Below are 72089 nucleotides of genomic sequence, written 5' to 3'. Positions count from 1 at the left end.
CGGAGCATACTGCAGAAAATAAACAAAGACTTAGCTATATATTTTTTCTAAATGTCGCAAAATAAATTATACCTAAATACAGTTCGTGCTGAGTGTCATTATTCTGAAAGTAAATATGATTACAGTATCTAATATATATTAACATATATGACATCTCTTAAGATATGTTAATATATGTCTGATGTCTTAATTTATGATTTTAAAAACTTAGCATTAGCATATCTCATTAACATAACACATGAACATAATAGCTTGTCTGCCACACGAAACTAAACAGCTAATTTTCTGCATAAAAATCTGTAATTCAGTTGTAAGAATGGTCTGAATGAAAAAATCTCTGAAACAGAATTGTAGTGAGTCAAATGGAGTAACACAGTTTTTCCTATGCGATCCTCATTTTACATTCTCTAGAAGGAGAAAAAAACAAACAAACAAAACATTGAAATATCTGTTTTCAGCACCATTAATCAACTGATTAACAGCAGCAATCTTTTTTTATTTACCTTGATACGTTCTTAATCACGCAAAAGTCAACTACTTTAAAATGTCATAAAATATGGTAAACAGAAAGTTGCTAAACGCTTTCCCAAATTTCTAAAATGCCCAGTTGTTTACCACGTGGTGATCTGTTTTGCAGGAACGTCGGCAAAACGCAAACCAATCGAGCAATGGCAGTGCTGGAATTTGTGATGGTCAGTTTTGCGGCACGTGCACCGTTTTCTTCCTCCAATCCAGGTAAGCATTGCGACCTTGATCTCAATGTGAATCCTTATTTCTGCTATACGAACTTTATTTTTTTTAATATTTGAATAATTAACCAGTACATAATAATGGATATTAATATTACGTGTTTGTGGCAAAGGAAATTATTTTTTCATTTTTCTTTAAATTATTATTAGTCTCATCAAACTCATCAATGAATATTTTATCCTTTATTCGCATATCAGGTATAAAATTTAAAATTATGTATTAGTTCGCTATAAATTCAAATTCATCCGATCTTGAATCATAAAAAGATTCTCCCCGATTGGAAATAATCAGTAAGTTATAAAGAAACAGATGCAAGGAAGAATTGCTTTTGCAGTCGATAGAATCCCCCTTGGTTCTTTTATTTCGTGGAATATTTCATTAACCGCATTCATATTATAAAATAGCATTTTCAATTACAATGGAAAATGACCACCAGGCGGCGAGCTAATAACTGCTAACAACATTCCGTGATAATAATTGAATTCAATGTCAAGGTCAAAATGTTAAGCAATTTAAGTGTTATGAATCTGATTAGAGAAAAAAATAAGGCAAGAAAAAGATATTACAACACCAAGGCGCCTCAAGACAAACGGATCTTGAACAGGTTCAACTGTGCAGTGAGAGATGCCCTTACAGCCCATAGAACTCAACTCTGGGAAGAAAAACTAACCTCCATCTCTACTGATAACCACTCCATATGGAATGTCATCCGAAAGATTAAAAACAGAAATACCCCCCCCCCTCCAAACAGATTCAGGTCTCATCCAAACTGATGCTGATAAAGCTGAAGCAATAGCAAATCATCTTGAAAAACAATGTAAACCCTGCATACGATCACCTCGATTTCAATCATATATACAAGATCTACGTAGCGTCAGATATTCACTCAATTCTGCTCTCACATATTCCACTCAAACTGCAACCACCTCACCTACTGAAATATATGATATTATTAAGAAGTTTAAGAACAAAAAGCTCCTGGACCCGATGGTATCTCTAACAAAGTAATGAAGCTTCTACCACGTAAAGCTATTGTCCATCTGACAAATATAATTAACTCTATCCTTCGTTACAAACATTTCCCTTCCTACTGGAAACTGGCGGACATAATACCAATCCATAAACCTGGAAAAGATCCCAGATTGCCTCAAAATTACAGACCAATCAGCCTTATCTCAATTTTCAGCAAAATTGCAGAGAAGGTAATTCTTACCAGACTCCAAGATTCAGTACTCCGACTAAATATCCTGCTTGAGGAGCAGTTTGGTTTCCGATAATCATACACAATCACGCATCAAATACACAGATTAGTGGAACACATCATCACTGGTTTTAACTAGCATCAATGCACTGGAGCTATTTTCCTTGACATAGACAGTGCATTTGACAAGGTTTGGCATTATGGTTTGCTATACAAACTGATATCATCTGGTGTACCAATCGGAATCATTCATCTTATAAAGGCATACTTCTACGATAAGCGCATGCAAGTCAGGATGTGTGGGGTAGTCTCGACACACACAAAAAAATCTTGGCTGGAGTTCCACAAGGATCGTTACTATCACCAATCCTATTCTCCTTATACTTGTATGATATACCGCACAACCCATTATCTTAAAGCTCTGTATGCGGATAATACAGCGATATTGGCCAGATCTTTAAAGCCGCACCTAGAAACTGCAAGAAAACCTACAGCTAATTGAACAATATTTCACCAAATGGCGACTCCAAGTGAATCCCCTGAAGAGCGTAGCCATCCTATTCTCTAGAAGATCAGTGCTTCCTAAAGAAGATATTCTCCTTTTCAACACTAAAATCCCGTGGAAAACTCAGATCAAATATCTTGGCGTAATACTGGACAGAAAACTGACTTTCAGTTCCCATATCAAGACTCTCTGTGCAAACACATCAAAATCCATAGCCCATCTCTACCCGCTAATTAACAGAAACAGTAAGCTGAGCACCAGAATCAAACTTCTCATATACAAACTGATGGTTCGTCCAATACTCACCTACGCTTCACCGGCCTGGAGTCATGCTTCAAATTCTAATATTCTCAAATTAAAACATATCCAGAATAAATGTCTCAGAATGATCCTGGGCGCCCCATGGTTCATCCGAACTGTCCAGCTACATCGGGACACAGATGTCCCCTATATTTACACTTTCATGCAGACTATAGCAATCAAATTCTTCTCAAAAACATCTGTGCATCCTAACAAACTGATCCAACTGACTGCAGATTATGACGCAATGGATTATTTCCAACATAAAAGACCTAAAGCCATGCTAAATTTCAACACTGAGGACTAATCTCCTAGCACACTCAGGGCGAGCAATTAGCTCATAAACTTTCTCCACTCACAGTTTCTCTTAAGATAGCCGGGAATATGAAAAGCTTTTGCTTCACCCCTTACTCTGCACTCAGATGATAATGTTTATATCATTACAGAATGCGGGCTTCGACAAGAGCAGTTGTATAAACTGTTCGGAGTACGTTGCACTTATGGGTTTTATTAAGGGACCGGTAAGTGTTTATTTTTATTTTTGCTGCTTATCTCCTATATCATGTTTTGCAAACAATTCGAACATTATTGTGGTACATGTCAAAAAAAATAAATAAAAAATACATAAACAACACGCTTTCTACGTCAAACTTCATATTACGAAATACTTTTTTTTAGTAAGATATCGCCCTGATGAAACTGTCAGAAAAGGCCACTCTGAGCAGCAATGTTTTCCCCGTCTGTCTCCCTTCGATCTCCATGAGTGGACCATCGTACGTCGGTAGAAAAGTCATGGTCATTGGATGGAGTAGAGCCACATTTGGTGAGTTACGGAGAGAACAGTCCACTCTTTTTAAATGAGATTCTGCTTCCTTTATTTCCCCTTAAATTAGATTTTTCCACCAGGGAGAGAGAACAGCAAAATAGTTAAGGAGGAAGAAATCACCACCCTGTCAGATTCGCAGTGCAATCAGTCATAAGCAGGACTTCCTAGGCGAGTCTCATCAAACAACATCAGTGACGTGTCGGCCCTTTTGTGTGCAGAAGCAAATCTTTGGAAAACTGGGGCATGTAAGATGAGATATCTCAAATATTTAATAGATATTCCTTTCAGTTACATACCAAGGGTAACGGAACGTAGAATGAACTTAGAGAATGAACTTAGAAACTTAGAGAATGAACTTAACTAAAATATAATTAATTTTTATTGTTTATTTATTTTAATTTTTGTTTTTAAATATTTTATTTTTAAAATATAACATTTTTTTTTTTTTTCTAGCAGATGCGTTTTGCATTTCAGAATTACAATATTTATTTCATTTTTTAAATAAGTTATAATAATCTAATGAATAGGGTTAATTAGATATTACTAAATTTTTAAATAAGTAAATTGAATCCATAACAATTAAAGATCTGTTGATTCTGGGGCTCCTTTAGTGACAAAAAAGGACCACGTTTGGTATCTTCTGGGGATTGTTTCGAATGGCTATCGATGTAGACAAGATTATCCTACTGTGTATACTGAAGTCTCTTTCTATCTGGATTGTATCGAAAACTACGCAAATCCAAGATGATTATCCAACGTTTGCAATAAAAACACAGTTAAATCTTTTCACCTGAGCTCATTTTGAAAGATATCAATTTGAAATAACTGACCTCGAATAAACACTTTTTTTAAAGGTTCGTTTTTCCCTCATATTTTAAATAATTAAGCACTAGAATTCTGAACTCTAAAAGAGGAATTTTGAGGCAGGTAGGAAGGCGTTTAGCGAACGACAAGGAATACGGAGACATAATTAACTGTTATGATATTGATTCAGTTGACTTGAATTCAGCTGGAAGAATATTGGGACGCTATGGCCAAAACAGCACATTCGAATAAATAAACTATTTACTCTATTTATTCCTAAAGAACATCTCTTAACAAAGATAAAAAAGACAGCTTCTTTATTACCAAACAAAGAAGCTAACCTGCTCCGTATGGGAGCCATTTTCACCATAAAGAAAGCTAGACCTCCATCAGACAACATTTCTTACTCTGAAAGAACAGCTATTAAGTCTTTAAAATATAATAATAACATCGTTATTCTTCCGGCAGACAAAGGGAATGCGACTGTTATCTTAGACAAGTCTGATTACCATAATAAAATCTTGGAACCTTTAAATAGTGATACTTACTCAGAAATTAATAGTGACCCTACGATTGAACTACACAATAGAACTAATAATTTATTAAAACCCACCTTGGAGTTACAAAGAAACATAACATTCGTCTTTCTCTTAGGTCACTTCATCCCTTGATCCCTCGACGGTATAGTATCCCCAAGATTCACAAAACAAACTGCCCACTCAGACCTATAGTTGAGGGCATACACTATCCTAAATATAACCTCTCCAAATACCTCGCGAGTTTTCTAAGAAATATTTCTGGAATTTCCTCTTCACATATTAAAAACTCTGCAGATTTTGTTTCTAAAATCAAGGTTATCATACTTAAAAATAAAAAACAAATTTAATGGCCATTTTCGATATTGTTTCTCTCTTTACAAATGTTCCTGCTCAAGAAGTCCTCGATCTTCTTAAGAACATATTATCAAAAAAGCTCTTTGCTCTTCTCTCCCATTGCAAAAAGTCAGGATACTTCAAATATGACAATAAGATCTACTTACAAAACTCAGGTCTGGCCATGGACAGCCCGCTCTCTCCGATTCTCGCAGATATATTTCTCAACGATTTTGAAGAAAAAGCTATTAACTCCTTCCACCTTAAACCGAAATTCTGGTATCGCTATATTGATGATATTTTACTCATCTGGGAAGACGGTGTCAATAACCTCTATTTATTTTTTGACCACCTAAACAAGTGTCATGACAAAATCTCTTTTACCTTCGAACTGGAATCCGATGACTGCCTTCCCTGTTTAGACCTGAAACTTACCAGATGTGTAGAGAGTATTAAAATCTCAATTTTTAGAAAGCCTACTCATAGTGATAGATACCTTCATGCTTCCTCCCATCACTATTTAACAACACCACAAAAAGTTGGTATTATTTCCACCTTAGCTCACCGAGCCAAATCATTACTTACAGAAGAAACAGAAATTGAAAATGAACTCCTTTTTCTTAAAAAAACTTTTATTAACAATGGTTTCTCTCCAAATAAAATTGACAAATTTCTTTACCCCAGGCACTCAATTACTTCTGAAGATCCCACTTCCCCAAGAGCCTTCATCTCTTTGCCTTACATCAGCTCTCTTTCACCAAAACTGGCAAAAATTCTCAAAAAGTTGAACTTCAAAACTTGCTTCACTAAGATCCCAAAACTTCGTTCATAACCTAAAGAGAAACATCTTCCAACTCAGTTTCCAGGAATGTACGAGATTTCATGTGATTGTGGAAAGCCATACTATGGCCAGACTTCTAAGTCCATCCTTCTACGTTTGGAAGAACACCGTAGAGATATCTCCTATAACAGGACCAGAGCCAGCGCTCTCTCTAGCCACGTTCTCTTTTCAGTTAACTCAGACGAAGGCCTTCAACACATTGTAAACTGGACTCAAACTTCTAACATCCATGTGTGCTACGATGAACTCGAGAGAAAGATTGTCGAATCTAGAGAAATTTCTCTAGATTCTTCTCATATCAACAACAGCCTAAGCTTCAATCTCTCTTGTGCACACGTTGCCTCTGTTCAGTATTGGCGCACTCACGACAGCGCGTAGTATACGTTTGTTTGTAACTCAAGCTCGCATTTTGTTTTCAAACACGCTACCGTCTTTTTGTACTTGTTCTATTATTATAATTTTAAATCTCTGTAATTTTTGATATATTTATTTGATTGTGATACTTCAAGATGTTGATCGATTCAACGAAACTAGTAAACTAGTAGTATCTTTTTAAATAAACCATGTCATCTTTTTATCTCTCGGTATCAGTCATTAAAGCTTTTTCATAATAATATTCCAACCGAGTAAAAATGAATTCTGAAAAAAAAAATAATAATATGCATACTTTAAGTAAAGAATTAAATATAATTAGCATAACATTTCCCGCGTATTTCATACGCACCTATAGGATGAATGAATTGAACCTAAGGACATCTCCCCATAATAGGGGAAAAATTAGGAATACGACACTCACGCTCAGTAAAACAACATTGGTTCAGTTATTACTGGTTAAAATATTAAAATACTAATATAAATAAATGAATAATAATAAAAACGGAAACAGTCGAGAAACATAATAATTCCTGACTGATTTTTCCACTAAAAATCTCCGTTACTGCTAATTTGTTCGTTTTTTTTTAATTACAAAATAAATAAGTTATGAAAATAATTATTTTTATAAAAAACAAAATATATATGTTTTTTTTAAATTACCTTAGGTTTAAACGACTACTACAGGATGCATCCCCAGGTGGCGGATCGGGGAACCGCCTTCAGATATGGAGGCTAGCTGCGATATAAGCAGAGCAATCTGGCGAATAAGCAGCCGTGGACCAACAGCAACTGAGCTATCAGGGCGTGGGGGAACAGAATTAGCAACTCTCTCTCACTTAAAACCTCACGAAGCCCAATGACAACTCGGTGACATAGCGAGTTGTGCCGCCATTAAATAAGCACCTGTTGGGGTCACTGCCCCTGACATTGGGAAGCAGCATTGTCAGTACTGACACAAGGTTGAAACCAAATGATGACAGAAAAGCTTGTGATCAGAGATTGCAGATGGCAATATGATTATGTTGTGTACGTCTGTAATACTGCGGAGCAGAAAGCAAATGGAGAAACTACTGCTCTACCTTATCTCCAGAACAACCACCATGACGAGCAAACCCTTACAATTAGCCCAAAGTTCCTGGCGTCCCTTAAATGGGACAGGGGTGGGAAGAATCAAATTGGTGTCCACTTTTATAATCTCAATTTGGTATGTCAGAACTCTGTATGAAGCTGGCAAATTAAAAAATGCCACAAGAGAAATGAAGAGACTGGACGTCCGGATTTTTGGAATTTGCGAAACAAGATGGCCAGGATCTAGAACGTGTCAACAAGATAATACGACAATGTATTACTCTAGGAATGATGAAAACAAACATCGAGATGACGTAGCTGTAATAGTAGATGAAGAAATCAGTAATAAATTGGATTCCATTTTCTGAAAGAATAATGCTGTTACAACTTAAGGGAAACCCCGTTAACATAAATATCATCCAAGCTTATGCACCCACAGCTGACAAAAGTGAAGAAGATGTTGAAGAGTTTTATGAACACCTAAAATAGATTAAAAACCTAACAAAGAAACATGATATAAACATAGTGATGGGTGACTTCAATGCAAAAGTGGGAAGAGCAAGTGATGGAGAAATTGTTGGAGAACATGGCTTAGGCACCAGAAATGACAGAGGAGATCGCCTTGATCAGTTCTATCAGGAAGAAGATCTAACAATAGCAAATACCTGATTTAAACTTCCACCCAGAAGACTGTGCACTTTGAAATCGCCTCAAGATAACCGACATAACATTGTCAGAAATCAAATGGATTACATACTTATAAATAAATGATTCCACAGTATAAAGAGTGCAAAGACTTATCCGGAGCAGATATCGCATCAGACCACAATCTAATAGTTGCAGAAGTACGTCTTAGATTAAAATCAGCTAAAAAATCACAAAAGAAGAAAACGAAAATTGATGTAGAAAAACTGAAAGAACCGAACATAAATAAAAGTGCCAAGATTCCACTCTTTTATTTTCTTCTTAAGCTGTGTCTTGGCACTTTTATTTATGTTCGGTTCTTTCAGTTTTTCTACATCAATTTTCGTTTTCTTCTTTTGTGATTTTTTAGCTGATTTTAATCTAAGACGTAATTCTGCAACTATTAGATTGTGGTCTGATGCGATATCTGCTCCGGATATAAGTATTGAAGAAGTAGGTTATGTGAATAATGTAAAACAACAGGAATGGATGACAGATGAGATTCTTTCTCTTATTAATACAAGAAGAATATACAAAAACAAAGACCTAGCCAGATATACAGAAACACATAACATCATCAAGAAAAAAATAAAAGATGCCAAGGAAAAGTGGATGAAAAATGTATTTACTGAAATTGAACTGCTTCAGAAGAAACATGATAATTTCAATCTGCATAAGAAAATCAACGAAATTTCTGGAAAACTGAGGAAAAAGCAAATAGTGTCTCTAAGAGATGAAAGTGGAAAAATAGTTCTAGAAGAAGAGAATAAAGCACAGATTTGGATAAGATATGTAACAGAACTTTTCAATGATACTAGACAGAAGCCTATAAATATAAAAGATAACATTCAAGGACCAGAAATCATGAAATTCGAAATAGAGAATGCTATAAGATCGAGTAAAACAGAAAACGTCAGTGGACCAGATGATGTGCAAACAGAATTTTTAAAATTAATAGAAACAGATAACAATGATAAAGAGCCAAGAGGCTATTTTTCCGGCTGCGTAAATTAAGTTAAGGGGATAATAAATCCCTCATTATTTTACAGCCGGATGCGGCTGTAAAATAATAAGGGATTTATTATCCTATTAACTTAATTAGAAACAAATTACATCAAACTTCTTGAAAAACTATTTAATAAAATATATGAAAGTGATGAATTTCCATCAGATTGGCTCAAAGCTACATTTATCACCATATTCTATTTATTATTCTAATGAGCCAAACATTAAAAATATTTTTAAAAGTAATTCAGAATCGCATTTATAGAAAAAGTGAAGAAATTCTAAGTGAAACACAATTCGGCTTTCGGAATGGTTTTGATACTACAGAGGCCATTTTCTGTATCCAAATATTGATACAAAAATGCATAGAAAAACAAAAATATGTCTTTATGTGTTTCATATATTTTGCAAAAGCATTCGACAAAGTCAGACACACTAACTTAATAGAAGTCCTTCAACAAATAGGGACGAACAAGTCATAAGGCTAATAATAAATCTGTATTGGAATTAGTCAGTTACCATTCAGTTAGACAACATTACCACCAGTAATATTAACATCAAAAGAGGAGTGAGACAAGGATGCATGCTCTCACCATTCTTGTTCAACATATACGCAGAGGTAATCTTTAAAAAGGCATTGAAAGAATCGAATCTCCAAAGGGAATCACAATAAATGGAAAGATTGTTAACAACCTACGATATGCAGATGACACCGTGCTAATTACAGATAACATTATGGATCTCCAAAAACTGATTGATAGAGTATACATAGAAAGCCAAAGAATGGGAATAAATATAAACATCAACAAGTCTAAATACATGGTACTCAGCAAACATCCAATCTCATCAATGAAACTGACACTCAATGGGAAAAATATCGATGAAGTCTCAAGATATAAATATCTTGGTTGCTGGATTAATGAAAAGCGGGATCCTGCAATAGATATAAAGATAAGGATTTAAGTTGCACGGCATTCCTTCATGAAAATGAGAACACTATTCTGCAATAAAGACCTAAATATGGAAGTCAGATGCCGAATGTTGAAATGCTACGTGTGGTCTATTCTGCTCTATGGAGTTGAAACATGGATATTGAAGGCGACAACCATCAAGAAAATCGAAGCCTTTGAGATGTGGCTATACAGAAGAATGCTAAAGATATCATGGAGAGAAAAAAAAACAATGAAGATGTCGGCAAAGCGAAAGATCTTCTACAAATAATCATGAAACGAAAAACATCACATCTTGGCCACATCATGAGAAACAGCAAATACCAACTTCTACGAACTATTTTGGTAGGAAGAATTGATGGCTAATCAATTGCTCAGATTAACACAAGAACGCAGTTTGTTTGCCAAGATGGTCGCTGACCTTCGATAGAAGATAGCATTATAAGAAGATGTTTAAACGAGGTGGCATATTCTTGAGAACAAGGTTACTCAGGTTATTGAAACTTAAAGTTTTATGTTCTTCCCAACGAACAGAGGTAAATCATCCTAACTGGCCAGTGTATGATAGACAAAAGCAAGGATCTGGTAGACACCTGGAAAGTGTAAAGTTGGTGCCTGTCGTTTGTAGGTTAAAGAAAAGACGAAAGATTCGGATACGAAACGATAATTAAATATTAAATGGTTAAGATTTTTTTAGATCCTTCTTAGACATAAGCGATGAATATTTTATTTATTATTTTGTTGAAATACAGTATTGCGTTCGTAGAAGGAAACTAATCTCGATTAATAATGAGGCTACACTTCGGTTACAGTTCTATAATAAAACATAATTGGTTATATTATCCGAGATTCACTTCGGAACAACACAAAAGCAGAAAACTCAGTGTTGTCTGTACGTGACTTCGTGATATAAATAGATTAAAATACCTTCCTGGGATGGCATTTAAGGGTGGTTAAAATTTCTGTATTTTAATATTCTTTCAGCTTACAGAAATAGTCTTCCACGTTGAGTTATTACTAACATGATTTTGGCCAATTAACAGACGTCAGTTTTAGCAGTTCTTACGTAATATGAACGGATAGTTTACCAAAATATTCGTTGGTATTTTAGCCATAATGTACTTACATTTCTTTTCATGCTTATTTCCTTTTCGAGATATGCAAATTCTTCTGTAAGCTGCTGAACACGTTTAATTAATGTACTGATTCTGCTTATGTTGTATCACGAATCTTTCTCGTTTACAAGTGACTTTTGTATAAAGAACAGAACGTTAAGGGTTCCTTTTGAAATTACAGGAACTCCCAACGAAGTAAACCAAATTGAAATGAAAGAGGCGATTTTAAATAGATTGAAATAGGGATATTAAAGAACCATCCTTATTTCATAACCGAGTGCATATGAGAATAAAGTCCTCTGCCTTAGCTTTCACTACTTAAAAGACACGGGCGCTGCCTATGTGTCCGTATAATCGTCTTTTATTGGTACTTCTATAAAGGTTTCACTTGCCTAACACTTTCACTGGCATATTTCGAACCTGTTGGTTCTCATCAGAGAACAGGGAGAAATTCTGAAGAGCAAGTACTCTATTTCAATGCAAAAGCAATCAGATTTGAATTTAAGCAAGTACTATAACAACTGAAATTATTCCCAGGAACACAGTATAATTTTTTTAATTTCCGAGGTGCAGACAGATGAGGTGCTTTTGTGCGATGTTGCATTGGCTTGTGCTGTAAAGCTGAGCAGATCTTGTCTATGCTTTACAACCAACCATTGAAGGTTTTTGCAGTGAAATTTCGTGAAAGTGTTTAAGTAGTAGACAAGTTTTTTTAGGGTTTCTCCCATCCAGAATGAGACCACCAACCTCCTGTAAAAAGAACAGTGCATATTATTGCATTATGTATGACTTAAGAAGACATGTAAATCAATATGTCATCTTCCTAAGTGAGAAGCAACGAACAAATTTTAAAACCAATACGTTATAAATAACTAAAAAAATCAAATATCCATCCTTATCCAAACAAATTAAATTGATATACATACATAAAGCGATATTAATCTGTATTAAATGAGTAAACTGAGATTAAAGATTAAAACATTTTAAATTCTAAGATAAACAATGCGATGCATCTCCATTGGGTTACACTCATTGAAAGTATTATGGCGATGGATATAATGGCGATGGATGTTCATCAAAGATAATTCATTACATGAATTCACCAAGACCAGTACATAATCCGCAAACGTTGTATAAATGAACAGCTTTAATCTGGTTCGCGGTTCAACTGAAATTGGTTTTTTTTTATCACGAACCCCATACTTGAGGGGTCACCGAACCCGTAATACAACAGTGACACGCATGGATAACTGATAAAAGAGTAAGGGAAAGTAGAAAAAACGACATGCCACGAAATTCTCCTAAGAGTTTTAAGCAATGGTCAGCTAACGAAGTGCCCTTATAGAGATTTAATACTTCTACTATTTAGAGCACGCACTCGAGCAACCCCCATCCACTTCATGCTTTCAAACCACTTCTGATTGTTCCTTTTATGCTGTGCTAATTAAGAGAGATCTCTGAGGTCCAGTGAAGGCTCTTCAATGTAGAATGTAAAATAATAACGCTTTACTGAGTTGACATCTCCTTTGGCATTCTATGAAATAGGATACTCGACTCTTGGTCAGAACCGTATCTCTATTTTTGTAGCTTCTAATCCCTTAGGCGGTATCACGCAGTTCAGTATCTGATTACCGAAGTCCTCTCTTAGCATGAATACATCCGCAAGTTAAAGCGCCTTCTTAAATTGCATTTTCATTGAATAGCACGTCAAGTTTAGTCATTCCCGTGTCATTAATACTGTACAAAGGTCTTTCTGATTTAGTGAACAGTGTGACCTAACAGACACGACTAAATACTGTTAAGCTGAGAACCAATAACAAAAAAAAAAAAAACAAATCAAATTGATCAGATTGAACAAATCAAATTATATCTCTCTCTCAGTACCGTCGACAGGGTGTAGCATAGATGCAGCCTGCCTCACGGCGCGGCTTAATAAGCGTGCTCGTTCAGCCCTATTGAGATAGGCGCCGTCGCTACGCTAACAGGAATTGTTAGCGTAAAGAAGTTTTTCCTAGCTTAAACTGGCTTAATGGCCTTTCAAAGGCAATTAATTTGGCTTCTTTGAAACCTAATTAATGCTCTAATATGGTGGTTAATCCTTTCATCCTATTGCAAGATGAAAAACTGTAGTTTCCTTGAGGAAAACCTACGGCTGTAGTATGAGACCGATTAACTCACCTTAAGTTGAATATTCCTGAAGTGTTCTTCGCGACCTACACGGGATTCGAACTCAGGTCTTTTCAACCCAAGGGCATCATCGAAACTGACGGAGCTAAGGAAGTTCACGGGTTAATTTTTCTTTTACGGGAATTCTACTGAAAGTCATGAGTCATCTTAAACTATAGCCATTAATATATGTTGTAAGCATTGTTATTATTTATAAACAGAAACAAAATTTAATATTTTCATTTTTTCCTTAGGGGTGCTGCAGTGTCGCAGTGCTTATGTACAAGCCGCCACTGATTCCTTGGAATTTACAATAATTTCCACGGATTATTTGTTAAGTGTTTTCCATGGATAATTGTCGAAATATACAAAGCCAGACAACGCCATCTAGGTGTTTCACCTTAAATATGATGAGTGCATTGCATTAACAATGTTAAAACACTAAAAATGTTCGATTGCAAGATGCCACTGAAAAAGCAATTGCTTTTAAGCAGATTCTTTCCTCATCTCAGACGTTATGCAGATGAGGGCTTTACAAGATAAAAGTGAAATGAGATATGTTGGCGAATAAAACAAAAAAGGAAATGTGTTTTAGTAAGACTGATGATGGCTAGGTTGCCTCCATTGAAGAATGAAATGGAGCTCAGTAGTTAAAGCATCGGTTTTGAAAAAACTCGATGCCTTAGAATCACTCAGACTGCAAAGCTTAAGAAATAAAAAAGAGGAATTTGATTTCGTATTTTCTAAATAGCTGTGGTTAGCATTTCTGGTTACCGACAGAAGGACATTTATGCACAGAAAGAGCATAAAAAAGTGCAAAAAAAGACAGCTTTTTCTTTTTTCGCGAAATACGAAGAAGCAACCATCCACTATAGCATGCATCGAACTATGAAAATGACTATTAGCTACCCAGTAACGAAAGATTGGAATGCTAGAGCAGAATGTTAGCCGACAAGAATCATATTTTCTGACAATCCTCATAATGCACAAAACAACAACAGACACGTCGACCAAATCAAAAGCCATACATTTCAGATAACTTTATAAGTTTATAAAGTAAAAGAAAAAAAAAGAATAAATTGTTAAATAAAATATAACATCTTCATTTCCGAGATTACTCCAATAACAGCATCAGCATAGACTGACTTTTCTGCCACCTGGTGAATGCAAATCAAAAATTGTTTCCATAGAAGCTTGGGAGACTAATTATTATATGATAACTATTTTTTAAAGACAAACTAAACTGATTTGTTATGATCAAATGCTATAACTAGATTACTTGGTTTGAATTAAAAACTAAAATTATTTTGTAACATTCAGCATTTTAATTGTAAAGATTTTTTCACAACATAATCCAAATCTTCTGCATGTTAAATACGTGCATAAGTTACTTATTTACTTACTTCAAATTCCTATCCTATCCTAATTTACGTTCAAGCGTAGACCTTCCCTTTTTCCCGTGTAGGCATTCGGAACCGAAATCGATTAGTTACTCCGTTTTCTTGAAGGTGGCCTATGTCTGTGTTCAATGGCGGTTTGCTGTTCTGGGGGACGAAAAAAACCAGAGGTTCCGGGTGAAAAAGCTCCCATACCTCAGTATGAGACCGGCTAACTCACCTTAAGTCGAAAGAGACCAGATTAAGGTTCTCACGTCACTGATGGGAATCGAACCCAAGTCTTTCCGACCAAATCGCTTCTTCTATACTGACCGAGCTACGAAGGCCCTTATTTCAAATTACTTATCTCAAAATATCTTTATCTTCAGTTATAATGTTCCCTCTTTGCTCTCTTTTACAGTATTTTTTTTCATCCATCTCTAAACTATTTTAGCCTCCCAAATATTTTTGTGGCCTTCTTTTGAAAATATTCTTTCCCTCGTTAATTTTTGAATAAACCCGGAAGAATATTTTGCCATCATTTTTTATTTTGGCAAATATGAGAATATGTGGGCAAATATGAGAATGGGGAACTGGACAATGAGACTTATTTGTGCCTATGGTCCCACAGAAGGTTCTACTAAGGTAGAAGTGGAGGAATTTTTTGAGGCTTTAGAAAAAGCAACTGACACAATGAAAAAGGAAAAGTTGGTCCTTGTTGGGGATCTAAATAGCAGAGTAGGAAATGATTGTGGGACATACAAAAATATTTTGGGAAAATTTGGAGAAAACAGCAAAGCTAATAATAATGGCAAATATCTGTTGGATTTCTGCTCAAGACATGGACTGGTTATTACTAGCACCATGTTCCAACATAAAAATGTGCACAAATTCACATGGAGAGAAGAGGCCAGGAATAAGAAAAGTCTCATTGACTATGTTATTGTTGATAGTGATGTTTTCTCCCTGGTGCAGGACACCAGAGTGTACAGAGGATTTGAAATTGGAAGTGATCACTATTTAGTCTTGAGCAGGATAAAATTGAATTTCATATTGAAAAGAATAACATGTAAGAAAGTTTTAAAGCGAATAAAAGTTGAGCAGCTCTCAGATGTGAACTGTAGACTAAAATGCAGAAAGATTATTGAAAAGAAAATGAAAGAGTTTGAGAACAGGAATCAAACCTTGGAGATTCAGTGGCAAACTCTGAAGAAAACATTGATTGATTCTGCCAGAGAGGCATGTGGTGAGGTTGTCTTTAAGGATAAAAAAATCAGAACTCCCTGGTGGACACAGGAAGTTAAAGAGGCAGTGAAGGAAAAGAAGAAAGCATATCAAAAGTTCCTGGCAAATAAGTCAGCTTTTACTCTTACAGAATACAGAGATAAATGTAAGAAAGCTAAACAGTGTGTAAAACTAGCTAAACAAAAGTCATGGGAGGACTTTGGCAAGAATATAGAAAATAAATATCAAGAAGGTGGCAAAATATTCTGGAGGTTGTTGAAGAAGCTTAGGAAGAGGAAAGTGTGCTGTAAAAGGAGTTAGAGATGATAAAGGTGAAATGAAAACAGGAGAAAAAGATATCCTTGAAGTATGGAGTAATTACTTTGAAAAACTGCTAAATGAAACAAGCAGTGATGAGAGCACAGTGATAAAAAACACTGACCAGGCATGCAGTCAGGAATACTACATATCCATACTTGAAGTAGAAAAAGCCATCAAAGGCTTGAAATGTGGAAAGGCAGCAGGAGTAGATGATATTCGACCAGAAATGCTGAAGTATGGTGGTATAAAAGTCTTACAGTGGCTGCACTGCATAGTTCAGAATGCCTGGACAGAGGGACGAATTCCCGATGATTGGAGTAGAGCTCTCATAGTACCCATATATAAAAAGGGAAATAAAACTGAATGTGAGAATTACCGAGGTATTTCCCTACTGAGTGTTCCTGGCAAGATCTATGCAACTATACTTGAGAAACGGTTGAGAAGAATTGTGGAAGAAAAGCTTGGTGAAGAACAAGCTGGATTCAGGCCAAATAGAGGCTGTCAGGATCAGATCTTCACTTTACGACAAATAGTCGAGAAAGCATGGGAATATAACAAAGATCTATATTTAATTTTTGTCGATTTGGAAAAGGCATATGGCAAGGTGCCAAGAGAGAAGCTATTAAATGCGCTACAGTTATATGGTGTCAATGGGGCATTATATCAAGCAATACTTAGTCTTTATTTGAGTTGCAAGTCAGCAATTAGAATTGAAGGAAGTACAGGAAGATGGTTAATGTTAAATCTGGTGTGAGACAAGGATGTACATTATCCCCTCTGTTATTCATTATCTATATGGATCACATTATGAAGGAAAGTGGTATTAAACATGATATCAAAATTGTAGATGTTAATGTCAGCTCTTTGCTTTATGCGGATGATGTTATACTTCTAAATAAATCCGCTACAAGTCTGCAAGATTCTCTGACTAAATTGAATAGCTGTTGTAAAAGATATGGTATGAAGGTCAGCAATAAAAAGACAAAGACAATGAAAATAGGCAGAATCGTTGAAAATGTCAACTGTGTTGTGAATGGAGAACCTATGGGACAAGTAAAACATTTCAGCTACTTAGGCACGATTTTTACTGAAGATGGTAAATTAAATATAGAAATAGACAACAGAATCAGCAAAGCTGGTATGGTGGGAAGTCAATTGAATAAATTCATATGGAATAAGAAAGAAATTAGTCGGAACACTAAATTAGCTGTATACAAGACGATGTTCAAACCAGTTTTAACTTATGGATCTGAGAGCTGGGTCAGAAGTAAAACACTTGACCAAAGACTAGAGACCGCAGATATGAGAGTTCTGAGAAAGATTAGAGGCGTGAACAGATGGCATCAATGGCAATATCATATTAAAAATGAGGATATTAGGAAAGAACTTGACATTGTCAGCATCCAGGAATGCGTTAGCAGAGCTAATCTCAGGTTGTATGGTCACCTAAATAGAATGGGAGAGGAAAGATTAGCAAAACAAGTGTTCTCTGCCAGGTTGGCAGCAAAACGACCCAGAGGAAGACCAAGATATAGGTGGATTGATACGGTACAAAGTGCTTTAGACGATAGAAATATAAGATCTGATAATGTTGGAGTCTTGACAAGTAACAGACTGATTTGGAGGAAAACTCTAGATAGGAAGTTAGTAATGATGCAATTTTTTCATGTAGTACTGTCATATCCTGTACACCCCTTGAGGGTACATGGCAGGAAGTTGATGATGATGATGATGATGAATATTTTGCCACCTTCCAGATATTTAATTTCATATTTTTACTAGTCTTTCCATGGCTCTTTTGAGGTAGTTTCGTGGAAGGTGTCCAAGGCGAGAATGTCTTGACATCAAAAACTGAGGCCTAGATTATATTTCATGAATATCTTTGACATTAGTTCTCATATTCCAGCAACATAATGAACTGGATCTGTCAACACAGGTTCAGGCTCTTGAGAGCAGCCTTCTTCTTCTTCATCGTCAACAACTTCTTCATCATAATCTTCTCCTTCATCATCATCTTCTACTTCGTCATCTTCTACTTTGACTTCTTCTTTCTTTCCGGTGTCCTGTTATGGTCTCTTCCCATCTGTTGAAAGGCCGTCTTCTATTACTTCCTATTTGAGGTTGATATCTCTGTATCTCTGGGAGTCTTCCTTCACTGATTCTTTCTCTATGTTGTCTCCCACTCTCTCTCTATATATATCTGAAGAACGATGTAGTATAAAACAGATATCACCTCAAGTCCTTTAAGACGTCGCTATTTTGTAAACTCTAGTCTATCGTATCCAGCTGTTTTTTGCATGAATCTTATTTCACAGCTTATCATTCATTTTCTATCTGCTTGAGTTATGGTCCAGGCTTCTGAACAATGTGTTAGGATAGGTTTTGCTGTTGAGTTTTGGATTCTTCTTCTTCTGGTTTTTCCTGCTTATTAAGTTTGGATTGAATATTTGATTAATACCTAGATCACGTTATTTGGCCTTCCTCCTTATGACTAATCATAAACTAATTTTGCATTGGCCTTTGTCATTGTTATTAAGGCACAAATGACCAATTGTCATGTTTTTCCCGCTTACATCTAGTGAGTGTTCAATACTCACAATCGTATCTAATACTCACCAATCAGGAAAAATTCATTGATATTTCTTCAATTGCTTTCACATCTGAATTTTTTAAAACTGGAGCACTCTTAGAAGTGCCACGTAATAATAATAATAATAATAATAATAATAATAATAATAATAATAATAATAATATATTTATACCTTGCTGCCACAATGAATACCTAATATATTGGCTTGCAGTTATATTTGAAAATTCTTTCTTCATGTGAGGTCTTTAATATTCTGTAAGACGCAAAAACTGTTGAACACGGAAAAATAATAAGCATTTAGTTATTTTCTTCTCGTCATAATAATGCTAAAGAAATTAAATACTTTGCAATTGAAGAACACAAAAGTAATATCAATTTCAAGTTGCATCAACTTCAGCTGTTACTATAGCAACAAGGAGTTAGTAATCGTCGCTCTTTCTTGAGCGCATGCGTGATGTTTAACTGCCAAGGGTGCGCTCTTGGATGATATATATATATTTCATTTAAGTAAGTTTAATTTTCTTACCCACTGTGTCTTCTTAAAAATAAGAACGTGCACTTTTTTGCAAGTTAATATGAAATGTCTTTTTTAAGAAATTTGATAATTTTAGCAGTTTAATTCATATTTTGTTTACGGCTTAAGTCTGTCTTTCTCATGTTTACATGAGAAACTCCATTGAGAATTCATCCCAGGCAAACAATTTCTGTGATTTAAAGGCATTCAATGAATAGAACTTGCGCTGAGGTAAGATGCTGTCGTCGAGATTGCTTAAATATGTAACCATTCACCATTTTCCTTTCTCAAGCACATTGCATAAAGAAGTTCATTTAATGTACCGTTTTAAAACGTGTGAATTACTGATTTTTGCTTTAAGTAAGATCAATCGATCAATAATAGTGTAATATTTATTATTGTAGTATTAATTACAGATTTGATTCATTGTTAAAAAAGGACTGGCTAGATGGGCGAAGCAAGAAAGCTTTTCATATTGCCCGTTATCTGTAGAGGACAGCGAAGGATAGGGTGTTATTGAGCTATATAAAGCTCTGATCATGGCAGGAGGATAACAGCAATAGCCGAGCCTCAGTTAGAACTTCATTGGCTACGGCATTACCATTCATTACCCTCCCAAGATACCCATTTTAGTCGCCTCGTACGACATGCATGGGCTACATTGGGGCTATTCGTATCCCGGCCACCACACGGGAATTAAGTCATTGTTGTAAAATAGCCTTTCACAAACTTAAATTTATCAAATAAACTATTCGGTGTATAAATAAAGATTGAAAACAATTCAGCGAGCTGAAAAATTTTAAGAATATTCAAATCCCTTTATCAGAATTATAAGTGTTCCGTAATATTTTTAGGAGAAAAATAATACTGTTTATTGTTCGGTCTACTTCGTAGAAAGTGAATTAGCACTAATGTAAGAGAAAGTAAAACACCAACAACAAACTCGCTTTTTTTGGGGGGGGGTGGAATTGTTGTCGTTGGATTCACCACATACTGCGATCTCAGATACAGTTTTCAACCTTTGACTTGTGGGTTGTTGACGTTACGATGAAGAATCATTTCATTGTTTATATGGTATACGTTTTACTTTAGTTACTCAAAAATGAATAACTGAAATAAAACGTAAATAAATCTTATGCTTCAATTTTTTTTTAACCTATTTATAAAATCTACTGAACCTTTTATTATTTTTAGGAAGCACTGGCTTAATTGAAATCCAACAAATCGAGCGATGAGAGGTTTCGAACTAGTTTTAAGTTTTGCAGCAACTTTTGTGCAATACTGTCGACCAGGTAAGCCCATGTTTTTTTGATTTCTTAATTCAATTCTGTATTCTTAACCCTAGCTCTTAAAAAAAAACTGTAAAGATCTTCGGCGTCACTACTACAGTTATTATTTCGCCGACAATTGATCTCTGGAATTTTAGTCATGGGGAAAATTAATCGGAAGAAAATTCATCGCGGATACATGTGCATTTTTTTTTTAATTTACGTATAAAGTTATTCATATTCTTTCTTACTACAGGCTCTGTAGATGGAATATTAATTGTTACAGAACTGGGATAGGATTGTGAGGAAGAAAGAGCAACATATTTAAAACTATTTAGGAAGAATCCTTATTATTATTATTATTATTATTTATTATTTATTATGTGATACCTCCAGGGAGTCCAAAGACTCATCGAGGGAGAGTGTGCCAACAGCATCGAATGACTGCTCCCTTCCAACTACTAACCGCGCCCAAACTTGCTTAACTTATCCAACTAATATCGTGGCAATCAATTTTCTAAGATTATGAATAAAAAAATAAAGAAAACAATTTGTAACAGATGGAGGCTGTATTTGTTTTAAGATTCGGATTTTTATGTATTTATAAAATAATTGCATGACAAAAATAATTATCTCGCACCTTCTAATCTATATGACAGTCAAATGCACTTGATAACCATGATTTTTCAACAGGTGGTCTGACTCGTATCCAGAATTTGGTGGACGTATAAATTTGCTGCCGGTTGGGATGTTATCCTGCGCAGGTCGCTGTGGAAAAAATTGCAGCTTAGGTCGAGGGTATCTGAGAGATATTCATTACTAGCATGTGCTGAAATGCGATAAAACTTAAAAAAAAACATTGCAAGACACGATGGTTTATTTATTTGCAGTTATAATCGAGAAATATTGACATCTAAGTTCTCGGTATCTCTCAGATACAATTTACTATCAAATATCACACTTGAATCCGACTTGAATTTTCTAGTGAATAACGCTTTGAGGGAATTTTTTCTGATGATTTTTCCTATGTTCGTCCACCGATTAGAGATCCCTCGACACTTCTGCGCATGTCAGAAAAAGGAGAATCCATTCCGAAAATAGGGTAATCAATCTATCTTCTGGGATGTGTTTGTTTATTATTACAGGTCGGAAAATTTAGTTTTTCTTTTACGGACATTGCTGTTTTTAAAGTGTAACTATTTTGCTTGTGTAACAGTTGGAAAAATGTACGTAGAGTTTTAACAACATTAAAAAAGGTATAGCATAAAACAAAAATTTAACGAAATTTATTTTTAAGAAAGTTTTCTATAAAATAAAAATAATTATACAGAAAAACAGAAATTTTTTCAAATGAACTTAAATATTCTAAACTTACAGTTGAGAGAACTGAGACACTTTAATGTCCTAAACCGATTAATTATTTATGACTTGTTGTGACTCTTTGAACAAACCCATGCAAAAAAAAAGACTGGAAAAAAATACCATTATCAAATCCATTTAATCTTCATAGTCATCTGAATCGGTGTCCGAATCGCCATCACTTTCACTTAAACTGATCACAATAGGTTCGCATAATTCTTCGATAATTCCGTCTCTGTCCCAATACATATTTTCCAATGAGGTGACATGAGAGTAATATTTTCACCAGTTTTGAACTGTAATACTTTCAGTTGCCTGTTCTTAAAGCTTAAAAGTTTCAACATGTCAATATTCCCAGTTACGTTGCGATGGCGAATGAAACTTTTCACTTCTGCCCAAACATACTCAATAGCATTAATATCGCAATGATATGGTGGTAGCCTCAAAGCTAGAAATCCATGCTTTGAGCATCGTGTCGAATTTAAATAGATTAGTTGTGGGCGAGTTTCTTTGGACCAAATTAAGCAATTCAATTTTTCGCATATCTGGGGAATGAGAAATGTTATTTGCAGAGAGCCAATCCATAAGAACTTGCTTCTTATTAGACCAATTTGGAAATTTTTTTAATCGGATAGAGTAACATGAAGCGTTATCAATTATAACAACAGCATTTTAGGAAGGTTTGGAATCAGTTTTTTTTCTGCCCACTTTTCGAAGATCGTAGAATTTATTTGCCCATGGTAATCTCCAATAGTTGAATTGGCTTTGTATAGTAAATTTGAATTCGTAAAAAATTTATCCACCCGCACACAAAATTATTATGCACCGCGAGGCATTTCCGGTTTGTAGCACTCCACATTCTTCTTTAGACTGCCAACATTTTCCATAAGTTAAATTACCCTCAATCCAAGTGTCATTTAGATACACAATCGGTCTTTTCTCCTCCCTGAAACGTCTTATTGCTCTCAAATACTGCGTTCTAGATAAAACAATGTCACTTCGCCCCATGATAAGTTTCCTTTTATTCTGGGACTTTTTAAAACAAAATCCGATTTCATGAAGTATTTTCCTTAAAGTTTCTCTTTTCCAAGGAAAATTAATTTTTTCTTTAAGCACAGGAAAAAATTTCGGAACATTTGCCACTGTTTTCTCGACGAATTTCACGTAAAATTCGTGAATAGCTCTTCTTATAAAGTCTACATCAAAATCATTCAAAGCTACGGTTTCGATGGTTTTCTTTACTCTGGCGCTTTTTTTAGGAGATTTAAATTTTACCTTCACCTTTTGATTCCCTACGAATTCTTTTAACAGTCGACCCCGATACGCTCACAGTTGCACTTGCACGTTTTATGACTAGAGAAAGGGGAACAAGGAGACGATTATTTTTTCGCAGAATGTCAGCACATTATTCAATATTCTTTTGCAAGAGCTAGTGAAACGTTTAACAACATAACTTGTTGACTGTACTGGATCCATCATACAAATTAATAATAAAAAAAAATGCAAAAAAGCGACAACAAAAATCAAGCTAGTACTAGTACAGCGACAGACAAGAAGCACGTGATTTCGCATGTTGGCGACCAATTCGTACATCTTTCATTTCTTTCTCCCCTTCAGCATGAATCGACTATTCTTGGCAAAATGCCAAGGAGAGATCTACAAACGGTGGGCGAACTTATACAATGAATTTTCCCTGCGATGAATTGTCCGTGAACCCATTACTAGGCGTACAGCTAAGTGTGTGCAAAAATTTGCTGGAATTATTTGAAAAGGAAAAAAGAAAGATCTGAAATCTTTTCGTATGAAATTGTTTTATCTTTTGATATTTCTTAAATAATCGCACAAAAAAGTACTAACTTACGTTGAAAAATTAGGGACACGTTCCATAATTTTGCAAAACCGCATAAAAGCGAGGCAGTGAATTAACATAAACCTAAAATCGCACAAAAATGATTATGAAAATTCAGGAAAATAACAATGCCTAAGTTTGTTTTAAAGCTTCATACATTTAATTTTAAGGAAAAGCAACTTTTCCTTAAAATTAAATGAATTCGAATTATCATCGCTATTAGACAATATTCGGCAACGTTTGCGAACTGGTGCGAAATCACTTTCATCACCAGAAGAGATAGTCAGCGCATCAGATCTGTATAATAAAGGCAATGGTTCTTCACAAACAGAATTAGCTTCACCCTCGTTCTGTGCTGATTTTTTTCTTCTGACAATGTAATCAGTGATTAAACTTTGCTATGATGATTTCGCTAATTTTTTATACAGCTCGCGATATCCAAACATACAGTTCTTCGGTTCACGTTGGAATTTAAAGGCGCGTTCAGAATTAGTGTGATTAACATGATCAATTATTAATTAATAATAAAAAATCAGCTAAATTAGCAATTAATTATTAATTAATACATTACAAAATAACCAAGGTGTTTCGTGAAAATTTCAGGATTTGTGAAGTGTTCCGTCGTAGGAAACGTTGTAGGAAACGCTGGATTACCCTATTATCGGAATGGATGCAGAAGTGCCGACTCAAAGTTATGCACTGCATAACTTCGAATCCACATAAAAAAGATCGGCATATATATTACGTTACCCATTGAATGACAAGTTAGTTTTCCAGGTCTCTTTTTAACTAGGTCGTTTAACCCAGTTCTCTATTGGGTTAATATCAAGAGAGATACCTGGCCACTGTAGCAATTGGATGTTGTGTTATTTCAGGAACTCTTTCACTTTTTTTTAACTGTGGCATGGAACGAGAACCTGTTGGAAGATGAGTTATGTGTCTTTCTGGATCTGTGGGACCACCCTTTTCTCCAATATTTTTGTTTATTGGTCAAGTTTCAGCATACCGTCGTCAGGCACAAGTGATCCTGGACTGTCATCTGTAAAACAACCCCAGAACATCTTTTTAGCTAGAAGTTTATCAGCTTGTTGAAGGTGAGTGGGAGCTGTCTTCTCAACCACTGGTTTGCAAACATAGGGTACTCGCTCTCCTTCAACAAAAATTGCTCTCATCTGAGCCTGAGCAATAACCCTCTTCCACTTTTCAGCAGTCCAATCTTCATATATTGTTGCCCACTGGATCCTGTTTTTTTCTGCATATCCTTCTTCAACAATGTTTCTTTTTTGGTCTTTGGGCAATCGTTCCTGCTTCTAACAATCATCGACAGAGTGTAATGTCATAAACATTAATCCCACTATGTGCCAAGTCTCTATTTAAGTCAACAGCGACAATCTTGGATTTATTTTGCTTTTCCTAACCAGTAAACGATCTTAGTAGTAGGGGAGCCACTAGTGACAAGATCAAGATCAAGATAAGATAAGGAATCGTGACGTGTTTGGCTGATGACGTCATTGTGTTCATGGCTTCATGGGTCTGGAATGTTTGGAATTTCCCTGTGGACATATGCGTCACTGGCTTCAGCTCTTGTGTTTTGGTTCGCGTATGGGATTATGGGTGATGGTAGAGATAAGGATTTGTGTTGTGATTGGTGGTGCACTAGTGACAAGATGAAGATCAAGGTAAGATAAGGAATTCGTGACCTGAATGTTTGTTGTTATGAGATGTAGATAAGTGACGTCATTTGTTATTTGTAAATAAATGTCGTCATTTGTTATTTGTAAATAAGTGACATTGTTGTTTGAATGGAAAGGATGATATTAGTGGATAAGAAATCGTGTCGTGATTGGTGGACACGTCTGACAAGATCAAGATCAAGATAAGATAAGGAATCGTGACGTAAATGTTTGTTGTTATGAGATGTAGATAAGTGACCTCATTTGTTAGTTGTAAATAAGTGACGTTATTGTTTTGAATGGAAAGGGAGATATATTAGTGTATAAGTAATCGTGTCGTGATTGGTGGGACACTTCTGGCAAGATTAAGATCAAGATAAGATAAGGAATCGTGATGCGAATGTTTGTTGTTGTTATTGATTTTGGAATTTCGCTGGGGCCCTTGTCTGTCAGAAATATCACGTGATGTTTTTGGTTCGTTTATTGCCTTGTGGGTGATATTTAGAGATAAGAATCGTGACGTTACGTGTTTGGAAATTCACAGTTTCGAAGTTTTCTGAATAATTTAATTATATGCTATGTCACTCAAACATACAGTTTTTTTTTTCTTCTATAGATGGGTGTACTAATTTTCCAATACATTTTGAGGTATTTCTTTCCTGTTAAACAGTGGGATTCTTAGAGTAAGTCGCGATGGCGGCAGTGTAATAAGCTATTCGAGCTTTTCTGAATAATTAATTATATACTTAAAATACCTGTCCTTAAACACACATACACATTAGACATAAAAATCGCTAATGTATCCATGTTGATACTCTAATATATACCCTATGATTATTCTTATGGGAAAAAAAAACTATTCAGTATTAGAATTACGCTTACCAAACAACATGCAAGCAGTTATGTTTTAGTTAAAAAAGTACTTACAGCTTTCCAGATGCCTCTTCTAAATACGAATATTCCAAAATAGTTCAATTTTATATCCACAACACAACACAAACACAAAACCACAAAGAATGAAATTTCTGTAAATACTGTAACCTGAACTAGTTACTTCATCCTTTAGATTACAGACCGTAGATGCTGGGGTTTCGTCATTTGCAATATCCCCCAGCGAGCGGTTTTCTTCAAAGGGATGACATGAGTCACATCTGTAAATTGGGGTATTATTCAAAAGGTAGCATTTCCTCAAGTTTGGATATTTCTCAAATAATTACATATGACTAAGGACTTAGTATCAAGATGTTTGAATAACACATATCCTAAAATTATTCATTCTTCGTTACCGTCGGAATTCATTGGTGTTGTAAATTAATGCTTACATTTAATTTTAATTTAGAGTACTATCCGATTGGTTGTCTGTATTAATTCTTTCCCACTGTTGTCCAACCTTGGTGGGAAAGTGTATGCGGCGTTTTGTTTAGGGTAAGTGTTATTTCCGGTTTTTCGAATTCCGATTGCTGTTAGAGTATGGAATTCAGACAAGTGAATTTTTTTTTTCAATTGATTCGTTATTTTCTGTACTTTACTTTTACAGGTCATATTCTAACAGAATAACTCAGCAGAATTAATAAATATATAAAGTATATGAGAATTTATTTTCCAACACTATATTTCTCATTAAGTCTTACCTTTAAGGTATCTATCTTATCCGGTCGCCTTTTGTTGTACGTAGGAGAGAAATCGTGTGTTTTGTTTCAAACTCTTGGTTTCCGTTGGGAAATTACCAATATAACTATTAATTTTACCTTCGATTCCTTGTGCTCTTAACCTATTTCTGTAAGTAGAACTTATTTGTGAATTATTTTCCCACACTGTTAATTTTCATTCATTAACCTTGTTTGTAGATAATGAACAAATAAGACTTTTAATTCAATGAATCAAAAAAAAAATTCTCTGGTTACTTTGTGGCATGAAATTTCACAAGGGAAAAAAAATGTTATCTTCCTTCTTAAATTTGTATAACACATCTACTACACCCAATTTGTTCATTTAATTTACACAATTTTATTGAACGAAATATTATTTACAAATTGTATTTACTGAATCTAACAATACAGAAAATAAATAAATTGAAAAATACATCAAAGGTTCTTCCATGGTTATGGAATTGCCATCGTATCGTTTTGACAATGTGACTCTCATCTGAAAGTTAATTTTCATTTGGTGTTTGTTTGTTGGGAATTTATTACTGTAGTAGTAAAATTAAGGGTTGCATATTTATATTTTTGAATCCAATATGTATACTTCAGAGAATTATTAAAAGCACAGAATCTTTCGTTATGTTTCCAAAAGCATTTAAAAGTACACATCATGTTTTCAAGTTTTGGGCATGCAATTTCATTAAATCAAGAACAGGCCTCCCCATTAACTTCGTTAATGTTTTTGATTTTTCTCTTCCTTTGGCAAGTAATATATGATATTTGCATGTTGATTCTATCATCCAATCTCTTAGTTTGTCCAAAGCTAGTGAACCAATTTCCCACTTCAGCTGATGATTATATTTTATTAACCAAGAATTCTGTTTTTTAACTCTTTCAGGTAATTCTTTCCAACTACAAGGTGATTTTGTCACTGCATGTCTTACACTAATTCCATCAGAAATACAAATTTCTTTAGGAAATAAATTTGAACTCTTATTCAACAAAAATTTTACATCAATTATCCCAATGATAACTGAAAGTTCGTATTTTTCACCCACTGTCGATTTTTCATAATCGTTTTCCTTCATTCTTCTTCTTCTTCTTCTTAGATTACTTCATATGGCACCACAAATAAATAGTGATTTATTGTTATTTCACTGATTATTAGCTCTGATCGCATACTTTATGGTAACATTCGTTTACAAAATTCTAAACAATTAGAACTTTTCACAAAGAAACTTTCAAAGAATTTGTGGGCTCACCCATTATATTTGCATTACCAAACACAAATCACAAAACAGCAGCTGCAGTGGATGAACGATTACCTTAAGTCCAAAGTCACTCGACTCTCTGGTATTTTCTTATAGTACTGTTTACACTTACCATCCCCTACCCTGACTGTTCCTTCAAAAATGAACATTTTGTGCAGATGACTCAACGACATGTTTTCACATGCTGTTGGATATACTGTTGGTGTGTTTTTATCTTATCGTTTTATCGTTTTTTAAATCCCCCCACCCCCAAAAAAAAACAAAAAAAAAACGTTATCAGTATCAATTGGAGGTGACATCACTAAAAGATATATGCAAACGAAGAGCTCACTCATCTCCCCAAGGCTGAGCAGACATCTTCTGGAGGAGAGGGGATGGTGAGAGACTAGGGTGATGGGGTTAGGTGGGGGAGCATTGCAGGGAAGATATCTGTCACCCTCTGTGATATCACAGAATGAGAGACATATGTTCCCCAGAAATATCCAAACACATAACGACATTGTTGTCATGTTTTGTTTGGCTATGGAATTGTGGGTGGTGTTTTTGAGAGAAGATATCTTGGAATTTTCCCAGAGTGACACACATCCGTCATTGTCGTCATGGTTTATCCAACACCATGTAGAAACATGTCCGTGAATCATCTGCGCAAAAGTTTCATTTTGGAAGGAACGGTCAGGGTTAAAGGTCAGGTAAACAGTACTATAAGGAAAAATAAACGAGTCAAGTGTCTTTGCAGTTACGACAATTCGTTCAACCTGTGAAGTTATTGTATTGTGTTGTGGTGATTGGTATCCAGGAAAGTAAAGTAAAGTAAAGTAAAATAATCGTGAGCCACAAAAGACATTGAAATTTTCTTTCTTCAGAAAAATAGCACGAGACAAAACTTTTCACCTAGCTCTAAAAGGATGGGAACCGATTATTATTTTAGAAGACACGTACATTGTGATGTATTTATCCAGGACCACTTGGGAAAAATTATGCAGGAAGTGGTCTGATATCCTCGGCTACTTGCAAAGAAGAGTTGACTATGAAATGGACCCCGGTGAGTGTTATATTCTGAAATGCCAAGATGGAAAACTAATACTTGATGATACAGGAACTGATGGAAGTAAGGTTTTTTCTATTAGTTGTAAAGAAGCCAAGAGATTTTCACCAAAAATGTACGACATTGATAATCATTTACTATTTTTGGAAACTGAATTACCATCTGTTCGTATAATGGGAAAAATTATCGCCCAACATTTAATTCATCAATGGTAAAATTAGACTTTCAAGATTTTATCCAATTCGATAAAGATTCTTTATTTTGGGACATTTACAAACATTTTACAAAAACTGTTTGTGTATATTTGCTGACAAAAGAATACACAGAATGTTTAATGAGGCATGGTGTCATTTCCAGACTGACACAATATCAAACGTATGGAAGTGTGGTTACCATGGTATCTGATTTAAAAATTCTTTTGCGTGACCAGCTATTTTGATGTAATGTAACCAAGAAACAGTGAGTAACAAAAATTTTATTCATTGAACTCTTTGCAAAATGTTAAGAGTCTAAACTAAATATTGTGAAATATTTTTAGGTAATTACATGTTTCGAATTTTTCTCAGTGAATATGCTTGTAAATAGTATTTCAGCAAAATAAAATGTGCATTTGTAAACTTAAATGAACAAAGATGTATGTTTTTGTTGTTGTGTTTTCCACAGTGAATTTTTACTCAGTTATTCTGATTAGATCTTGATATTTAAATCCACAACTTTATATCTTAATGCAATTCTGTTTAATTATTTTAAAAAAATCACAACTGTGAAATTAATGCCAGGACAGGGGGAAAAGTGTTGAAAACGAATATCCATGTTTTGATTATTTTAGAAATTGTCTAATGCTACCTATTGACATTATTTGAGTTATCTGAAAACAAATCGTTCACATAATCGAAAATCCGAACTGTTAGAATTTGGTTATTTTTACAGAGAGCGAGAGAGAGAGAGAGAGAGAGAGAGAGAGAGAGAGAGAAAGAGAGAAGCACCTAATTAAACCAACAAAACGTGACTTTAACACTTCTTTAAAGTTTGACACAGAGAAAATGTTTGTACTCTACAGATAACACATATACAAATTTTAACTTTCCCTACACAAAGTAAGATAAAAACACACCAACAGTATATCCAACAGCATGTGAAAACATGTTGTTGAGTCATCTGCACAAAAGGTTCATTTTTGAAGGAACGGTCAGGGTAGGGGATGGTAAGTGTAAACAGTACTATAAGAAAATACCAGAGAGTCGAGTGACTTTGGACTTAAGGTAATCGTTCATCCACTGCAGCTGCTGTTTTGTGATTTGTGTTTGGTAATGCAAAAATAATGGGTGAGCCCACAAATTCTTTGAAAATTTCTTTGTGAAAAGTTCTAATTGTTTAGAATTTTGTAAACGAATGTTACCATAAAGTATATGATCAGAGCTAATAATCAGTGAAATAACAATAAATAACTATTTATTTGTGGTGCCATATGAAGTAATCTAAGAAGAAGAAGAAGAAGAATGAAGGAAAACGATTATGAAAAATCGACAGTTGGTGAAAAATACGAACTTTCAGTTATCATTGGGATAATTGATGTACAATTTTTGTTGAATAAGAGTTCAAATTTATTTCCTAAAGAAATTTGTATTTCTGATGGAATTAGTGTAAGATATGCAGTGACAAAATCACCTTGTAGTTGGAAAGAATTACCTGAAAGAGTTAAAAAACAGAATTCTTGGTTAATAAAATATAACCATCAGCTGAAGTGGGAAATTGGTTCACTAGCTTTGGACAAACTAAGAAATTGGATGATAGAATCAACATGCAAATATCATATATTACTTGCCAAAGGAAGAGAAAAATCAAAAACATTAACGAAGTTAATAGGGAGGCCTGTTCTTGATTTAAATGAAATTGGATGCCCAAAACGTGAAAACATAATGTCAAAAGTAAAGACAATGCTGATTTGTTTCTACGATATCAAGGGCATTATCCACAAAGAATTCGCTCTGCCTGGCCAAACGATCAGTGGTGAGTTTTATCTCGAAGTTTTGAAACGATTGATTGCGAGAATTCGTCGCGTACGGCATGAATATCGTGTAGACCTCCCGTTCGTCAAAACAAACTATCACGTTTGGCACTATAATTGGCACCAGCTTCTAATGAAAAATATCATAAACAGTTGACACAATACTAATGCCGCTTTTGACAACAAAATGATACAACATAAAAGATAATAAATTAGTCATTTATGCAAAAAAAATCCAGAGTAGCCGAAAACCAGTTACTTAGATTTTCGTTTCATGTATAGTTTTTGATAATAATTTTCACTATCTGTTTGTACAGAATGCGGACTTCAACAAGAGCAACTAGACGATCTGTTTCAAGGAAATGGATCATCTGATTCGGCAAGTGAGTATAACTGTTCTCCTCATTTATCAATCACGATAAAATAGGCTGCACACACACACACACACACACACACACACACACACACACACACACACACACACACACACACACACACACACACACACACACACACACACACACACACACACACACACACACACACACACACACACACACACACACACACACACACACACACACACACACAGCAGAAAAGAAGAATCAGTTGTGGAGAGAGAGAGAGAGAGAGAGAGAGAGAGAGAGAGAAGCTCTGTTATTAAGGATCTATAAAATTCCACATTGGATTTTTTTATTATGAGGTATCCAATATTTTGTTGTTGTTGTTGTTGTTGCTGTTCTTACCTCTCAGCATCTTCATGTTGGGTATCCATTAACCTTTCTCTTAAGTCACAGCATCTCTGGTTCTTGATTCCATGAACTAAGCCGAATAAATATCCATGAAGCCTGAGACTATCCCCTGAATTTTTATGCCGTCTTGAAGTTATTTGCTTCGACTTTCTTTTCCTAAATTGCACGTACAAAGAATGTGTCTTCCCACCAATTCCTTAAACACGCAATTCTGTAAATCCCTTTGACTAGCTGAGGTGACCCTTGATTTCCTAATTAACTTTTTTTTCTTGTTCTTTCCATGTTACTTGTTACTTGGTGAAACCCGTTTTGCTTGCAAAAACGAATAACCTCTCGGACACCTGTTTTGGACCACACTCCCACGGTAGCCGCATCGTACAAATGGAATTAGCTGTGAGGTAACAGTAAAGCCACACTGCAATGGCGATCTTTTATTAGAAGTTATTAGGGGGTCTATATATCCAATGTTTTACTTCATTCCCTTTCACCATCATTAAGAAAATAAAATGTATTTCGTTACCTTTCCAAAACCATTCATAATTACTATATGTAAGTAATCCAAATCAATAGATGACGCTCATTTAATTCCTATAAAGCTTTGACGATAATTTCATCCACTTAAGACATTTGAGATTAAGTACATTCGTGCTAAGTTATACAACTTTCTTATCGGATATTCGCGGGTTCAACGATATCTACTAACACAATACAGTAAACTTCGTTAAAAGTCTTGACAAATGATCTTTACGGACAGAGTCGAATTTCGATAACATAATATAAAGGGAATCGAGAATCTTTAGTTTTTCTTAATCGATTTCCTCTTTTTTTTTTAAACAGCTAACGAAACTTTGCTTCCGTCAATGAGATTCATTGTTGGTGGAACTGATGCTGAAACCGGTAGTTGGCCATGGATGGTAAGTACTATTTTAAACAGCAAAACTAATTCCTTAAATCAATGGTCTCTCTCTCTCTCATGCATTGTGCCACGAATTATATCAATCAGTATCATAATCCAATCTAACAGTGCATTTAAATGAACAAACTGTCAAAATAAAGTAGACTTTTTAGCAATTAATTACAAAACCGTCGAGAAAAAGGATTCTCGTGTGATCTGTTCGACTATGCACTGCGCTATAATCAATTTATATAAGCAGTTCCTATTTTAATGATTTAATTATTATTAAACATTGCGATTTTTAAGCAACTTATAAGATGATTTTAAATGTTCAGGCTGCACTCTACATCGTCGGATCCGAAGGAAATGATTTTCTCTGTGGTGGGTCTCTCATTACTAGCAGATATGTCTTGACTGCTGCCCACTGCTTTGACCCTATCCCTCTTAGGTAAGTAAAATTACAAATTTTCTACTTTCACACTGAAAACTAATACAAGTGATGTAGCCGATAGCCCAATCGGCTAAATCTTTGCTGACTTCACGATGAAACAGTAATTTGCGTTAAGCTTCTTTCTTGTTGTAGGATTTACCCTGAATACAATGGGACTAAAGGAATCTATCGCCTTCGGAATAACCCCCGTGTCGTTATCTATTTAGGATCGCATGAAACCGATGATGGAATCTTGCACCAGTTGCGAAATGTGGTGATTCATACGAACTATTCCATGTTGCTCATGTACAACGATATCGCGTTGGTGGAACTAGCAGAAGAAGCCACTCTCAGTCAAAAGGTGTTTCCCATTTGCTTTCCTTCAGCATCCATGATGGAACCATTGAGCAATGGAACGAAAGTCATTGCCATAGGATGGGGAAGAACCAAATTTCGTAAGTTTCACAGAAAATTTCTCTTTCTCTTTCTCTCCCTGACGCGCCTCTTTTATATTATTGTCTAACTGGATTTTTCCAATTAGGTGGACGTACCAGCGAGACACTTCAGCAGGTAGAAATCCCCATTGTGTCGAATGATTTGTGCAGTAAGGCCTATATTGACATAGACAACGAGACTTATCCATATGGCATTATCGATGCTTTATTATGCGCTGGAGAAATGGCTGGAGGAAAGAGTACATGCAATGTAAGAAAGTTCTAGTTCTTTTATTATAACGTAAGAAAATACTAAAGGCAGTTTCGTAATAATATTGGAACAAACTTTGATCGGAAAAAAGGGCTTTAATTTCCTTTTAAAAATCATAGGATTTCTACAGCTTATTAGTTATAAGCCGTGTTATCAGATGATTGTTTCTCTGATGATTCTTTATACATCGGAAATTTGTTTTTTTACCTCCCACAAAAAAGATAAACTGATGAAAAAAAAACACAAAAAAGTTTTCAGACAAAAAATCGTAAATTAAATCTTAAGAAATAAGTAAATATGCCATTTTAATTGAAATAATAAAATAAGTGATTACTGAAAATTATAATCCCGATATTGAAATTAATTTAATTTTCTAATTTTATAATTAGTATGCTACTGATATTATTCAACTCCTACTACAAAACTTGTAAATTTTGTAAATTTAAAACGTAAATACTAATAACAGCCTTTTTTTATTTTAGGGTGATTCCGGGGGTCCTTTAATGTATAAAGAGAATAATATCTGGTATTTGGTTGGTATTGTTGTGTCTGGCTATAAATGTGCTGAACCAGGTTATCCCGCGTTTTTCACTCGGGTTTCTTCCTATCTGGACTGGATTAACAGCTACATGAAACAAATCAAGGCCTAAGACTTCTGCTCATTGATGAAAAGGAAGATGTTAGCTCGTGAAGACTGAGTTCATATCCGCTGGTATTTCCTCATTTATCAACTTTCCTTTCAGGAGACTCACTCTTGTAACAGGAAGAAATAATAACAAGCAGAATAACTTGATTTCTCCACTATGCGATTTTATTCAGGAGAAATCTGGAGAGAGCGCCCTGAGTGCAGTTTGTGTTATTAATTTCGGATTATTGTTACTGTAAAACATAAGAATTAACCGCGTACTGGAAATCCTCTTTGTGACAATAAATATTGGTCTAAACGTCTTTATTATTACTTATTCCTCTATTCACTTAATTCACAATCACACTGGACAAACACATATAATAACATCATAAAATCGTTCATTAGCCTATATGTCCAATTATAGCCTTATCCAAAGTACTAGATATCGTCGTAAAAAGTAAGATATCCCTAAAAGTGTTTTCAGGAGTTGTTATATGAGGTATTAAATCTCGAAGACTAACCCCTTCTCTGCTTTTCGTTAATTGTCTTGTGGAATTGTTTGGTATTATTGCTCCAATAACAATTGGAGCAATACCAAGAGAACTTTAATGATAATTCGTACATCGGCTGTTCCAAATTCGTTGAACTTCCTTCTCCCGATTCTTATACTTGGACAGTTTTTCACGTATTCTTTCATCTAGTCTACTATCCTCTGGTATTGCCACATGAATAACATTAGACACGTTTTTATTGGCATATTATGCTCCAGATATTCGACTGGTGTAATTTTAATGTCCCATAATATCTTCGCTTTTTCCTTTTCAGTAACCTTTTCAACTGTGTATTCCCAAGAGGTTTTCCAAGATAGTAAATCATAATTTCTACAAAATCTCCAGTGTACAGATTTTGCTACCTGACCATGCCTTTATTTATACTCTCTATAAGCAATCTTTGCTACAAGAACTAATTAGATGGTCCACAATCTATTTTTTATCCCTGCATAACTGTAAGATTTTAGGGATAGACAACGTATGCTAGAATATTAATTAAAAACTTTAATTAATACGAGTACTTCCTATACTTGGTTGATGTTACATAACCATCTTCAGGGATCAAAAACAATGATATGTGCACACAGGTGCTAACACTGAGCAAATATGGCTGAAGAAAACAACTGAAGCTAGTCCTAGAGTTCTAAAGGTGCCAACAACAGCCAACAGAACCCAATTTAGTGGGCTAAATTGGGTTCTGTTGGCTGTTGGGACGATGTTTGTAGAATGCAAGCTTCTCATATTTGGGGCAGTCTCATGCATCCAAATTTGTGGAGGTTTGGGGGAGTTTTTTAGAGCTGAGGCTGATTACAGGAGTAATCTCTTATATTTATACTGGCTGTGGTGTAGTAAAGTGGCTTCCTTTCAGCGTATTTTGTGGTGGATGTCCAAAGCATGGTCACCAAGTCCTGAATGGCTGTATTAGTGGAACCAGATATAGTCCTTATATTCAGATATCCTGATATTAGCTGTCCTGCCTGTTTGGTAATGGTCTGCTTTACTTGAGACTTAAGAAATAAATGTCTTCTCATTGTTAGTACCAGGATAAATTGGGAAAAAAAAAATCCTACTGACCACGCCCAAGATCGGCTAACTTGGCTAAGGCTGAGAAAGATCCTTCAGCTCCTCACTTTACCGACGGGATCGAACCTAGGACACTCCTTCCCCAGACACATGGTTGCGAAGCGCACAACCATTAGGATAACCGCGGGGACACATGCTTGTACTGATTCCTTTAATAATAATTTGCTTAAATTTAATTGTATGCTTAATTTTAATAACCTGTACCGCTTCTCTTAATAGCGAATGTTTAATTAAGTGTTTTGCTGTTTGGTGAGATGTTAGCTCATTGTCAAACACGCCGTCTGATCAGCTAGAGCAATCAAATTCCACCGAGTTTCAAAATATTTTTCTCGAAGCAACAAAATCCATTAATTTATAGTACGTTAATATCTAAAATGTTAAAGCCTCGGTAGCTTTGTGAGAATGTTCTTATCCATAGTGCTAGGCAGTCCTAAGAAAGACATTTCAAGGCCGATTTTAATCGCCTACAGGAGGAACTATTTCTAAACCTTTCTACGATTGATTTTCAGTTAGTCGACAACAGCGCATACAAGCAAGTATTTTTGTAACGGAAACTCGCATTTTTCGTCCTATAAACTTTAAAAAGTCAGCGGCAGCACCCACACTATTTCAGAAGACAATGTACAGTGTTGGGGTCACTAGATATTTTCTGCCGTCCTCTCTAACCGGATACCAATTAGAATGAATAATAGACAGGTCTACTATTCTGTGATTGGTAAAAGGTGAAGGTTTGTTGCCCACCAGTCTTCGAAAATTGGATAGGGATAAATGTCATTTCTGACTTCATTTTGAGAATCAAAAAACATTAGTATATTTGGTTTAATTAAATGAAATTAATTTTTTTTAACTGGCGAAGTTAAACTGCTTTCACTCATTGCGAGGTCTTTCCTGAAATACACATCGTTGATTTAAATTCTTATTTGTTGTTTTATTTCCTAATTCTATGCTTTTCAATCTTTTATCGAACTACATAAAGCAGCGGCCTATGCAATATATTACATAAACAAAATTTTATCAAACACCTCTTTTAAAAACTACATCCTGCTGATTTAATTATTTTAAAAAGTATCATTCCTTGCATGAAAAAACAAAGTGCATCAGATAAGAAGTTTTAAAATGAAAAAAAAAATATATTACGATAATAATCATTATTATTATCGTAAAAGTACACCTGTATTCACAAACAGTTATTAATCAGTCCTTATAAGGACTGGCTTAAAGGGGCGAAGCAAGAATGCTTTTCATCTTCCCCGTTATCTGTAGAGGACAGTGTAGGGAAAAGGTGTTATTGAGCTATTAAAGCTCTGATCACGGCAAGAGGGTAACAGCAATATCCGAGCCTCAGTTAGAACTTCATTGGCTACAGCATTGCCATCCATTACCCTCCCTGGGTACCCATTTTAGTCGCCTCGTACGACATGCATGAGCTACATTAGTGCTCTTCTTATCCCGGCAACCACTCAGGATTTGAACACAAATTGATAAACATGCCTTATATAATATATCGATGGGTGTATTATTATTATTATTATTATTATTATTATTATTATTATTATTATTATTATTATTATTATTATTATTATTATTATTATTATTATTATTATTATTATTATTATTCTATTCAACATATACATTAACGATGTCCATAAGATGGCAATAAAAAGTCAAATATTTCAGTACGCAGATGACACTGCACTACTAGCAATCCACAAAGACATCAACCCGGCTCTCTGCAAACCACAACAAGACCTAAATGAAATCACAACATACTTCTACCGAAACGCAATTCTAATCAACGGCACCAAAACACAGATGTTGATAATACACAACCGAAGAGTCATGGGCCCCGCACCACTATCGATACACAGTCACACATACCGCTGCATTAACAACAAAAATACCTGCCAATGTTCCGAAATCAAACCTGTAACACGCGCAAAATACCTTGGTCTCTATATAGATTCCCACCTTAAATGGACAAAACGTATAGATTACCTACATACCAAACTCCGGATCATCGCAGCGAAACTCTTCCAAGTAAAAGACATTCCATCTAACATAAAAGAAAAACTCCTATATCAGGGTATCTACGAATCCCTACTCAGATACGGTATAATAAGAGTCTATGCAAACACATCAAACAGTCACCTAACAAAATTAGAAACATTACACAGGAAAATCGTGTCAACAGTGATATGGACACCTGACACGCAACAACCAATATCTGACCAGCACATGGCGACACACAGAATCCTGAACATTAAAAACCTGATATACTACAAACATTAACAAGGAATTACTTCAACATCACCTATCGAAACAACAGAGACACGTATCGTATAACACGACCTACAACAATTCTCTACATCCTTCAACAACTCATACGGTTCTTTTGTGAGATCACATCAGATACCCACGCAACTCAACAGCCTACCAAGAAACCTAAAACACACTGATAACTACAGAGCATTAAAAAACGAACTCAGGAAAATATACTAACAAAGTAATACACCAAGATAAAAAGCCAAACTGCTATTTTTTGTGGCGAAGTTAATTAAATTAAGGGGATAAAAATCCCTTATTATTTTACAGCCAGTATGCGAAACTCTGAGATCGAAAACTACGATCTAAGAGTTTCATACTGAAGAACTCTCTGCGAATCCAAGCATAATTGAACACCTGTTGGTACAACACCAAGGCAACTCGAAGCAAAGGTGGAGCAGGCTCCCTCACTATCCTTGATATTTTCTCATAATGCAAAACACTGTTCAGCATCCAATGCCTACATCCCATACATAAACAGTAACAACAACAACATAAATAGCGAAGGCTAAATCCCACACTCTTCATAAAAGCTAATCCAAGCTTCGAAGCAGGTGGGATTAATACGCCTCACTCATCTACACGTAATCCTTACACTCAAAGAATGCAGATTATGTAATACAACAGTCAGTAAAATATATAACAATAATGAAGATACTGACATTAAAAAAATTGTATATATGTAAATAGGCTGTATAATAATAAGCTGTGATATTGTTATTGGGAAAAAAACATTATGTACACTAATATTTAAATTCTCCACTCTAAAAGTAAAAAACGAAGTTCTAACACCCTTGCTAACTACACTCTTGCTCATGGTTCCATGAATGGCCCCTAGTTCTCCCATTACCAGACCTGTTATCAAAAATTTCCTTTGAATTAATCTTGTAAAAACCCTTCAGTAATTTGAATGTCTCAATCATATCTCCCCTTTTCCGACTATCAACCAATTTCTGTAACCCACAGATCTTCAACCTGTTATCGTAAGGTTTATTCCATAGATCAGCTACCATCTTGGTCACTCGCCTCTGGATCCTCTCTACCTCCTCCCCATCAAGAAGAAACCCAGGTACCCAGATCTGGGCACAGTAATCAAGATGGGGGTCTTATCAAGGCTCGATAAAGAGGAATAATAATTCGCTTATCTCTGCTCTTCAAATTATTCTTCAGTGACCAAGTGATCTGATGAGCTGATTTAGACACTTTTGCGATGTGCCCCCTAAACTTCAACTCCCTATCCACCAACACTCCCAAATCCCTGGCCTCGTCAACCTCCAGGAGTACAGTTCCACCAATGTGATATACTGCTGCTAATCTTTTCACGCCAAAATGCATAACCTTACACTTTGCTACATTAAACTGCCATCCATTCTCATTAGCCTAGACTGCCAATCCATCCAAATCATTCTGCAAAATTTTGACATCCTGTGGATTCATTATTGCTCTATCCAACTTTGCATCATTAGCAAATAAATGAACAGTTCATCTCAGATCCTTTTCTTTTTCATTATTGAACAAATTGAAAAGCAGTGGTCCAAGAACAGAACCCTTCGGCACACCACTAGTCACAGGCCGTCTTTTGGACTCTACTCCTGAATAAATTACCCTCTGTTATCTCTCCATCAACCACCCTCCTATCCATCTCACCAACACTATATCCATCCCCATATGCTGCAGTTTACTGATTAGAAGTCCATATATTTATAAAAATAGTATAACAGTGTTTATTAAATACAAAAATTTAATAAAAATATTTAGAATAATAAAATAAAACAAGCTAGCATTTAGTTCTAGTAATGACTCTTAATGTTTTCTGATTGTAATTGTAACTAGAATAAAGAGCCAAAAGGCTTCACTTCGGCGATGCGAAAATTATAAAAATCAAGTGTTATTTCAAAGACAAAAAAAACTACAAAAGCTTCGTATGAAATTTGACCAGAGAGCTTACTGGAATACACTCGCCGGTATTTATAAGTTGCTCTATCCAGACCTTATAGGAGACATGCCCGCTAAGATCACAGATGCTCGGTGATAGCCTTTAATCAGAGCGTGCACCTGAACTATGAATTTCGGAGGTGTCGGTGGATGGTATGATCCTGTTTTCTTTCTTTTTTTTTTTTTTTTTTCTGATTTGTCCTCGGACCACTATTTGTGATTACACGAACATTGAACTCAGAGAGGTATGTGATCATTCTGGACAATGCAATTCTTCTTACTTCCTGGTTTTTCTACGGAACGGACCATTGTCTCTTTGAGCAAGACAATGCACCATGTCATAAGACCGCTGCTGTAACTGTGTAGTTTGTGCACGTGAACTTCACCACAATTGACTGGACTCCACACAGTTCTGATCTGAACTCTATTAAGCATCTGTGGGATGAACTGGAGTTTTATATGAGGTCAAGGAACATGCGCCCCATAAAGCGATCTCATTACTTGCGTACAAGAAGATTCAAAATTTCCATTGATCGATATCGCACGCTTGTGAAACGTACGTCAGTAGGATCGCTGCTGTCATCAACAAAATGAGGTCTTACATCCTATTCATTACTCGTCGCGGCTGTTTGTTCCTCACACTATGGTGTCCGTTGACTTCTTTCCATGCAGTGTATATTACCATTTTTATCATTATATTTCTATTACCCATCTGCGAGGTGAGCCGAGTGGCTGTGCGCTTCGCAACCATATGCCTGGGGAAGGAGTGTCCTAGGTTCGATTCCCGTCGAAGTCATGAGGAGGTGAAGGAACTTCCTCAGCAATAACCAAGTTAGCCAGTCTTGGGCGTGGACATTAGGGTATTTTCCCCAGTTTATCCTGGGGTTTTTCATCTCACAAAGCAGGCAAACCGGCCTTGAAAACTCAACACACTACGGATACACCGGGATACACCAGGGAGTAGGACTGACCACCTTATCCTGTGAACGGATTGAGGTCTGATGATTAATAAACCCTCAACTCCGCAATATAAAAGAGGGTAAAAGAGGATAAGATGAGATTTATATTACCTTCTCGTTAAATGTCTACCCAAAGTATTCTTTTTCACACGTCTGGGTTTGATTTTATGGTGCAATAATGTTAGTTTACGAAACGTTACGAAACTAACGCATATCGGAATCGGAGATCGTCTACTTCAGTGATGTGCTTCCTGTTTATAAACCTGTGGAGTATAGCAAGGAGCTGTCCTATCTCCCATTCTATTTAACATATACACACACGACATAAGCCAACTCCCCCTAAAAAGTAAAATCTTCCAGTATGCAGACGACACTGCCATAGTATCCATTCACAACAACGCAAAAATCGCTTACAAAAATATGCAACACGACATCAATCAAATCACTAACTAGTTAACCGAAAACGGCATATATATAAACCCTGGAAAAACAAAGCTAATGATATTCAAAAACCCCCAAACCCTGCCCATAGAAACTAAATATCTCGCTATCCGACATTCACCCTCCTATACACAAAGGGCTGAACCTAAAACCAAAACCATCACACATGTGAAAACAACACGCTACCTCGGACTTCACTTCGATGCTGATCAAAGTTGGAATAGCCATACAAACTACCTTCACGCCAAGCTTAGGATAATAGCAAGCAAACTATACCGATTAAAAGACATTGCCCCGACACACACAAAAATACTAATCTATAAAGCATTATGTGAAAACATTTTAAGATATGCAATCACATCATACGCATTCTGCGCAGAGGACAGACTTAACAGGATACAATGGTTGCAAGATAAAATGATAAAACTGATATTCTGGGAACAACCCACTCTTATGCAGGAAGCACGGACAAAGCACAAAATATTTAAGGTGAAACACTTACGCCACTACACAGTCATGTTAAAACACTACTACAGCCCAACATATAGAGTAACCAGAACAACATATCAAATAACAAGACCATAGTCAACAAACTACATAACATATAAGTACAACAATCATCACGGCAAAGCCACCCGAAACTTCTACGTACCTGACATGATGAACAAACTGCCGTTCGACGACAGAAACCTTGGGACATACAGAGAGCTGAAATAGGCGCTATATAAATATTATAGCGAGAATGAAAATTAGAGAAATTCCTCTTTCTCTCTCTCTCTCTCTCTCTCTCTCTCTCTCACACACACACACACACACACACACACACACACACACACACACACACACACACACACACACACACACACACACACACACACACACACACACACACACACACACACACACACACACACACACACACACACACACACACACACACACACACGCAAAACCTATGACAAACCCTTCTCAAAAATCACCACTAAAAGGACACAAACAAACTCGCCATGTCTAAATCCAACTCTGCCTGCTAAAAAAAGTAAACTGTGTAATAGTAGTTGAAGTCATCCAAGAACGTACCAACAAACAGTGAAATCAACACGTGGCTTGCGACCAGTATAGAAACATAACCACGAAAGTACCGCCATCTATTATCTTCCTCAGATAAGCTCTGCAAAGCTTCGAGGAAGTAATTAGAAAAAACCTCCCCAAAATAATTCATTATACAGAAAAAAGGGAAAATAAAGAAAAAATCGGTAAGAATTCCATTGTTACAAAAAACAAAACAAAAAAAAAACAGAATTAAACCTGTTGTAAATATGAAATATTATGTGGTGTAAATATGCAATCAGAATATACAATCATAATTTTAATAATAAAAAAGGATTGATTTTTTTTTCAATGTAATCAATGTATGAATCATACGTAATCAAACGCATGTAAAGTGTTGTACGGATCATATGAAATTAAACGCACTTAACAAATGTATCATATGTAGTGAAATATATGTATGTACACAATGTAAATATCACATGTAATTTAAATATGTAATCATAAATTTTAATTAAAAATTTATTATTATTATTTTAAAATATTATTAACTTTCAAGCATCTGTTATCCAGTTATCCACAATTGTAACGTATTCTATATATTATGTATGTAATTTATCTGAGACATAAAAAAATTATTATTATTATTATTATTAATTTTATTTTTATTATTATTATCCGAAGCCACCAGGGAGGCTATAAATCACCCAAACCGATTATCATACCTTTTCCTTAATTCATTCACACTAGATACACTCACTACACCTAATGACAAATTATTCCACTCACTGCTCTCTGGGAGGAAAATCTTGCTCTTACCCCCTTCTTGACTGTTAATAAACTTAACTTCCATGGATGTCCCCTGTCCTCTCCCCATCTTCCATATAACAACATTTTTCATCAGTTGATATCCTGCTGTAACACCCATTTAAAAGTCCTCTATTATATCGATTATAATATTGATATAATAGACCTCTATCATATCGCCCTCTTTCTCCTGTTAACCAGAGTCTGCAATCCACATATTCGCAATCTGTCCTCATAATCTAAATCCCATAATCCGGATATAATCTTTGTAACTCTGCTTTGCACCCTTTCCGCAGCTTCTTTATCCCCTTGGAACCCGGGAGACCAAATTTGTGCACAGTGGTCCAGGTGTGGTCTTATCAATGCCTTATAAAGAATCACATTGACTTCCTTATCCTTACATGTTAAGATTCGCTTCAGCATACCAATTATCCTCTGAGTTGTATTGGCAACTTTTGATATGTGACCTTTGAACTTTAAATTCTTATCCATCAATACACCAAGATCCCTTGCAGCATAAGCCCACTAATATAATATGCCTGTGGAACTCTAATAACGCCTAAATGCGTAACTTTACACTTACTAACATTAAACTGACAGCCATTTTCGTTTCTACAGATTTCCAGTCCATTCAAATCATTTTGTAATTGCTGAATATCAGTAGCATCCCTTATTGTTCTGCCTATCTTTGCATCATCAGCAAAGAATTGCACATCTGATGTTAGATCCTGCCTGATGTCATTAATGTATAGATTGACCAATAATGGGCCAAGGACTGAACCCTGAGTTAGACCACTGTTCTAGCAGTTGACAGCCACTGTATGCCACTTTTTGATATCTGGCTGTCAGCCATCCCCTAATCCAAGTCAAAAGATTATATTCCAATCCGATATTCTCTAATTTATGCAACAGGCTTTCGTGTGTTATCCTATCAATTGCCTTAGAAAAATAAAGAATATCGGATTGGAATATAATCTCTGGACTTGGATTAGGGGATGCTTGACAGACGGATATCAAAAAGTGGCATACAGTGGCATACAGTGGGTGTGAATCTGCCAGATTTAAGTTAATGTTGTTCTCTGGTTCAAAGGGATGTCTACTACGTAGATTGAGAACAGAAAAGGGGCCAGAAGAGAGCCCTGAGGTATGTCTGCGAAGACCCTGTGTCTGGACGAAATCGTTTCTCCGACCCTGACCTGCATATATCTGTCTTTCAGGTATGAGTGTAGTATTTTTATTAACTCGATTGGCAAGTTAAATTTTCGTAGTGTATTTATTTACAAGAAAATGGATACACTTGAAAATGTTGTGATGTCCAACATTTTCATAGTGTATCCATTCCCTTTATCCAACTCGGCCGTAACATTGTTATGAAATATGAGCAAATTGCTAAAATAATATTACTGAAAGGAGTATGGGAAACATTTTTAAACTTTGCACAATGGCAAATGCGAAACTTGAATACCGAGATCTACCCTCGCTCCGTAATACCATGCAGATGGCCAGATCCAAAAGTTACCATTTCTGCACACCTACAATACAATTAGGAAGAGTTAGAATGAATTAAAAAAGTAGAAAGATTTATTATTATTATTATTATTATTATTATTATTATTATTATTATTATTATTATTATTATTATTATTATTATTTGACACTTCCAGGGAGTCCAAAGACTCATCGAGGGAGGACACCTGCTCAACAACTCTGTCTCCACCACTCAATCCAACTGATCGCAACTATACCAACGCCATCTACCGACGACCACCATCACTAGTATTTCGAATAATGTTTAGGAAGGTCTGCATTTTGCATTTTATAATGAGTATTTCAACACCCTGGGGAGCATGAATAATAATAATAATATCTCACAGGATATGGCCTAATTATTGTTAAATGAGATTAATTAAAACATTTGTTTATTTAACATTTTTAGATGGATTGTTGGAAAATTTTCTAGTTAAAATAGAATTTTTTAAGGAGCTTACTATTACAGTGCCGATACTCTTACATCTTAATGATATTTCTCATCATCATAATGGAAACAATTGCATTTAACTGATATAATGAATCTTTTTCGTAAAGATATACTTCAAAACACGTGAAAGCTTTAAAAACGAATTCTAATGTTCCATGCTTCATAGAAGAGTCACTTGTAAGCGAGAAAGATTCGTGACACAACATAAGCAGAATCAGTACATTAATTAAATTTGTTCAGCACTTACAGAGGAATTTGCATATCTCGAGAAGGGAAGTAAGCATGAAAAGAAATGTAAGTACATTAAGTCTAAAATACCAACGAATATTTTAGTAAGCTATCCATTCATATTTCGTAACACCTGCTAAAACTGATATTCGCTAACTCGTTTCATGTTAGTAATAACTTAAAGTGGAAAAGTATCTCTGTTAGCTGAAAGAATATTAAAAATGCAGAACCAGACTTAAATGCATCACGGAAAAGAATTTTACTCTCTTTATATCATGAAGCCACGTACAGTCAGCACTGAAGTTTCTGCTTAATAATAATAATAATAATAATAATAATAATAATTTTTATTTATTTATTTTTTTTTTATTTTATTTTATTATGTCTCAGTATAAATTACATACAATAATAATATTTACAATATTTACAATAAGGTTTATACAGAATTTTTGAATTTAGAATATAATAATAATAATAATAATGATAATAATAATAATAATAATAATAATAATTTTTTTTTTTTTTTTTTTTTTTTTTTTTATAAACGACTTATTTATTTTTACAATGAAAATGATAAGGTTTACTATCACACAGAGTATCTGCACACACATAATGAAAAACATATCTTTTCTGTACAGTACGAAAATTCGATATACAAAATGCAGAGTACATTTTATAAATATGAATATACATTTTTTTAAACTAGCTAAATATGGATTGGCACCAATGTGCACAGAATTCACGATACAATGCAGTAATGCAACATACACACACAATTCAGTAATAATAATAATAATTTATTTTTTTATTTTTTTATTTCTTGAGTTGCCAATAATTTTTTTTTTTTTTTTTTTTTTTTTTTTTTTACATTTTATTATGTCTCAGTATAAGTTACATACAATAATAATATTTACAGTATTTGCAATAAGGATTATACAGAATTTTTTTTTTTTTTTTTATGTCTCAGATGAATTGTATACATAGTTGCTGTAGTAATTATATGTATATAATATTTATAACGCATTACAAGTGTGTATAACAGATACTTGCAAGTTAGTAATTTTCTTCCTCGAAGCTTAGCAGAGCTTATTTGAGGAAGATAATAGATGACAGAGGGTTGTGGTTTCATGGTTGTGTTCCTATAGTGGTCACAAGCCAGGTGTTGATTTTACTGTTTGTTGGTACATGCTTGAAAGCCTTCGACTGCTATTACAGTTTAACTTTTTTTTTTTTTTTGTGCAAATAGGGTTGGATTTAGACATGGTGTGTTTGTTTCTTTGTGTTCTTGTAGTGATAGTTTTTTGAGAGTGGGGGGGGTTGTCGTAGGTGTGTATTTGTGTGGTGGGGGAGAGAGAAACAGGAATTGCTCTAATTTTCATTCTCGCTATAATATTTATGTAGTGCCTGTTTCAGCTCTCTGTATGTTCCTAGGTTTCTGTTGTCGAACGGCAGTTTGTTTATCATGTCAGGTACGTAGAAGTTTCGGGTGGCTTTGCCGTGGTGATTGTTGTACTTATATGTTATGTAGTTTGTTGACTGTGGTCTTGTTATTTGATATGTTGTTCTGGTTACTCTATATGTTGGGCTGTAGTAGTGGTTTAACATGATTGTGTAGTGGCGTAAGTGTTTCACTTTAATATTTTGTGTTTTGTCCATGCTTCCTGCATAAGAGTGGGTTGTTCCCAGAATATCAGTTTTATCATTTTATCTTGCAACCATTGTAGCCTGTTAAGTCTGTAGTCTGCACAGAATGCGTATGATGTGATTGCATATCTTAAAATGTTTTCACATAATGATTTATAGATTAGTATTTTTATGTGGGTTGGGGCAATGTCTTTTAATCTGTATAGTTTTCTTGCTATTATCCTAAGCTTGGTATGTAGGTAGTTTGTATGGCTATTCCAACTTTGATCTGCATCGAAGTTAAGTCCAAGGTAGCGTGTTGTTTTCACCTGTGTGATGGTTGTGATTTTAGGTTATGCACTTTGTGTATAGGAGGATGAATGTTTGATAGTGGATAGTGAGATATTTAGTTTCTATGGGCAGGGTTTGGGGGTTTTTGAATATCATTAGCTTTGTTTTTCCAGGGTTTATATATATGCCGTTTTCGGTTAACCAGTTAGTGATTTGATTGATGTCGTGTTGCATATTTTTGTAAGCGATTTTTGCAGTGTTGTGAATGGATACTATGGCAGTGTCGTCTGCATACTGAAGATTTTACTTTTTAGGGGGAGTTGGCTTATGTCGTGTGTGTATATGTTAAATAGAATGGGAGATAGGACAGCTCCTTGCAGTACTCCACAGGTTACATGTACCTCTTTGCTGTGTACTGATCCTATACGTGTGATGTGCTTTCTGTTTTTCGTGTATGCTTTAAACCACTGGAGTAGACGACCTCCAATTCCGATATGGGTAAGTTTCGTTTTTTTTTAATAATAATAATAATAATAATAATAATAATAATAATAATAATAATAATAATAATAATAATAATTATTATTATTATTATTATTATTATTATTATTATTTTTATTATTATTATTATTATTTTGATATTACAATCTATACTACTAATATTACAATCTAGCAATAAAGACATGTTGAGAGGTGTAGAATAGAATTGTGGACTATATTTCCATATTTCCTTTCAAGAGTTACAAATTGTTACAAGACATTGGACAGCAAGTGTGTGAATATTTTGGTAATATTCGTTTAACATGATTTAATGAAGATATTTCACGCCAGCAACGGACAGGAGTTTTGTATAATGTAATAGCATCTCACGATTCTACTGGATGCATCGAATTACTCTTCTGAAGAAATATTTTAGACATGACATTTCGCAAATTTCAATCAGAGACACTATTGTTTACTTCGAGGCATGAAAAATTTGATTGAAGAAAAAAGAATTATGACAACTTCACAATCACAGCTTGATTCAAAATTTGGTGTTCTTGAAGGAAATACATTAAAAAAAGGCTTATTATGGCAACAGTGGGACAGATTTTTTAGTCGCTGGAAAGAAAGGTTCTTTATTTTTACAAGAGATTACTTAGCTTGTTTTAAAAAGGGAACCAAGATTGGCATATCTGAAATGGGATCATTCTTATACAAAGTTAGCCTTGTGGAAGTTGAAAGTCTTCAGTGGGCAGATAAGAAAAGGGATGACGTAATTGCAGTTAAAGTTGGACAAGAAGGCCAATTACTTCTTTTGGTGTACTAAAGGATTGGATGATTGGATGTATGTATTGCGAGAAGCTGTAAGTCGAAGCAAAGGTAGACGTGAGGCACTCTGCAAATCCAAAACATTGGACTCTCAACTTTCAGTCAGTGGAATGTGGAGCAGGCAGTGTGTTAATCTTCATCATGCACTGATTGATTGTAAAGAGCAATTATCCCCTATTCTAAAGAATGGCAACGCAGACTTTCACAATTTTCCAGATCATATGAAAAATGTGACTGAACGGCAACCAACTCCTCACTTGGGAAGACGAAATCAAAGAATGTCAGTTTTGACAGACATTGATTTTAGTGGAGAATCAAAACTCAGTGACTCATCACCTAAAAATGAAGTGGGTTTTTTCGTAACACCTCGATGTTCTTCAGGTTCATATAGTTCTTTAGTGTCTATAGGGAGCCAGTCTACCAGTAGTTACCTTCAAAGACCATCACTCCGCTCTCTACAGGTTTCTGCTGCTCTTTCTCAAAGATCATTATATGCACAACATGCACTTTCCACACCTGAGATTTCCAGACATTCAGATTCAAGAAGACTAAAATCCTATGCAAGATCTGTAACTTCTGAATTTTTATTTATCCATCCAGATTCTCCTTTTGGCTCTTTGAGTGGGAGCTGTTCTCATTTAAATGGGAATCAGGTGACTGGAAAGCATGAATATCATCGTTCACATTCATGTACTGCCCAATTCATTAGTCCAAGAAATGAGAATACAGTATCTCTAGTAGAAAATGTAGCTAATAGTGTTAAGAAGCATAGTAAAAGTTCGCCCACTTCTCATCCTCCTGATGTTGTGCCATTAACTAAAGATTGTGGTATGAAGCCTGTGCCTAGAAGAGTAGTCCGACCCTATCATCATGCCAAATCTTATTCTGCATTTGTGACAGATTGTTTGCCTGTTGCATCTAATTTTTCAGATATTACTTTTGTAGGAGCACTTAGATAACTATCTTTACCAGTCTGTGATAACTTAGTTAACATGGGATGTTTGAAAATAGATTGAAAACTGTGCAAGTTAAAGATCTTTTAAAAAGTAAAAGCCAAGGTTTATTTTTAAATTTATAGCTGCATTTCAAAAATGTTTTGCAATTTCAAAGATACTAAGAAGTTTTTAATATTTCACTGATTTTCCATGAAACTACTTTTGATAAAAAAGTAATAATTAACTGTTGTTGCTTTCCTAAAGCGATGTATGTCGTATATTTTTTTTTTCTGTTATGTAGGCGTGTAAGATTCTGTTCCATTTATTTCATCTCCTGTAGATGCGTATCAAATATGGAGGATGTGTTATGCTAATAATATTTACTATTTTAATAAAATATCCATGTTACTATTCTCTTGTATAACGAGACCTGTGGATTGTTCATAATTAAACATTCGCACTTCGCACGTATGCCATGCTAAAAAATATTTATTTCAGAAATATTTTGTCTAATGTATCGGAAATCATCAGTGAGAATGAACAACAGTTCTTTACATTACAGTACAGCGAGGTGAAAATTTGAAATCCTCTCTACAAGTATTTTCCCGTTAAGATGAACCTATTGGGATGAAAGGATTATTAACTCAATTAACAGCATCAACCACAAGAAGAACAATAAGAAGTAGTAGATGGGGAAGTGAATCCATCTACTACTTCCTTGTTCGACCTTGTAGACCTTATTTACATAAGGTCTACAAGGTCGACAATAAGAACAACAAAGAATTTGTAAGTTGGATAAAATTATCAATTCGTTTCAACCAGCGCTGGGAAAATTGTCTTACCCTTTGTTCAAAGATAGGCTTATAAAAAACAAATAAACATTACAAATATATGTCAGTTGGTAATTTCTTCAACAATTATTTATAAACAGCAAAATTCAACTACATGAATATCGTTCATTTTATGTCATCCAGAAAATTTACAAAAAAAAACAAAGTCATGTAAATTACCTCTTTGGATAAACTAAGGAATCCTTTTGAAGCGCTCTTGTGAATATTACTAGAATAATTATTTTTAAAAACGAAATGTGTTTTTAAATTTATGCTTCAAGTTTAAAAAGGTTTTTCAATAATGTATTACACCATTCATTTCTAACTTCAAATAAGAAGTATGGTATGTTATTATTTAAAAAAAAACGGCATAATTAGTTTCTTGGCTTTATTTTGCATTCTTGAAATGTAATTACATTTATATCCTACTTGCTAAGAGAATGAATGTTGTCGTTCAGAAAACGCCTTAAAAGTAGACAATGCAAATCCACTAAGCTAAATTTATTGCATACATAAACACAATATTGAGGAAGTTGGTTATGGTAAAATTGCTTGTTAATTTAAAAACAAAAAGTAAATATCATTGAGCCACTTGTACACAATGTATCATGATTATTATTATCATTATTCCATGACACCTCCAGGGAGGTTACTCCACTTCAGCCTACTCTCTCTCTCTCTCTGTATATATATATACATCATATAATATATATTTTATTAGAAATTTTATTAGAAATAATGAAATACATACTTATTACTTCTTATTTGACCATAGAAATCAAAGGTGTAATACATTATTGACAAAAATATTATTGAAACACCCCCACCCCTACCCCATATATATACAGTAAGCCCGATGATGTATGTCCAACGACTTGCAAATTACTTGGGTTATATTTGTTTATTTCATTAAGATTCTTATATGTTAGGAAATGTGTGGTCCGATTACTGAACATTAACTGAAGAACTGCTAAACCACAGAAACATTCACATTAATGAAGACGTTAAGCCCAATAGGATGGACGATGAAGTAGACAACGTCTTTTACCTCTATAGTTTCTGTCAGAATCCAATTCAAATCTTAAGGTGCATCCACATAACGAATGAACTTTATGGTAGGTTCATCAATAAAAATTGCATACCGATATCACATTTTAACCACGTGGTCTAAGAGTTAGATAATTCGATTGCCCTACTTTAAAGACCGAATCTCAACCTTTCTCAAGGAACTTCAGCCTACATTGAGCGAGGAGTTCATCCTACACATTAATGAAATCCATCATCTTATAAAGTTAATTAGTTCAGCTTAAAACTAATTAACTATGTCTTATGTTATGCTCTTGGGAAGTGGAATTTTTCCGAATCCTTTACATTTAAAGGATTCGGAAAAAGATCAGTAGTGGTCTTCCAGTAGGCTTTCACAATAACAACGGATAACAAGATATACAAGGGTGAAACTCATCAAAGAATTTTTAAACTAAACTAAGATCCTTTATCTCGAAAAGCAGGCACAACGCACGCACACACACACACACACACACACACACACACACACACACACACACACACACACACACACACACACACACACACACACACACACACACACACACACACACAGAGAAAGAGAGAGAGAGAGAGAGAGAGAGAGAGAGAAGAGAGAGAGAGAGAGAGAGAGAGAGAATGTTCTATGGCCTTGAATATAATGGTTTGTTTGTTTTATTGACTAAGATGGTTCGTCAACTATAATTTTACAAACCAATAACACTAATATTTCGAAATAAAAGTCTACAGAGAGATCAGAAATGTTTGATTTATTTGGAATCATATCTGAAACAAATATACATAAGAGGTCAGCTTTCTGGATACATATTTCAGTCTACTCAAGATGGTTAGTTATAAAAGGTGATGATACCGATCCTATATTTTTCCTATGGTTTGCTTATCATAAAACAGATTTGGGAGGCACTAGCAAGAAGCTGCTCCTGGAGGGGAACTGCTGCTCGCAATTCCTCTCCAGTAAACAAAACTGCTCGCCACTCCTTGCTCTGAAGGAGCAATGGGTCAGTTTGCCTCAAGAACTCCTGAAAGTTGTGCGTGTTTATCGCAGTTCGGGGTGAACCTATTCCATACTGATATGTCTCTCCGCATAGTTTCTTATAAGCACCCTATATTAATCACTTATCTATATCCTTTGTAAATTTATAAATTTTGAGAAAAACGTATTACAATTTAATTTGTACCAAATTTACAACACTCGTTTTGAGTAATATAATAAATTAATATGCTGAAACATATTCTCGCCTTGTTTGGCTGCAGTGATGAAAATATTTTCATATGCAGATCAAACTGTAACTACTCTTTAGCTTTTGGACACCGGTGTATTAAAAGATTAAAATTGAAGACATCATATCTCTAGTAAACACTTTGTAAACTTGTAAGCATCGAGAAATATGCGAGCAAAGCTTCTATCAGGTGATATGATCACTGAATGGGAGAGGAACGATTAGCAAGACGAAGTATTTGATGTAAGAATAGCAGGAAAAAGTATCGTTTCAAGTGCCGTCCCTTTTTTTCGGCAGAGAAACACTTCCATTGCAAATCGAACAACAACATTTGTCTTTGATCATAATAAAGAAAGAGTCATGTTCCCACTCTTGACGATAGTGATATGTCTTTGCTTTTTTTCGTAGTAGTCATGATGGTACAATTTTAAATTATATTAGAACACTTTAAACTTCAAATTTTAAACTTGTAGTAGAGCACCAGCACAAAACAAAAACCGAGTTTATAATCCTGCTATCGTTTATACATCGAGCTTCACGTGTTATGTTCGTACAGTGCATCAAAGCGAACAAAACCCAAAGTGGGCGTGTCTATGAGGGTGCATACATTTCCAAGTACACTCCACAACAAAAGTCTCATAGCGGGAAATTTAAATATTTTTAACTAATATTTGTAATTTTTCTATTGAAATTTTTGAAATAAAATTCAATTTACTATAATTGAATTATAAACTGGAATTATTGTACAAAAAATATTTATTTTAAGTATTAATTAACGTAAATTTTAAATAGAACCATAATATAGATTATTATTTGATAAATAGGTTAACATTATTTATTTGCTTTATCGTATTCGGACTCATCTATATGTTATTTTGAAAATTGAGACAAAATAAATTTCGATTGACCCCAAAGCATTATGCGATCTACCCGTAGATAGCGATCGACGTTATTGACACCCCGATAAAGAGTGAGTGGAATAATTTGACCTTACGGGTAGTGAGTGCATCTAGTGTGAATGAATTTAAAGGAAGGTATGATAGCTAGGTTGGATAGTTTACAGCCTCCCTCGATGAGTCCTACAGCTATTTGCATATTTTGAGTAGTTTCGTTGCTTTATTTGAAATATGCTCATTCTGTTAAAATATCGCTTCTGATTTCAAATGTTTTAATTCAATTAATCATTTTTTGTGTTGTAGACTGCAATATTCTTCAAGTGCTCCAATCAGAAAAGCTTTCTCTGCGATGGATCCCTGATTAACAGAAGATCTGTCCTTACTGCTGCCGACTACTTTCTCCCAGTTCTTAAACAAATCGATCTCATGTCAGTGTAAGAATTACTTCTTGTTGAGTGCTCAGCCAATCACAGGGAGGTCTGGTTTTCCAATCGACATTTTAATTTCTTTTTCTTCTTGCAGGAATGCTTCCATTTTCGTTGTTTATTTGGGATCGAATGAAGCCAATGACAGAACCCCATACGATACACGGAGTGAGTGTGGTGTTTCACGAGAAATACAGTGGCAAACTCCTCTATGATATCGCCCTGATGGAACTGCCAGAAAAGGCCACTCTGAGCAGCAAGGTTTTCCCGATCTATCTCCCTTCGATCTCCATGAGTGGGCCCTCGTACGTCGGTAGAAAAGTCATGGTCATTGGATGGAGTAGAGCCACATTTGGTGAGTTACGGAGAGAACAGTCCACTCTTTCTGAATAAGATTCTGCTTCCTTTATTTCTCCTTAAATTAGATTTTGCTACCAGGGAGAGAGAAAACAACAAAATAGTTCACGAGGCAGAAATCACCACCCTGCCAGATTCGCAGAGCAATCAGTCATATGCAGGACTTCCTAGGCGAGTTTCGTCCAACAACATCAGTGACGTGTCGGACCTTTTGTGTGCAGAAGCAAATGTTTGGAAAGGATGGTATGCACGTTGAGAAATCTCAAATGTTTAATAGATGTTCGAGGCAGTGACATACCGACAATAACGAAAATAAATAAGGAAATAAACTTAGCTACAATATAGTTAATTTTTTTTTATTTATTTTTAAATTTTTTTTAAATTTAAAAATAAATAATTTTTTTTTATTTTTTAATAGTTTTAATTTTTTTTTAGTTTTGTAAGTGAGAATTATAATTTTCATTTTAATTTAAATTTCAATATGCCAATTTATCTTCGCACGTTGATTGCTTGTAGTAAATTTCATACACATTTGTTTTACCTACAAATATCACTATTTTCATACGAGAGTTTTGTGTTTGAGAAATATGATGAGGAGTTTACCAGTCTTATGGGCCGAGTGGACGAACTCGTCAACACTAAAGAATTGTTTCGAGGACTGGCCACAAGATGTCACCACTGAATGATCAACTGAACTTATCCCCGTTTAGTGGTCAAAAGGATATCCGGAAGTAGATTAAAAAAAAAAAAAGAAGCGGAAATTGAAACTTTTATATATATATATATATATATATATATTCTTAAAAAAAAGCGGAAATTGAAACTTTATATATATATATATATATATATTTTTTTTTTTTTTTTTAATTTTTAATTCGGCTTAGATTGCCCAATAGGGTTAACACTAACATGTTTAATAAATATATTGATTAACTGAAAAAAAATGGGCCGAGTGGTTATTGGCAGGTTAATGGGCGGGTTCAATTCCCGCGTTTGCATGGATGTTTGTGAAAATACTAGTGGTGGTTGTCGACGGTAGATGGCGTTGGTGTAGATGAGGCGGCTCGCTGTAGTTGGCAGGCTGAGTGATGTAGACGGAGAGTTGTACAATATTTTCTATAATTTTTTTTATTTCAGCATGAATCTGGGACTTCTTTAGTGATAAAAGAGAACCTCGTTTGGTATCTTCTTGGTGTTGTTTCTAATGGCTATCGGTATAACCAATGTTTCCCAGCTATGTACACTGAAGTCTTTTTCTATCTGAATTGGATAGAAAGCTACATGAATCTAAGTTGAAGTTGTTATTCGTGTTCAGTTATTGTACAAACTGTTTCTGCAGTAAAATACAGCTTTTTATTTTTTATTTTGAAACCATTGTAGAAAATACGTTTGATGTAAAGGACATCATTTTTTTTATCGCAATTTTCTTTGTATCAACCTTGTCCAAAACAAATAAAACAGCCTTAACAAAATAAAACATTTCAAATTTCAAAGGCCTCGTTTTTTTTTTTTTTTTTTTTTTTTTTCGTTTAAGTAAATTCTGCACAGACAACTTGAATAAATAGCTAACAGAAATTTGGTTTCAATTCTAAAATGAAAAAAAAAATCATCTCTGAATAGGTGAGTGCTGAGTTAGCCAGCGTTGGATGCTTTACGCAGAGAGCTCTATCTTAGAATAAAAAATCAAGTGAGCCAAGAAAGAGAGGCATCATGAATCTAAGGGTAATGCCTTAGAATGATATAATCTTAGGAAACATCTGATAGACAGAAGATAGTGTGATTAGGAAGTGTGAAATTAAGCACTCAAAATATGAATCCTAAAGGAGGAGAACATAAAGAGGAATTAATAGGAACCTCAGGTTGGAAGGACATAGGTAAAGCATCAATGAGCCACTCATAAGACAAATACAGGATTCTCCATCTTATATAAATAACCAACTTGTCTAACCTAATATATATATATATATATATATATATATTTTTTTTTTTTTAAATGCTATTTGTTGGTGTTACATTTTGTAGCTTGAAGCGTGTGATGTCCCACATTCGCGATTGTCAGATATTTGATGAAAGCACTCCAAACTTGGCATAGAATTAAACCTTGGTTTTTCGTACATTGTGTGACGAACCAAAGCATTTCTGAGGCTTCTTTTAACTTTCTTGTAAAACAATTTTGATCAGTATATGACATTTCTGTTTCTTGGCACACTATATCTTGGTTCATGTTTCTTGGATGTAAAGCTAATCCTGTTTTATGCTGTCTTTTTCCCAATGTCTTTTACGTGAATAAAAAATATATTTTTGAAATATTATTAAAAGAAATTCTCTCAGGGGACCCTGTAACCCCTAGAGAGCGCGTCTCCCCTGGGTGGCGGATAGGGGAGCCTACCATGTGTGTGTGTGTGTGTACATGCGCGTGCGTGTGTGTATATATATATATATATGGTGGGGTGGTCCAAATATACTGAATAAGGACTCGTGGACCAACAGGGCCATAAGGGGCAATCATCTTGATTGTAAGGGAAGCAGCACTCCCATGGACCATAGCTGGATCTATCCTCTCCTTCTACTTTGAGGAAGACCCACTTACTTTAATCTTTCCTATAAGGCCTTATCAACCAACTCTTCTTACTTTATGAACCTTGTGCTATTCGAGTACTCGAGGACCATGGAGTCTTTTCATTTCTGGCCTTACAACTATGTCCTCTCTATAAACCTTACTATATTTCTTCTATAATCTACCCTTTCCCCTTCAATATACCCTATTCCTCCTATGGGTTTAAATTCGGAAGAAGGCGAGTTCAAAAGCCTTATGGTAGCAGCCCTACCACTGAACTATTCCATCGTCAGGCTAGTCCCCTGTCATGGAGAACATAACCATACTTGTAAGCTGACAGAAAAAGATAATCCGATTGAATCTATGGGAAACGACCCTGGAATGGAAAAGGGAAAACGAAAATGGAAACGACAAAATATAATACACATAGCAAACTGGATTGAAAGAGGAATAGCATATAAAGAAATAGAATTAGACCAGTTACTAAATGAAAGAAATTTTAAAATAGCAGTAATCACTGAAACAAAAAAGAAATTAAAAGGAACTATGAGAACTGAAAATTTTAATGTGATATACAGTGGAGTCGACAGAGACCAAAGAGCACAAGCAGGAGTCATGATTTGGATTCATAACTCCATTTCAAAACAGTTAAAACATTATAAATTATGGAATGAAAGAATAATAGAAGCTAGAATAAAAATAGACAGAGGCTATTTAACAATAATTGGTTTATATGCCCCAGAAGAAGGAAGAGAACAGGATAATATTGATTTTTATAATCAGCTACAAAACATTTATAATAAAATAAATAAAAATGATTACATAATTTTAGCAGGAGACTTAAATGCAAGAATTGGAAACACGAAAATTAATAATAATATAGGAATACATGGAGAACACACTCTAAACAGAAATGGTAAAAAATTGATTGACTTTGTAGTTTATAATAACCTAAAAATAATGAATTCCTTCTATAAACATAAAGACATACATAAATATACTTGGGCAGCAAGAGGATGGAAATCAATATTAGATTACTTCATATTAAACGAAAAGACATGAAAATTTTCACTAGATGTTAGAGTTCACAGAGGATATGAAATAAGCAGTGACCACTTCCTTGTTAAAATAAAATTAAGATTACCACCTAAATGGCTACAAGTAACAAGAACAGAAAGAAAAATTGAAACATTGTTTATAAAACTAGACTATTGAATGACACAAATGTACAATGGCTATATGAACAAAGAATTAACCAGTATCTAGATAAAATAAAACAAAAGGAAGAAATAGAAATAGAATGGCTTAATATAAAAACGATACTAAACGCAGCAGCAAATGAAAGCTTAGGAAAGACCAAAAAATTCAATAAAAGAAAAAAACTGAAGATCTGGGATGATAAAATCAAAGAAATAATCAAAAAGAAAAAAGAAGCCTATCACAAATGGTTAAGCAGTAAAAGATTAGAAGATGAAATAGAATATAAAAGAATAAAAGCCATAGCTAAAAGAGAAGTCAGAAAAAGACATAGAGAATCATGGAATAAATTTGTTTCTAATTTAGAACATGATTTATATAAAATAAGACCCAATGTATATAAGATTATGAAACACCTAAATGCAGATACCAAAGAAAACATAAAATTAAACAGTGAATTGAAATTAGAATTTCTACATTACTACACAGAACTGTGGACAGACAAATATTATAAAAAAGACAACTGGCAAACAATTAACGAAAATGAAAAGGAAATAACTGAAGAAGAATTAGAAATCAGCCTGAAAGAAACAAGAAACGGAAAATCACCTGGAGAAGATAAGCTAGGTTCAGAACTATATAAATACGCAGGAACAAGATTCAAAGGAAGACTCTTATTATTTTTAAATAAAATTTACTCAACTGGTATCCCCCTAATAGAATGGAAAAAAGCAACTGTGATTCCTATCTTTAAGAAAGGTAGTAGAGGTGACCCTAAAAATTATAGAGGTATCAGTATACTAAATTCATGTTACAAAATATATAGCAGAATCTTAAATAACAAACTAATGAAATATTCCGAAAACTTTATTCTAGAGGTACAAAATGGATTTAGAAAAGGACGATCGTGTATACACCCAGCCTTCTGCCTAAAATTAATAATAGAGAAAAGAAGAAAATATAATTTAGAAACACATGTTGCATTTATTGACTTTGAAAAAGCATTTGACAAAGTTAAAAGAAACATATTATTTAACATATTAAAAGAAAGATAAATACCAAATAAGATCCTTAAAGCGGTCACAAGTATATATGAAAATAAACAAATACAAATAAGATTAAATCATGAGCTATCGTATACGAGAGAGATAAACCAAGGGATCCGACAGGGATGTCCCCTCTCAGCAACTCTTTTTAATATCTACTTAATATATATGAAAATAAACAAATACAAATAAGATTAAATCATGAGCTATCATATACAAGAGAGATAAACCAAGGAGTCCGACAGGGATGTCCCCTCTCAGCAACTCTTTTTAATATCTACTTAAATGAAATAATAATAAAATGGAATAAAAATTTACATCAAGGAATTAAACGTTCACCTACAGTTAACTTAAACACTCTCCTCTTTGCAGACGACCAAATAATAATTACAAATTCTGAAGATAACTTACAGAAAGCTATTTTAAATCTAAATGAGATATCCAAAGATTATGGTATCATAATATCAACGGAAAAATCAAAAACTATTGCCTTTAAAGTACAAGATCCAGCAACAACTAAAATAGTAATAGATAACAATATCTTAGAACAGGTCAATTCATTTAACTACCTAGGATGAATGATCACTTATGAAAATGAAAAAGATATAAACATAAAAATTTCAAAATATTTAAAAATAACAGGAGTAATTAACTCTATATTTAAACCAAACCTAGTTCAAAAACAAACCAGGCTAAAAGTATACAATACATTAGCCCTACCGGTCTTAATGTATGGAAGAGAAATCTGGACAATAAAACAAAAAGACAAACAAAGATTAACAACAGCAGAAATGAAGTTTATGAGAAAAACTGCAAAGTATACCCTATTTCATCACAAAAGAAACGAAGATATTATGAAAGAATTAAACCAAGAACCAGTAATTGAAAAAATTAAGAAATATAAACATAGATGGATGGAACACGTTCAAAGAATGAAAACAGAAAGATTACCAAAACAAACCTTAAAGTACAAGCCATTAGGAAAAAGAAAAGCAGGACGTCCTCTTAAACGATTCAACGATGACTTCTAAGACCGGAACAGGCCATACTAGGCCTTAATCCTTGATACGTATGATGCCTCATCAATGAAACTGACACTCAATGGGAAAAATATTGATCAAGTGTCAAGATATAAATATCTTGGTAGCTGGCTTAATGAACGGTGGGATCCAGAAATAGATATAAAGACAAGGATTGAAGTTGCACGGCAGTCCTTCATGAAAATGAGAACACTATTCTGCAATAAAGACCTAAACATGGAAGTCAGATGCCGAATGCTGAAATGTTACGTGTGGTCTATTCTGCTATATGGAGTTGAAACATGGACATTGAAGGCGACAACCATCAAGAAAATCGAAGCCTTTGAGATGTGGCTATACAGAAGAATGCTAAAGATATCATGGACAGAAAAAATTACCAATGAAGATGTCTTAAAAACCAATTGGCAAAGCTAAACATCTTGTACAAATAATCAAGAAACGTAAAACATCATATCTTGTACACATCATGAGAAACAGCAAATACCAACTTCTACAAACTATTTTGGTAGGAAGAATTGATGGCAAAGGAACTAGAGGAAGAAAAAGAATATCATGGTTTGACAACATCAAGACGTGGACAGGAAAGAGCAGTGCACAACTGCTCAGATTAACACAAGAGCGCAGTTTGTTCGCCAAGATGGTCGCTGACCTTCGATAGAAGATAGCACAATAATAAGAAGAAGTATTTAAAAAACCCACTTAATTATGAGTGGATTATGCTTCATTTCAAATAAATTATTTTGTACCACTTGGTCAGGCACTGGTTGCAATTCTATACTCGATCGCTTATGACAATTTGCTGGAGTCGTCATGTGGAAAGGTAACTTTTGCACTACTTCAAAAAACAGTTTCAATCATTTATATGTTTGTAGCTCATATATGTAGTTCTGAGCGGCCTGGAAATGTTCGACGATTGGCCTCCAGGGCAGGGTAAAGAGACTGTGTAGAAAATCAATAAATATATACAAATGTTATAAAAAGTAATTACAAAAATAGAAAAAATCCTTTGCCTGCTCAAGATCCTAATGCAGTCTCCGCTTATTTGCTTACAACCTTTCATAAGTGGAAGCCACATAAAAAAATCTTGAAAAAGGAAGTAAATGTTCTCTTATCTCCAATTATATACGGAGTCTCATTTTGTTACAGAAAAAAAATCAACATAATACTGAATTATCGAGTATCAATTGGAGATGAATTGACGTGTCTTTGTTATGGACAAATGGACCGACTCTACAAAATCAGGTTGATATTTAAATATGCTGATGCGTCTTGGTTAAAATTTAAACAGTGCTAAACTAATCAACAACAGTTGCGACTTTTTACGCATTGATATGTTCTTTATTCTGGAGAAAGAGAAAAACAACTAGTAAAGTAGTTAACTCATTTTGAATTGCTTTTTTTTTCTATTTCTATAGACATTCTATTGAAGCATACGTAAATAGTCCTTAAAAGGACTGGCTTAAAGGGGCGAAGCAAGAATGCTTTTCATCTTCCCCGTTATCTGTAGAAGACAGTGTAGCGAAAAGGTGTTATTGAGCTATTAAAGCACTGATCATGGCAGGAGAGTAACAGCAATAGCCGAGCCTCAGTTAGAACTTTATTGGCTACAGCATTGCCATCCATCACCCTTCAAGGGTATTGGATTGAATGAATCAATCACCGCATCTCACGGTCGATCTTGTTTCAATTCACCATAAGTAAGTAAATTGACAATTGACATTTATGTCTTTAGGGGTGAAGAAAAATGCTTTTCAAGTAAATAAGTCCTTAAAAGGATTGGCTTAAAGGGGCGAAGCAAGAATGCTTTTCGTATTCCCCGTTATCTGTAGAGGACAGTGTAGGAATAAGGTATTATTGAGCTATATATATATATATATAAAGCTCTGATCATGGCAGGAAGGTAGCAGCAATAGCCGAGACTCAGTTATCACTTCATTGGCTACGGCATTGCCATCCATTACCCTCCCAGGATGGCATCTCTAAATAGCTCACATGCTCCAAGTAAATATAAGTTCTTAAAAGAACTGGGAGATGGACTGAGTCATTGATTCTTTATCCCGTCATCTGAATAAAGAAAATCTCTGTGGATGGGATGTTATTGAGCTAATAGATCTAGTTATAGCTGGGTAACAGCAATAGTCGAGCCTCATTTAAAACTTCATTGACTACAGCATTGCCATTTGTTACCCTGGAAGTCCTATAAAGGACATCTATTCTCCAAGTAAATATAAATTATATAGTCCTTATAATAAGGACTGGCTTAAAGGGGCGAAGCAAGAATGCTTTTCATCTTCCCCGTTATCTGTAGAGGACAGTGTATGGATAAGGTGTTATTGAGCAATTAAAGCTCTGATCGTGGAAGGAGGGTAACAGCAATAGCCGAGCCTCAGTTAGAACTTCATTGGCTACAGCATTGCCATTCATTACCCTTCAAGGGTATTGGATTCATGCACCCTAAATATAAATCCTTATAAGGACTAGGGGCGAAGCAAGAATGCTTTTCATCTTCCCCGTTATCTGTAGAGGACAGTGTAGGGATAAGGTGTTATTGGGCTATTAAATTAAAGCTCTGATCATGGCAGGAGAGTAACAGCAATAGCCGAGCCTCAGTTCGAACTTCATTAGTTACAACATTGCCATCCATTACCCTCCAAGGATATTGGATTGAATGAATCATCACCCATCCAGGTTATCCCTGTTTTCAATTAAAATTATGTGAAATAATATAAGGTGTATTATTTGTTTTCTATTTATTTCTGGCGATATTAATTAAGAGAGTATAACTTATCAATTTTTATTATAAAATATAGATTTAGAAAAAGTTTTAGAACACACTTTGCATAACTTTATTTTTATATGGTTATACACATCTTTTTCTGGAAATTCAGGCTTAATATAGAAATAACCAATCCAAGAATGGTATTATCGGTACTTATAGCCATTGTTAGTCGCTCAGCAAATGTTCTGCGATCAACAGTAAGCATCGAAACCTTGAAAATTAAATCACGATTTGAATCTAAAACATTATAAAATGAAGTAAATCAATTTCTGTTTCCTAATCATTTTCAAATAGACAGTCATAGAAAACAGTAAACTACAAATGTGATTTTCAAATACAAAAATACGTTTCATATGTTCCTAACGGATTAAGTAGTGAAGGGAATTACCTTTCAAAGTGATTCTTTTATTTATTTAATAATTATTAGAAAAGATCGCGAAACGAAGCTAACGCTTTTTCGTTCAGCGTCCCAAATAGTAAGAAAACCAAACATGCTTGGGATGAAGTTCTCTGAGATCGAAGGCGGCTTGTGCTCGCCTAAGAACTGCCGAAAACCATTAAAGAGGACTTGGGAGGATGTTGGTGACGATGGACTGATTCTCAATTGATTGAACACTGGATTTGTAGTCAATTTGATTAATGGTCTAACCTTCAGGAAGACGTTTCTGATGAATCAAATCTTCCACATTGAAGAACGTGATCTACATAGCCATCACCTTTTTAATGAACCTTTTGCGAAATGTTCAACTGATGGAAATGTCTTCTATATCACTTCAATTACATGAGTTTCTGGTCGTATCATCTGCTTTCGTTCTTTGATATTTCGGAGACATTCATATTAAAAAATAAAGGAACAACACAAATTAAAACAAGCTGGTGGACAGCAACCCTTTGAACAGTCCATCAGACCAACAATTAATGTCGTCATGTATTTGATTATTTGTTGTATAATGAAACCTGTGGAGCATTCATGACTAAACATACGTAACCACAGTAATAAGGTTTTTAATAAGTAAATATTTCGTCGTACGTATCATAGAACATCTTCAGTACAGTTAATTCAAACAATACTTGGAATCACTTAGGCGCATGCTTACAATGGAATCCCTCTATGAGGGCAGTAGCGTGTTATAGAATTAAATTAAAATATATATGAAAAAAAAGGGGGGTTACATTAAAATGAGGTAACACATATAAAAGTATTCTACACAATTTAGAAGGACAATTTCCCTGACTTTAGGGATAGTAAGAACGTCATTACGGTTCAAATTGGATCTTTCACCTGCTTCAAAATGCTTTCCCGATGTTACAAAATGCGTTTGCTAATTGATCTACATCTCTGTCCATAGTACGACAATTTACAGGAACACGTGACCTCGTACACGCCAGGTAGCATCAAAAGCTAGAGTTTGTCTTTAGTAGAAGGTAACCAATTGTGGATCTGGTTGATTGATTTGTAGGTAGCAGCCAATTTATATTTCCTCATAATTTTTAAAAGACGTTCGGCAATTCCCTTGACATAGGTATGGGAATCTTGCGGGTTTGTTCTTATCTAGGTTAATGTGTAGGGAAGTGACTGATGATCTATTGAGTTGTTTTTGGGTTATATCCATTATGTATGGCTGTATTTTGGATTATTTTCAATTCTTGCATTAAAGATTCCTCAGAGGAGCAGAATATGTGTGTTCTGGTTACTAACGATTTAATGATGCCAAATTTTTGAGATGGATGATGAGCCGAAGAATTGTGAATGGAGCGACCTGAAAATGTCGGTTTGCGATAGACTGAAGTGGAGATAAAATCATCTTCTTTTCTTTGGATGTATACATCCAGGAAGGATGAAGAAAGTTGATTGTATCTAGAAACAAGTGTAGTTCTTAGTCAGAATGACCCCAGACATCAAAGACTACATCGACATATCGTAGCCAAATTTTTGACTTCGGATTAAATGTGAAAATTTTTTCTTCAAGGTGTTCTAGAAAAACGTAGGCTAAGTTTGGCGATAAGAAAGACCCTCTTGCTTGTAAATTTTATCTTTCCAAGTGAAGTATCAAGACGTCATAACAAACTTGAAGAATTAAACAATATCGGATGGAAATTGTTGAGTTAGTAAGTCCATCGTTTCCTTATGGGAAGTAATAGTGAAGAGAAAACAATGTCGAAGCTAATTAGCATGTCAATTTCCAACAGTTGAATGTCTTTAATTTTTGCGTGAAAATCTGTGGAATTTTTAGTTAATGAGGCTGAGTTGTCTATGAGAGGACGGAGAAGGTTAGATAAAAATCCTGATAATCTGTAAATCGTGCTGCTAATAAAATCCACGATGGATCTGAGTGGACCGTTATTCTTGTGAAGTTTAGGTAAACCGTATGTTCTAGGAGGCCTGGCATGGTATGTTCTGAGTTATTTTTATTGTTTCTTGATCTATTAAATAGGTTTAATCTAGTAACTTGTTTAGTTTCTCGAGCTGTCTTTTTGTAGGATCATAATCAAGTTGGGTATATGTATTACGATCTCGGAGTAATAAATTCATTTTTGGTCATATGACTTGGCATCTAGGACTAGAGTAGTGTTCCCCCTTGTCACCAGAATTGACAAGGGGAAACACCACTTGTTTAAATTAACTGTACTGACGATGACCTATGATACTTAGGACGAAATATTTACTTATTCAAAATCTTATTATTGTGGTTACGTATGTTTATTCGTATTTTAATATTGAATCAGAAATCTCCTATATCAAGCTAAAATGATATACTTCATAAAATGATTGAAACATTATCAGTCTGGTTGGCCGAGTGGTTAGCGTATCCACTCTCCAGTTATCCGCCGTGGGCATGGATGTTTATGATTGTCTGTGGAAATACTAGTTTTAATGGTGGGTGGTAGATGACGTTGATGTAGTTGGTGGAGACAAAGAGTTGTAGTGTAGGTGCCCTCTCTCAATGAGTCTTTGGACTCCATGGAAGTGTCACGTAATAAAAATAATAAAATCACTGTTTTGTTTAATTAAATCTGTATGTGCAGACTGCAAAATCTAACTGTATAGCAATTTTTTAAAATAAATATATGACTTTTCCGTTTTATGGACAGGCCTCTCAAGAGGTGAGAGTATTTGCCATGAAAAAAAAAGGTCTTTTGGCATTCCAAATATTTTGTTCTTTTATGTGGATCCCCACTATGAAATTTAAACCTATAGCACATTAGTAACGTAAGGGGGTTAATGATTTCTTCTATTTTTATAGATTATTTTTTTACATTGTCTCCTCTAGAGACCACACATGGAACATTTTCAAGCCTTTAATAAACGGGGAAGTGGTTTCATACCATGGGATAAAATTCATGTCCCACCTTAAGACAATCATAAACATCGATTCCCACATCGGGATTCGAACCTGAATCCTGGAGACCACATACGCTAAGCATTCTTCCAACCACACAGGCTGACTTCCTGAACGGCATGCATGTGTACACAGTGTTTTTAAACAGTTATGTAATAATCAATTTGTAGCTTAAATAAATAAATAGTCTTGTACATAGTTTATTTAAGAAAAAATATACAGGAGCTTTACAGTGAATGCTAATAAACCATTAGAGGCGGTAGATGGCGTTGTGTACAGTTGATGGACTGTGGCATCGTGCAGTAGATAGTGAGGTTGTGTAGATGGAGGCTTAACGTACAGTAGAGTAGAGAACAAGTTATGTAGAATGAAGTGAATTCCCCCCCCCTTGGAGGTGTAAGAGGTTAAATGACCGCATATTTTAAAATTAATCCAATTTCACTATTACGAACTTGCGCAATATTAAAACCCAAACTTTCTCTACTTAAACTTTATGTATCTAATAAATTTGGCATGGTAGATTCATGCCAAATATCCAAAAAAGTAGATTCACATTTTTCTACTTCTAAGGCTTTTTCTAAACGGCAACTTTCATGCGCTTAGCAACAATTTGTGTTGCTAAGAAAATAATTATGCTACTTTTTACTATAATAAAATAACATACTTCTTATTAGACCAAAGAAGTGTAATACATTATTCACAAAAAGTTTGAAGTTTGAAGCAGAAATTTAGAAACGCCTTTCTTTTAAAAAACAATTATTTTATATAAAAATGTTCATTCCCGATTTCTTTTGGAAGACTTTTATTTTATTTTCAAAGTGAAGGTGAGGGGTTTGAGACAGTCTTCCCATGCCCATCCCATCAGTAGTGTTTCCTTCGTAGTACATTGCTGGTGCTTCAGACAAAAGAATTCCCGGAGATGTCACACTGGCTGGTAGCATGAAGCTAATGTCTCTAACCAAGTGTCCAAAGGCACCAAGCCTCCTAGACCACATGCAGCAACCATGGAAAATATCCCAGGCCTAATTCTCGTGTCTTAAAACTGTCATCACAAACAAGGCCTGGCAACCTACATCCATCCCGGAATCAAGGGCATAACCCAACGTGTGCCTGAAACAAACTACTCCATAGGCATTAAAATTCAAAACCATCATCTGTAATGTCTACAAACAACTGTCGAAATCCTGGCCTGAACAGATGGATCGGCGTCCATTTCACCCTATTATCTATGTTGGTGACTTCAACTCTCATCACACCATGTGGGGCTATTCCACTAACAACCAAGATGGTCATAATATGGTTAACTGGATGTATATATATAACCTATATATTATTGGATCTATGACGCCAAGCAAGAAGGCATTTTTCACTCAACCAGATGGAGCAGAACCTACACCCCCAGATCTCTGCATAATCTCTAAAGACTCTGAAGACTACCCTCTGCTAACAAACAGAACCATCCTCAGCAGATTCCCTGACAGGTCGCACTTTCCTACACTAATAGAGACAGGCACATCAATTCCAATCATCAGTGCCACAGCAATTGCTAGATGGAACCTTCGCAGATCCAACTGGAACGTATTTGAAAAACAGATTGAAAAAATCATCGCAGCAATACCACTCACCCCTAAGAGCTACCCCTCCCCCTCCCCCAATTTGTTAAACTAATAAAAACTGCAACCAAAGCTTCTATTCTGGCAGGCAGGCCACAGAAAACAGTACATCCCATGCTGAATCAAGGAGTCTGAGGAACGTTCAGCCAAATACGAAAAAACTGAAGACCCAACTGCTGCAAAGGAGCTCATAGCGACGCTCAACAAAAATAGAAAGGATAGGTAGATCTCAACCATCCATGAACTTGACTTCACCAAAACTAACCAGGAAAGCTGGTTACATTTGAGAAAATTAGGCGGGGAAGAACCAACAACACCAGAGATAACTCCAGATCAAATGACTAGTCATCTACTGAAAATTCAAGATATATCCCAGCTCTACCAGGAAAATATCCGTGCAGTCTACCATCCGATAAAACCTGAAGATGGACCCCTAGGCTTCCTGAACTTGTACACCCAATATTTCTGGGAGCGGTACAGGAATCCTTAAAACTCACCAAGAATGGCAAGACTGCAGGAATAGATGGTCTCCTCCTGAGTTTCTCAAACATTTCGGCCAACGAGGTCAAACATGGCTGGCTGTCATGTTCTCAAGAATTATAACAACAGGAGAACTATCAAAACTATGGCAGGAAGCCAAACTAATTGCTGTCCTCCCCAAACCAGGGAAAGATCCAAATAATGTAAAGAATCTACGAGCTATCTCCTAGTTAAAAGAATTTCACCACTCATCGAAAGAGCACCCCAATGGAACAAGTTGGCTTCAGACCGGAAAGAAGTTGCTGTAACCTTATCCTGGCCTTGATAACACAGATTGAAACAGGCTTCCAGAAGAAGTTTAAATCCAGAGTACTTTCATTGATCTAACATCAGCTTATGACACAGTCTGAACCAAAGGCCTCCTAGTAAAACTAGGCAATAATATAAGGTGCAAAAAACTTTCCATCTTTTCAAATCCATTCTCTCCAACAGAAAGATGTGGGTTCATATTGGTGGAAAAAAGAGCACGCCCAAATATATGTAAGCCATGACCTAGTGATCCTACACCAGTCTACCTCCTTTGCCAACCTGGAAACAACCTTGAACACAGACCTAAACATCCTAGAAAAGTACTTCAAGCAGTGATACCTGACGCGAAATCGAACGAAAACTGTGTCCACAGCGTTTCATCTGAACAATGCAGAGGAAAATCGACACCTCAACTCTCTTTCTGCAGCTAGATGGTAGGAAACATTAGCCTCACCCGAAATACCTTGGATTGGGCGCCTGGACAGCCTAACCCACAAAAGGCACATCACAAGCCTGGCAAACAAAATTAAAATAATATTTCAAGGCCTTGCTGGAACAACCTGGGGTTATGGGGCAAAAGTTCAAAGGTCGTCTACACTAGCCCTCGCATTCTCTGCAGCAGAATACTGTGCCCTCGTGTGGGAAAGAAGTGCACACACTAACATCATATATATATCCAGCTAAACTGTACAATGAGCACAATTATTTGGACACTGAAAAGAACTCCTTTCCCCTGGATGTCTGTCCTATCCAACATTGCTTCACCAAATATACGGAGAAGACAAGCCTCGATTAAAGACTTTAATAAAACAATGAGCTACCCACTCCTGCCCCTGCACCGGACTCTTAAAAATCCACCTAGTCTTCGCCTAAAATCAAGAAACCCTTTCTTATCCACAGATGAACTCTCTTCACATGCCTTACAATCAACATCTGACATGTGGAGAGAATACTGGTCCAACAATATCCCTACAAATGGTTTCTTGGTTGACGATTCCTGTGCTACATATCCTGGTTTTGCTTTTCCTAGGAAGATTTAACCATCTGTCAACAGGATCAGAACTAACCAGTGTAGATGTAGGTACAGCTACACAAATGGAAATTGTCAGACCAGCTAAAACCTGTCTCACAATTTCCAGTTTCTTCCTACCATCCTTATTGTGACTGTTCTCCCATAGCCTAGATGATAACCCATATTGTGAACGACTTCCCAGGCCGCCAATTTCATGGCAACCTCTAACACATCCACGAGGTGACGGATGAGGCTCTGGATTGGCTTTCTGGACATTGATTTATAGCTGGACTGTATTCTTTTCGCCATAGGAATAAATAAATAAATAAATGTTGAGGTAAACCTGTGAACCGGAATTGATCAACGGCTTAGCGACGAACAATGATTGCCAATCATTTAGGAACAGAAATCTATTATTTATTTAGCGTACAAGCATTACGCATCATAAAATAATTAACTTAAGGCAGTGAAAGGTATATCCTCTTCGTGTTTTCCACACAAAAAATTCTCATCTTACCACTTCATTTTGTCATCACCAACATCAAATTCCTGATATATATCCTCAAGGAGTGTACAGAATAAGATAGTATTAGATGAAATATTTACATCACTACTAACTTCCTATCTACAATTTTCCTCCAAATCAGTCTGTTACTTATCAAGGCTCCAATATTATCAGGTCTTATATTTTTGTCTTTTAAGGCACTCTCTACTGTATCAATCCACCTATATCTTGGTCTTCGTCTGGGTCGTTTTCCTGCCAACCTGGCAGAGAACACTTGTTTTGCTAATCTTTCTTTTCCCATTCTGTTTAAGTGACCATACCACATGAGATTAGCTCTGCTAATGCATTCCTCGATGTTAATAATATCAAGTTCTTTCCTAATATCCATCCTAGATTTTAATATGATATTGCCATTGATGCCATCTGTTCATGCCCCTAAAATTTCTCAGGACTCTCATATCTGCACCCTCTAGTCTTTGGTCAAGTGTTTTATTTCTGGACAAGCTCTTATATCCATAAGTTAAAATTGGCTTGAATACTGACTTGCTTGTATATAGCTAATTTAGTGTTTTGGTTAATTTCTATCTTATTCCATATGCATTAATTCAGTTGACTTCCTACCATACCAGCTTTGTTGATTCTGTTGCCTATTTCCATATTTAATTTACCATCTTCACTGAAAATCGTGTCTAAGTAGCTGAAAGGTTTTACTTATTCTATAACTTCTCCATTCACAATGCAGTTGATATACTCAATGTTTCTGCCTATTTTCATTGTCTTTGTCTTTTTATTGCTGACCTTCATACCATATTTATTACAACAACAATTCAATTTAGTCAGAGAATCTTGCAGACTTGTAGCGGATTTATTTAGAAGTATAACATCATCTG

General features: G+C 35.1%; 1 protein-coding gene across 1 annotated transcript; it reads left to right on the top strand.

The window, feature by feature from the left end:
* The first annotated feature begins 20718 nt into the window (after window positions 1-20718).
* LOC150098367 (venom protease-like) lies at window positions 20719-35035 on the top strand. The gene is made up of 7 exons (XM_090405172.1): window positions 20719-20779; window positions 31921-31986; window positions 33193-33269; window positions 33586-33698; window positions 33834-34135; window positions 34222-34385; window positions 34868-35035. Exons 1-7 carry the CDS (start codon window positions 20719-20721, stop codon window positions 35033-35035), a joined length of 951 nt encoding a protein of 316 aa, XP_090261298.1.
* Window positions 35036-72089: the final 37054 nt, after the last annotated feature.

This window comes from Typopeltis vanoorti, chromosome 15, assembly GCF_054136105.1.
Source record: "Typopeltis vanoorti isolate ZY-2024b chromosome 15, IOZ_Tvanoo_1.0, whole genome shotgun sequence".
Lineage (NCBI taxonomy): Eukaryota > Metazoa > Arthropoda > Arachnida > Uropygi > Thelyphonidae > Typopeltis > Typopeltis vanoorti.
The sequence above is the reverse complement of the archived record's forward strand: the minus strand, read 5'-3'. Positions and strand labels throughout refer to the sequence as shown.

What these genes read in the sequence shown, in the direction of transcription:
- LOC150098367 (XM_090405172.1), top strand. Translation starts at nt 20,719, where the DNA reads ATGAGAGGTTTCGAACTAGTTTTAAGTTTTGCAGCAACTTTTGTGCAA. An exon ending in TGGATCATCTGATTCGGCAA is followed by an intron (nt 31,987 to 33,192) that starts GTGAGTATAACT and finishes TTTTTTAAACAG; the next exon opens with CTAACGAAACTTTGCTTCCG. An exon ending in TTTGACCCTATCCCTCTTAG is followed by an intron (nt 33,699 to 33,833) that starts GTAAGTAAAATT and finishes TTCTTGTTGTAG; the next exon opens with GATTTACCCTGAATACAATG.